The sequence below is a fragment of the Serinus canaria genome, chromosome 1A (genome assembly GCF_022539315.1).
Source record: "Serinus canaria isolate serCan28SL12 chromosome 1A, serCan2020, whole genome shotgun sequence".
NCBI lineage: Eukaryota > Metazoa > Chordata > Aves > Passeriformes > Fringillidae > Serinus > Serinus canaria.
Genome location: NC_066314.1, coordinates 36,363,825 through 36,435,643, shown reverse-complemented (window position 1 = coordinate 36,435,643; position 71,819 = coordinate 36,363,825). Strand labels below are relative to the sequence as shown.

The window sequence follows — 71,819 nt, the reverse complement described above, 5'->3', positions numbered from 1 at the left end:
TAGAAGAGTTAGAGTTGGAAGGGACCTCTAAAGGAAGCCTAGTCTAACCCCCCTGCAATGAGAATGCCCCCACATCCCCGTCTTGCACGGGAGTGCATAAACTGTGACACCAGGATTTGCCTATGGTCCCGTTTCTTCTTTCTTCAGCAGCGACCTATTTATGAAGCCACAGAACACACAAAAACTGCCTCCAGAAGAACAAATCCACACTGGAATGCACTGGGGAAAGTAGAACATATCTGTATGGATACATTTCTTCCTGATCCCAGCTGGCAATTATGTTATGGAGGTAAAAACACATCAAGCTTTGATAATTATATGACTATGAAGAAACTTGGGAAAATAACCCTATAAAATACTTTATAGACATGGAAAGTGTATTTTTTGGCTGAAATATTCATCAATAAAACTTATAGATTGGCATTAATTACAAGAAAGTGCCTAATCTTTGTGAAAGTTTTTATCTAAGTATTAAGCTTTATGTTTCATCGTCTAACTACTTGTGTGGCTTTTCTGCCCTCAGTGGATTTGAATCTCTGTCAACAGCAGGGAAGGAAAGCAGGAAGATGAAAGAACATCTGGTGTGGAGTTCTCCTGTTAAAAAGATGAAAAAAGACATAAAATGCACTATAAAATTTTGCAGAACAGTTTTCACAGAGTTTACTGGTTTCCCCTTAGTGGCATGGTGTGGACCCAAAATGGGGTCAAAAGCCATCCAATTCAGTGAGATATTTTCCCCCTGGACTGAAAAAGCTTTGCATTCAATTTCAAGTCCAGTAATGAACTTGCATACATGTCCTCCTAGTATGTGTGCTGACCTATCTAATGTGAAGTGGGGTTGAGCTGACAGGAGTGGATGAATACATGTCGTCTCCTGCCTAGTCCATGTGCTTTCCTCAGAGAGGCTGGCTGTGGCACAGGGGCTCCTGACACCTCCTGCAAGCACATCTCATTACCTTGTCATCCTGCAGGCCAGCCACCAGCCATCAGCTAACCAGAGGGACCCTCTCTCCCCGAGATCACACCTGCCAACTCTGCTCCCAGAGTCAGGAGACAAATAAAACATGCAGCAACAGCAAATAACTTCTACAATCTACAGAGGTGGCAAATATGTCAAAAGCATTTTGATATTGAACTCTCACTTAAAATCAATGATCCAAATGGGATTCAACATGTTCTTTATTAAGGGCTAAGGGCATACTTAATATTTTGGAATTCATTCACGCATGAGTTGGATGGACTTTTGAGTAATTGCTTTATGCAGCACTTTCCTGCATCGTGCATTATTAAAATCCTGCAACTGGAGGAACAAAGATGAATGGGGCTTGCTCACCCATCCTTGCCCAGCACTACACCAGTATGGGTGACATCCTGACCTCCACACTTCTACCCACACAAAGTTCCCAGTCCCCTGTCCTGGCCTCTCTTGGATGAAATCCCAGAGTTTTTCTCCTTATCCTTTTGCACTTAATTAGTGATATGAAAGGAGAGAGGTAATCCTCCCCTTCATTCAGATTTCACTCCCAGAGGGGGGTTTGAGCTAAGGTCAGAAGGAGGCCAGGAGCACTCAAAGTACAGGTGGTGTTTTTCCCTGATGTCTGCTTTGAAGAAAGCCTTCAGCCCCAGAGATAAGCATGGAGACCTGCCTGTCGAAAAGAGGAACTTGTCAGAAGGCATTTCTCCTTGCAAACATGGCCCAGTCCTGGGGTGACTTGCCCTAACTCCTACTTTTCCTGCTGCTTGCACAGGACACTGCTGCATCAGCATTCTGCAAAGAGGTCATGTGACACACAGCCTTCATCTACAGGTTTTTGTTTGTGCAATCAGCAAGGTGCCAGGGGTGGGAAATCAGTCGTGGGAGCTGTGTATTCCATGTAATTGGGCTGCTTTACTACTCAGCAAAGCCACAGTGCTGCTCCCAGCTGCTTGGTTGGCAGGGGACCACATGTGGTGAGTGAATTGTTTTGGAAGTTCTTTGGGAAACACTTCTGCATTGCAGGTCCCAGGTGTCGATATGAAAAACTAGGAAATAGTCAGGAAAAGCCTTGAGCTTTAAAAGCACCACACACATCATGCAGAATATGAAGAGTGTACCACTGATGAAAAGTCATGCCCGACATGGAACAGATCAACCAAAACACTGCAGGAATAAGCCCTGTTCCAGTTAATTATGACACAGGTCCTTCATTTTTCTGATGTTAGTGGGTACAACTCCTTGGAAAATATGACATCACACTACTATGCTCCAGGATTGCATGCTTCTTCCAAGATGGAATATTCAAGCATGGACTATGGCAGACATGGCCACTAAAAGATGCCACAGTTCCAGTAAAAAAATCATGTGTTAAACAGTTGTAAGGGAAACTGTGCAGCTGGTGAGCCCTTCCCACACACGTGTTTTAAAGGAGATAAAACTAGTGTTGATGTATATTGACTTTATGGAGCTTTTTGAGTTTCTGGTGGACAAGCAATCTCCTAAGCCCATTTCACAGCCCCTCTCAAGGCTGTGGATGTTTTGCAAGGCAGCAGTGCAGTCCTCAAGGTGCTGGAGCAGTGAGGGTGGATGGGGGAACAAGGAGCTCTGTTCCTTTGTGACACCAGGCAAAGGTGCAGTGGTGAAGGTGCCTCTCCCTCTTTGGTGCTTCAGTGATCAAGCCACTGCTGAGTCAGACCTGCCACTCCAGGTGCACCCTGCATGTGCTTGCCTCTTCTCAAATGACCCTCAAAAAGAATCAAAATGCATTAACAGTCTCAAGGCTGTGAGCAGCCCTTGCTCAGACGAGAGGTGAAAGGTCCTGCAGTTGGACCCTGTATCCTGTTGCTAGAACATGTGTGGTTTGGTCAGATGCTGCCCAGAAAGGCCTCTTCTACCTCCTGGGCTCTTGTGCACACAGTAAGTCTTAGAAATGTGTCAGTAATTTTGTTCATGTAAGACCTCTACAAAATATATCTGGTTCTTTCCTTAGACTTCTCAATTCCTTAAGGAAACAAATGGAATTAAATATAAGTAAATAAAAAATTCAGATTTGACCTTTTAAACAGCTTTTCCTTTGAATGAACACTGATGTCTTTAAAATAATTCCTATATAGCAAAGAGGGTTTTCCCCAATAGCCATAACTGGGTCTGGGAGGATCCTCTTTGGCCTTACAGTGTTAAACATTCTGACAATTGTTTTGCAAGGTTGTGTCCCATCATACAGAATTATATTTCTGGTATTGTAGCCCAATACCAGAATACCAATATATTGGTATTGTAGCCCAACAGATCTGTCTCTACCCATGGGCAGTGGTTAAGGACATTGGTTTTTTTGGGGTTTATTTTTTTTTCTCAACAATCACTGGTGACTGAACCACTCTGGTAGCGTTCCCTTAAGATGACAAAGGGAGGCACCTTTGCAGTCTTGTGATGGAGAAATGGTACAGTTCCTCTGACTGAATGCTGACATCTCTTTTGGGGTGAGATTAATCATGCCCTAGAAACAGCTGCAGCCCCTCTGATGACTTGCACCCTGACATCCTATACCCTTCTGTGTAGTCACCTTAACACAAAGTGAGTTTTACTCACTTCCACTGCTCATGGATTTTCTTTCTGCCCCCATGACAATAATTCTGGCACTCGGCCTCCCTCTGTGGTACCTGAAGTTATAGAAGATACCTTTTAATTTCAGGTTGGTCCTCCCTGTTTTGGGAATTCTCATGGCTTGGAGAGCGTGTGTGCATATCATTCAGGGCTGTCATCTTTCAGCTCTGTTTCTAGGTCTTGCCATAGTGCTGAGGGCTCTGCACCACCTGCAGTGCTGGCACACAGCTGCTTCAGACACCACGAGCCTGTGCCAGGAACTTGTTTGGCAAATTCTACTCAGAAGCCCAGGGGCTTATTCTGAGCTGTCCCTGTGCCTGTGTGAACATTTTGTCCCAACCCTCCTCACCACCAGTTAGACCTTCAGTACAGTTTCATGTTTTCTGGGGTGCTTCAGCACTGACATGCCTTTTATGAAGCCCTTCCAGCTGGGGTGAAAGGAGTAGTCTGCAATTTGTAGTGGGGAATGGTGTCCTTTTGGAGTGTTCTCCATTCTCTGCTGTTTCTGTGCACTAGCAGAGAGGTGAAGCTGGTGTCCCACAATTTCTGGAAGTATTTCTGCCCTTCCAGGTAGTCCCTGCCTGGAGGTGCCTGTCACAAAGATGCACATGTTGCATCTTGTGCAGCAGGCCACCACCATGTATTTACTGTCACTTCATTGAAAAAAAAATGACAAAATAGTATCTGGAAGGGCACTAGAGGCAGAATCTGTTCATGATGGCTAGAGGTAGTTATTTTGCCATCCACCAGATTCTCCTACACTATAGAGATGCTGAGCTAAAAATAAGTACATGGCCCATTAATGCTGAAGTACCTTGAAGCAATTGCCTGGGGAAAAAAGAGAGGAGAAATTGGTAGAGTCTGAAAAAATAATTAAAAGTGAACAGAGGCTGAAAGAAAAACATGGATGAGGTGGGAATTACAGTAAAAGTCTTTTCCCAGAGGAACTCTGCTCTTTGCATGCAGAAACTCACTTGCACCTCCCATGCAGGGGCTTGCAGCAGGACTGTTTCCTTTGCAGCCACAGGTTTTCTGGAGAAAGTGTTCTTCTTTTCCTTTTGGATTTGAAAGTGGATACATGCCTGAATTTTTACTGCCAGGCTGGCTTTCTGTGCTCTTAGCCTGACCACACACCTGTGACATAAGGAAACCGGTGACGTTCATTGATGGAGAGGGAGCAGCAGGAGGGAGGGCCCTGAGTCAAAGGCACAGAGGAAACCTGCGGGTGTCTGGGAACCTAAAGCACAAGTCTGATTTGGGCTTATTGACAAAACCTGCAGAAACCAAACATATTTTGAAAAACAAGCCTGTTTTCTATTCTGCATAAAATGTGGGTGGAATTTTTTCTGGATCAGCTGTGTTTCTTATGGAGTCAAGCAGGTCTGTGAATCACATGGCTGCAGTGGCTCTTTGCATCTGGACTTGGACTCAGCTGTTGGGCAATTCCTCTCATGACAGCTTTGGCCCCTGCCCTGCCCTCATCCCAGTAAGATGCTGGAGGTGCCTCCACCTTCCCCATGCACACACACATTTCCCCCATGGAGCTGTTCTCAGCTCCCAGTGCTCAGACATTTGGCTTTGCCCACTATCCCTTTGGAAGAAGCTGGGGACAACTGATGCAGTTGATAGCTGTGCAAACACACAGAGATGCATTGCCTGGGCACTGCATCCCTCCAGTGCACAAGGAGGAGGCAGGAGATGGAATCCTTAATCCCTTGGGCTCTCTGGGCCATCTACAAACCAACATGGCTATCAACACCTAATGATCTTTGCAAAGGGCTCCCAAGTGTATTGTATTTGCAGGGTGCCCCATGGCAGGAAGGAATGAATCTGACTCCATGTTCTCAGAAGGCTCATTTATTATTTTATGATACTATATTATAGTAAAGAATACTGTACTAAACTATACTAAGGAATACAGCAAGGATACTTACAGAAGGCTAAGGAGATAATAATGAAACTTGTGACTCTTTCCTGAGCCTCGACACAGCTTGACCCTGATTGGCCAAGAAGTCAAAATAATTCAGAGAAAACCAATGAAACAACCACCTGTTGGTAAACAAGCTCCAAACACATTCCAAAGGAGCAAAACACAGGAGAAGCAAATGAGGTTATTATTGTTTTCCTTTTTCTCTGAGGCTTCTCATCTTCCCAGGAGAAAAATCCTGGGCGAAGGAATTTTTCAGAAAATAGGAATGTGACACAAGTGCCTGCCTGGAAGACCCTACAGAAGTGTGTTGTTCTGCATCCAGCACCCACAGAGCCCTGAAACAGGGAGGGGAGCAATGCTGTACTTGGATCTGTAATAATTCATTCAACACGGACAAAAATGGTAAGGAGAAACAGGCGGTTCAAATTTTAAAAATAGCTTTTTGTAAAAGTGTAACAATTTCCTTTTTTTAATTAAAATGAAAGTTTAATTACATTTGAGTAACTCAAGGCAATTTTTAAGAAGCTAAGGAGTTTTTGTTCACTGTTTTTGGAGTGTTCAAGATTCAGCATCTCACTCTTCTAAATTTATCTGGTTTTCAGTGAAAAAATAATTTATGGCTACATCATTTGATTAAATGGTGCTCTGGAGAGCTTACCTGCAACCAGTCCTGAAAGAGGTCTCTTGTAAGGTTAAATCTCCCACAAATTCCACAGTGATTATCATTCATCCAACAACTGAAGTGCCTGCAACAGAATAGAGCAAATAGAAAAGCCTACATTTCATGCAGTTAGAAGAATTTTAAAAATGTAGCTAATTTTTCTAATTAGCTTCTCTCTCCAGAGAACAGGGAAAGAAACACCACAAGACCTCTGCTGCTCCCCCAGAATTACACAATCTTTGCTTTTGTACCAGCCATAGCATCTGGGGAATGTTTTTAAACCCTGTTAAATAGATAGTGACCTTTTCTTTCTTGCAGCTTGATGGGTATTCCCCAAAAAAGAAACTCAATTTGATTTCTTGACATTTCTTCCACTGTATGCCCAGGTTACCCCAAAGGCCATATCTACATGGTAGGGAAAGAAGGGAGGAAACAAGCCACCTTCTCAGGGCTCTGAGGCTTTGCATAAACCCAGCTTGGAATGACAATGGCCTCTCTCCTGCACTCTGCAACACCTAACAGTGCCTCCCATCTTTGATTTCTGAAATTAAATTCCTAAACATTTTGGCTTTGTTTTGGCCTATTTTTGCTTTCATTTTCTGACTTTTATTTCACTATGAGTCTTTATTCGCACTAACTTGAAACTGGAAGAAAATCAAACCATATGCCCAGACTGGAATGCAGGAATCCTTGCCTCTTTCTATTTCTATTCATGTTGCTGGAAGTGATTATTTGCTAAGGATGAAAAGACTAGAGTTTTTGCATAAATGTAAATACTCATTTCTCAGACTATAACACCCCCTTCATTTAATACAGGTTCAAAAGACATTTTACCCAGAGGAAATTACCCAATAATAGTAGTGTCCAGGTTTCTTGTTCTTTCTTGAAAGCAGCTGATTCTAGGCTGCTTTTAGAGAGAGGATACAGCTCAGGAGGGAATGCCACTTTTCTGCTTCTTGCTAATAATTGGTGCTTTATACTGTGTCTTCTGTATTTTTCCTTCTTATTTCAAAGCAGGTGTATGCAGGTAGACATGGAATCCCAACAGGACTTCTACTCTTTCCCATCCATTCTCCACCCCAAATCCCAAACTCTCAAAAAGTTGCCTTTAGCAACATTTACTCAGCCACAACAAGGAACAGCTGGATGGAAATAAAAGTGAGGCAGATGCCAGGGAAACTCAGCCAAAATCCAGCTCTCCTAACCACATGGCTGAGCTCTCAGGACAGGCAGGAAGCAGATGTACTGCCTGCCAGTGGAAATGGGGCTGCAGGTGCACTCATGAGCCCGAGCATGGCACTGAGAACAACACCACCACCACCACCACCCTGTAGGAATATCTCTACCAGAGACAGGTGCAGCTGCACCAGAGCAGCACCACCATCAGCAGCTGTACCATCACTCAGCAGTATCATCAGGCAGGCAGCATGGTAAACTGCATGAGGGCTCTCTTGTTTTTCACACCCCACAACATGAATTAGTCACATTTTTCTGGGTCTTCTGCAGGTAATCTTAAAAATATTTTTGCAGCCAATACTTGTTAAATTATGCATGGTGTTTACTTTCACTCCTCTGCAGTTCTGCCATCTTTCATGAATATGAAAAGGAGAGCTCTAGAGAGCTGTTTTTCTTCTGATGGCAAAATTTTCCAGGGTGCTCAGTCTGGTTATACAGTTCTGTACTTGTGCTGTTGCTGATGTTTACTTGAGCAGGATTTCTTCAGTGAGTGGGAATCACCTGCAGGAATACAGGATAGGTCTGCACTGCCTGGAGATCATTATGGATGCCTGAATTGCCTTGAAGCACCTCAAACAACATAACAGAGCCCAACCAAATTAATGTTGAAGCCTCAAAAAAATGGCAAGGCTTAGATGTAATGAGTAATGGCTGTCTGCTAGGGGACAGAACTGGTGATCGGGAAGGAAGGGACACAATTACAGTCAGAAATGTGAAACTTGTAATATACATTCTTTTCTTCTATTTTCCAAGAAAAACTGCCTGTGGCTTTCTCTTGGAAGCACTGGTACATCTTCAGGCCCTCAATGCAAAGGCTTCATGTTCTCAAATGTAATTGCTCTGGGAAATGTGGCAAAGTGAATTTCCCAGCTCTGGAAGTGTTCAAGGTCAGGTTGGATGGGGCTTTGAGTAACCTGGTCTAGTGAAGGGGGATTGAAACTAGATGGTTTTTAAAGGCCTTTCCAACTCAAACCATATGATGATTCCAGGATTCTATGAGTCTATGAACAAACAGGTAATATCAGCCCAGGAATGTACACAGGCATCGTACTGCTTTGCAAAACAGGCCTTCAGTCACTTACGGGGCATGACTGAAACAGCAACTGAATTTTCTGCTGCTGGTGTAAAACCATGATAACAGATGTTAAATGAGATGCTTTTTCTCAGTTGTTGCCATACTGAAATTAAGAATGTGTCAGTCAAAATGAGGTCCAGAATCTGCAGCTGGGATTCTCACAAACACTCAGAGCCAGCTTACTTAAATTAGATCAGGGCTAGAAATCCCTAATTGTCATAAATTTCCAATTTTCTAAAAGCAAGTGCACAAACTCCACAGTAATTAAATTCCTTGGGTTTTTTTTCAAGGAACTCCCTGAAAGAAGCTTCCAGCAAAAGTTCTTATTCTTAAGCAAAAAAGTATTTAAATTCATACTTGCAGTTCAAAATTCAAACGCAGAGTTCACTCCTGAAACTATTTAGAGATTCTGAACAAAAATAAAACTAAGTAAATAACACCCTCCTGAAAAGTAAATAATACAGTAATATACAGAGAGGAATCTGTCTGTTTAGCAGAAGTTTCCCACAGTCAGCTGGGCTGCCTGGGCTGGGCTGAGCCTGCTGATGGCAGGCAGGGTGGAGCCCTCAGAGCAGAGGGAGATGACTAGTGACAGAGTGAAACAGGCACTTCCAGGACATGATATGCCTTATCCCAGAGCAACTGTCTAAAATAGATCAGACACACTGAAGCTCCTAAAATACCTGCTCCTTTTCAACTTCGGAGCAAGCCTGGGTGGCAGGCTCTGACAAAAGAGTCTGGATGATATAGGGGCTGTCCTCAAAGGCAGGTGGGGCAGATTCCAGCCAGGAGCAAGATGGTTCTTCATGTCCCATCCACTGCAGTGGCATGGAGCTGTACCAGAAACAGGACAAACTCCACACCAAAGGCAGGGGAGAGTTTGCTGTGCTGCTCTGCTTTATGTTTGGTCTCTGTGTATTGATAATCTCTAACATTTATGATATTAATAATTCATAGTATCAAACTATTATAGTGCCTTAAGTTAGCCACTGTCTCATATTTCCCTGCCTCTGGAAATACATCCCCAGGGACCATTTGAGGTCAGCACGTAGTCTGCCTGAGTTTGGCTGCTGTACCCAAGTGTTTCTCCTCCTCTGCAGTTTCCAGCTGATGTGCTCTGAGTTTACCATTTTATTAGTCCCCTGATACCTGGTCCTCCACCTTGCTCTGCTAGACACAATTTGATTCCTGCTACTTCAGCCCTCTGGTCATCAGATTAGCACCCCACTATCTGTCCCTGGATGGATAAAACCTCATAAGTTTGTGTCAACACCAAATTTAATTGGCACCCTCACATACTGAGGTGATAACTGAAGGGCTGACCCCAGTACACGTGTTTTAAAGAAGCTGTTGGATTCTTTTTCCCAAACTGTAGCTTAAAAGTATTTTAGTCCTTAGGCAGTCCCTGGCAAATTATGCCTTGTCATACTAAAAGAATAATTTTATGAATTGTTCTTTTAAAAAACAAATTCTATATCAATTACTTCAGTGTTATGCAGCATTATACCAGTAAAATTCTGTATTTGTTGGATGTATTAATGCATCAAATAGGTATTTTCCTATAGAAATCTTTCAGTATTGCAGTATGACATGAAAGTATTGTAGTACTGATTACTGACATCTTGCCAACCATCTCAGTATATTGAGATCATAATTATTTACCATTCAGCCTCCATAGCAACACTGAATGTAAATATATTTCCTAATATTCTTATAAATGGAGATTAAGGCTTTGCACATTCCAGCTGCGAACATGCCAGGAGAAGAAGCAGGGACTCCATCTGCTATTGTGTTTGTTCAGTTGTCTGAAAAAAATCAAACACCAATTTAAAGGAATATTGCATTTTTTAAAAAGGGATTTTATTCTTTGAAAAAATGCAAGGTTTTGGTACTTCTGGCACTCCCCTACTCCTTTCAGAGCTCCTGCTGGGCAGAATAACAGCATCGATTTCTCTGGTTTTACTGCAATTGCTGCTTTGTCCAAGCATATTAGTTGTCAGGATCAGTGTGGTACTGTCAGATTTCTGTCCGGGGTGTCCCCTGCAATGCCACACCTACCCTGCAGAGCCAGGCACTGCCAGTGCTCACCGTCAGCGGCTCACAGCAGCAAAGGCAGCCCCACAGAAATGCTGAATTAGCATGGGAGGTGGGAAGTGCTGAGTGCGCTGAGAACAAACACTCATCCATCATCCTATAGGTCCAGCAAGGAGCGCCAGGCTCTCCTAGTTTATGTATTCCACCCTCAGTGTTTAACAAACAGCAGAATCACATTCAGATATTTTATAAACCTTCCCAGCCCACCAGCATTATGTGAATTTTGGCTCCTTTCTGGAGGTGGCAGGAGGCTGTACTTTTAATGAGTTTCCCTGTGACTTCTGTCAGGAGCCGGGAACTTCTTGCAGCAGGGAAACAGAAGAATCGAAAAGAGAAATTAGCTGCTAGCAAGAAAAAAATAATGGTACTGGGGCCTGTTTCTCTTCTCCTTCCCAGCAGCTCTGTGCAGGTTAACCCTTGCAGGCTCAGATGAGACACTCCTGATGCAAAGGGGTATAAAGGAGCTCTCAAGTAGGTTCTTGTTTCTCTCTCCTCTAATCTGAGTCTTTGCATAACAAAGCAAGTGCTTGGTTAGGCAATGTGAGCAGTACCTGGGTACTTCCTAAAGCAATTAAGAACCCAATTTAAGAACCATCAAACAGGCTCTGCCAATCCCCAGGAGGCAAAGATATTTAAGCATGTAAAGGCAAGATAGTTGCTTCCTCATCACATTCCAGAGATAGAATTAATAGTTCCAGATATTTGCCTTGACTGACAAAATCAGGAATTAAGCCTAACGTATCCGGTCCCAACATCGGGAAATCTGACTTGCAGGCACCAGGAGGGTGCAGGAGAAGCATGATTTATCACACATTAGGCCATTCTCTTTTCTTATTCTCTTCTGTGAATATCATGAGGCAGATTAAGAAGAAAGAACACTACTGCCCACAGATTTGCCCTGTTCTTCAGCAAGCTGCACGGAGATGCTCCCTGCTTCCCCCTAAGCACTGCTATTAGTGGTGTGTCTGATTCAGAAGCTGCAAGTAAGGTACAATCTGCAGCCAATGTACTTACACTTCTCCAGAGAGAACACCTGGAAAGACTGGTGCAAATTCAGGTATCAGTGGCTCTCATAATACTTTCTAGGCAAGAAGGATGGTCAAAAGATCTAACAGGTCTTTTCCATTTGTAGTATCTATAATTATGCCTGAAAATGGGGCTGCATTGAAATCCTAAAACAGGACTTTGGGACATTACCAGGCATGTCCAAGCACTGGAGCAAGGCACAGATGTGGCACCTTGTCACCACATGTAGTCTCATGCCTGGGAGCCTCCCAGGGAGGTGGCTGTGCCAGCCAGCTGCCTGCAGCCTGCTCAGCACTGTGCCAGGCACAGCTGAGAAGGTCCCAGTTCTGGAACAGGGTCAACGGGAGCTCAGCACTTGCTGGACCACGCTGTGCTCCATGTCACAGATGTGCCTCTTCTCCTGCCTTGCTCCACTGGCAATGTGATGCTTCTGGCTTCCCAGGATTAATACCCTGACAGGTCTTTGTGAAAATCTACAGCAGTGGGAGCATTAGAATGAATCACAAGAAAAGGTAATTTCCAGGCCTTGTTATGAGAAAGAAAAAGCTGTCAGGAAAAGGGGCAGGAGCATGCTGCTGGGAGCAATAGGACAGCATGACACCATGATCTTCTTAGCACATCACCTTTCCAAATATAGGACTAAGGCTGGGGTGGGGAAGACTGAGCTCTCCAGGCTTGGCCACCCACAGTTGTTTCTTGACTTGCAGTCCCTTGCAAGCAGAAGCATGTGCTGTCCTTGGGTTTCACCTCCCAGCCCACAGCCTCATGTGCCAGTCTGCCTGCCCATGAGATCTGTGATCAGCTGCAGATGGCCAGGCTCCTCAGTGCCACTCAGCAACAGGGCTTCTTCCCTGTGCCATGGCCACTCACGAGCTTGATGTGCTACACGTCAGGTCTGATGTGATAAGATAAGCCCAAGTGTTCACTGCATGGCTCAGCACAGTGATTCCTTCCTGTGGGAAAGAGGACACTGCCATGGCAGGGAACCAGGAGACTGGGCTGGAGCTAGGCAATAAGCACATCTGGGGGGACCACAGAAAGAGAAGCAGAGCAGCTGCATCCCTGTAGCAAGGTTTGGTTAATTTCACTTGTTTAAATACTTCTCAGCATTGATCAGGAAATCACACATAGTTCATATATGGGGAACAAAAGCATCTCATCAACCTATGATTTTATGCAAACCAATCAATAAATTGTGTTTGAATGGTAGCATTTCTAAATCCCTAAACTGGATACTGCAGGTAGCATCCCTGCAGTCTGATGTCAGCAGAGCCTTGTACTCAGCCCAAACTCCATCTGTCATCCTGTCTGTAATTTAGCCTAGCTCAAAAGATGAAACATCTTTTCAAAATTCATAAGGGTTAGGGAAATGGAAATAGCTACATTTTTATTCAGCCTCTTCTAATATTTTTTCTTTGGCTTTCCACCCCCCGCCCCATTCTGAGAGCATAATAACCACTAGAAAAAGCTCTTTCAACAAGCATCTCTTGATTCTCTGATGCTTGGCTAGGACAGACCTTTGCTATTCCTTTCATTTCACCCTCTTGTGACCAGATGAAGAATATGATTTTGCTGTGGTTTTCTGAAAATTTAGGATTTCACTTGAGCACTTCCAGCCTTGCCCTCGAGACACTTGTATGGGAATTATTTATACGGAACTATTCTTTGAGCAAAAAATAAAAAAGTCACTCTTCTTATTTAAGAAAGAAAATGACCTTTTATCTACAGTGGAGCAGGGATCCTTCCTTTGATCTTACTCCTGGGAATGTTGCAAAATAATAATAATAGGATAATCCTATCCATATGCTCACATTTTTCTTAGCAGCCTTGGTGGGGCTCTGTATATTCAGCAGTGCTTTGCAGCCATTAATGAGCACTGATTTTGCTATACTGGGGGACAGAATTATGCCTCCCCTCCTCCCACCTGTCAGTACCTGTCATTTTCTAGCTAAGCTCTTTGAACAGTAGTGTGCTTGGTTCTCTTTCCCCAAAAGCCATCTCTCCCCCACCTGATGCCTGGTCTCACACTAATGCCATGGCCCTGTCTCCATGCTTGAACAGCTGTCTCCTGCAAGCTCCATCTTTCCATTTACTTTTCTCTGGTGCAGCCTTGGAATGTCTTGATGCCAAGTTTTTGCCAAGGTTGTCCAACCAGCTGGGAGTAAGAGTAGGCACAGACCTTGACTCTGCTCTCCTCAAGGTCCTGATACTTTATTATTAGACTTTGCTCACTGTTTGGCTACCATGTTTGAAACCCAATGTTTAAAACTGAAATGTTAGCTCCACCTCAGCCTTCCTATTACACAAACCAGGTGGAAATCTGCTGATCAGAACTCCCATGTACTTATTCCAGGCTAGGATTTCAGCTGGCTGTCTCTTTGAAACAACATCTTTCAGTACTGGATCCTTGCCACACACTTCCGGGGAGGTCAGTCCTTGGGAAAGGTTACTGGCAGCTTCCAACCCACCTATTTTATTGTTTCTTGTCTTTCTGAAATCCTGTACTGACAATGCCCTGGAGTGCAAAGATAACCTTTGGTCCTGAACCAGTACACTGCAGTGAAACCTTGAGCCAAAGTGTATCACTGGATTTTCATGAAGATGCCACACACAGAATCCCACCTCAGAGTAATGCAAGTTTAAATATTAAAGAATGCAACATTTCTTTGAAGATGTGTGTCACAGTCTGCCACTGTAAAAACACAGGAACACACTGCCAGCAGTGGGACAAGACAGATGCCCACTGTGCCTGGCAGTGCTTGTGCAGACTGTGCAGCACAGAGCCCACCTCCGCTCCCCTGCGCTCTCACTCCAGCCGTGCCGAGGGAGGTGTGCTGTGTGCCAGGGCAAGCAGTGGGATTTTGCCACACTCCACTTAGCTCTGTAGCTGAGACGGTTTAGAAAGATCTGGGTCAGGTTCAAAGGAAAAACACTTTAGCAGTCAAAGCACTCTTTTTTTTCAGGATGCATTTGTGAAAACAAGGCACAATATACAGCCAGGAGAATCTCTCACCCTGTTCTCAGCAGAGCTCACAGACCCTGGAAAAAGCAGAGCTCCTTGTCCTGCAGTTTATGCAGCTAGGACGCTGTGGCTCTGACCCACAGAGTGCTACAAAAGAACCCAGAGAGAGCAGAAGAAAGGAATACAGAGACCAAGTGCTTTCTTTTGTACTATACAGTACCTTACTGGGTCGCTCTGTGAGTGTCACTGTAGCTTTCTGAGATTTTTTCCTGTTGGTAAAAATGAAGCTGGTGTTACAAATTTCCTCACCAGATCCTTCCACTGCTCAGCCATGTATCTCCATTAACACAGTTTTGTCATCTGTAATGTTACATTTGCATACCTGGATCCTATGGCCCCTATTTACTTCTGGCTTGACCTCCTTGGTCCTATTCCCTTTGTATCCAGGATAATCACAAGCATCTGCTACCCACAGTCAGCAGCTTTTGCAGATTATGCAGCTTCTGAGAGAGTGTTGGCCTATTTTATTTTGTCAATATGAAGACAGAGGCTGTGTTTACCACGAGTTGCTGCAGTGCCCTCTGAGAGGTATTCAGGCAAATGTGTGTCTCATGTTTTTGTACTCTGCTGGGTACAGAAATAGAGAGTGAAGAAAATTCTATGAAGAAAGGACAAAAACTTAGTTTGCCTGCTCTTGAAGGTCTGTACCTTAACATTATCTTGATACAAATAAATTAATAATCAACTTGGGGTGCTTTGTAGGATGACACTGCATTAGAACTGGGTACTTCAAAATAGCCCAGAAAAAAGGGGGTCTGGACAAAGCTGCACGTTGCTGGTGGTCTGGAGGGTAACAAACAAGTGAGGACATATGGATTTGAATCCAAATTTTGCAGGCGAAGTCCAGCTCCTGGAAAAAAAAAACAACAAGAGACCTGAAAGAGTGATGTGACATGTGGCTGAGTCAAAAACAAAACACCTATTTATTCAGGACAAATTATCTTATTTTTCTTTTTTTTTTTTTTTTTTTTTTTTTTTCCTGGGGGAAATAAAAGGTAATTCAGGGGCTAACACTGGAGTTATCTGCAGATTCACTGCTGTGCATGGGCTCAGTAACTTCCCCTGGTACCAAGCTGAGGGCTGTGGTCATGAAGAGAGCAATCAGCAGTGTGGAAAGGTAAGAGTTCACCTGCCAGAAAGTGATAATAGTAGGGAAAAGGAGATTTTCAGAATTTAGGTCCATGGGTAACTGGTTCCACATATATTTCATAAAATTCTTTTAGATCCTATATTGTACTCATTTCTGAGTAGCCCAGATCATCTCTTTGCCTTTTGTATCTGCTTGCTTGCCAGGTTATGGGACTTGCTAAAAAGACCTTGACTCTAAAGCTTCCTGAGCCCACTGTGCTGCTGCCCAAAATGGCAATATTCTCACCTGTTCCTGAAATGTCAAGATGCCTTTTTTTTCTCCTATGGGATAGAAATAATTTCTGAAAACCAGACATTTAAATACTCTGCTAAACTGAATGCCAAATCTTCTATCCCTATTTTTGATTTTCATTTTCCATATTGTATTATTGTATGTAGCATTCAAATATAGTAAAGACAGCCCCAAGATAGTAAAAGGGGATAACAGTAGTTAAACACAGTATTGTGACAGTATTCTCACCCTTATTTAATGCCAAGTTACATTTCATTTTCATGGAAACTCATTAGTAGTGATCTTTTAGATCATCTTCTACAGGGCTGTCCCAAACAATTTATGTTCTAGTGTCCTGACCAGACAGCTTTTGAGTTCCCTCCAGCTTTTAAAAGCTGGATTAAACAGCTAGGTAAAACAAACAAGGAGGTAATTTCTATCACCTCATTTTAGCTAACAGCAAAGCTGTCCCACCAAAAACCAGATACACCCTGCCCAAGCCCTGCAATCTAATTCTTCAGTGAAATAGTTTAGAAGACTGGACAAAATTTCACTAAAAAAAGCCTTCACAGAATACCTGAAAATAATTTGATGAGCTGCTGAACCACAGTGTTTGTCATTTTATCTGTCTTGAATTTGTTTGCACTCACTGCCATAGATTTATATCAGAAATTTAACAAGTGTTAATGGGACAAGTGTCTGAGGCAGATTACGTGGGTGACACTGGTGACATCCTGTCAGCTGGGTCATTGTGTTTCACATCATAAACTGCAGATGTGCAACTGAGCAAGACACAACTTTTAATGCAGCAAGGTTTACAGCAAATTACAACATAGATTCCATATAGAGTACACTACCTTAAAAAGAAACAATAGAAATGGACTATTTCTAAGGAATGAAGTGGCTTTTTCTTGTTGTTGTTTCTAGTTGCCTCTTGCTGTTACAGTGTGCTAGATTGACCTTGGCTGGCTGCCTGTGCCCTTCAAGGCTGCTGTACCCCTCCTCTCCCCAGCTAGACAGAATGCAATCAAAGACTCCTGGCTAGAGATAAGGACAGGGAGAGACCACTCACCTGTTACTGTCACAGGCAAAACAGACTTGTCTTGGGGAAGCTGATTGAATTTATGCCAATCAGATCAGAGTAGGACAATGAGAATTAAAACTAAATAAAAAATCATCTTTCCCCCCTTCTTTCCAGGCTTAACTTCACTCCTGATTCCTTCTCCCCTTCAGCAGTGCAGGGAGATGAGGAATTGGGGTTTTAGTCAGTTCACACCACGACCCTGCCATGTTAAACCAATACAAACAGTGCCAAATAATCCAGTGAGATATGCACATGCTGATGTCCCTGTGCCCCTCAGCGTGCTCCTCTCCTCAAACTGCAGAGTGACCATTTCATTTTTTTCATTCTCACCTACCAGTGCCCCAGACTCAATTCTTGTACACATGCAGAACAAGAAACACCATTGGTTTTAACAATTTTGTCCTTCTGAAAACCCAACTGCTGGGGAGAAAGCAAAATTCCACCATTTTCAGAGTTGCTCATCTGGTGTCCCTCCTGCAGGCCCCAGGGAAGAGCAGAGGGGTGCAGTGAACTCCTGCTGACCAAGGGTGCAGGATGCAATTTCACCACTGCAACAGGGAACTTGGCATGGATTCATTTGCTCTGCTGAGAAGTATCCTCTATATATAATGCCAAGACATGGCAAAAATGAATGGCTCTGAATGTCCTCTGACTTTGGAAGGCCCTTGTCACATCTCAGGTAGCCTCATTCAGTCTCTGGGTGGAGTTTCAGGATGGTTTACTAGTTTCTGTCCCTCATCCCCAGTATGTCCCTTTGGGACTACTAGTCAGAGATTTTGCAAGAGGACCTTTAATTTGAGATGCACTACAGCAATGTCAGATTACATAGCAACTCCCTGATGGAAGACAGCCCTCTTCCTCACACCTGCAGGAATACCTTCAAGCCCAATAACTTGCTGATGTTGTCAGCTGTTGTGGTTTAGCCCAGCCAGCAGCCAAGCCCCACACAGGTGATCATTCACTCCCTCACCAGTGGGACTGGAGACAGAATCAGAAGGGTAAAAACTGTAGAACTTGTGGGTTGAGATGAAGAAAGTTTAATAGAGAAAGCAAAATCCTCACACAGAAGCAAAGCACAACAAGGAATTAATTCACTGCTTCCCATGGGCAGGCAGGTGTTCAGCCATCTCCAGGAGAGTTCCATCAGGTATAAGAGTGACTTGGGAAGACAAAAGCCACAACTCCAAATGTCCCTCCCTTCCTCCTTCCTCCCATTTCATGTAACTGAGCATGATGTCAGGTGGTCTGGAGTAGCCCTTTGGTCAGCTGGGGTTACCTGTCCTGGGGGTGTCTCCTCCCAACCTCCCAGTGATCCTCAGTCTCCTCACCAGCATGGCAGCATGAAAACAGAGAGAAATGGCCTTGGCTTCCATCACTGACAGTCTGGCACCTTTCTGAGCTCCAAATTCTCCTGAAAATGTAAATGGAGACGGTGAGGATGAGAGCAAAATGCAAAAGCGGTGTCATTTTTTTGCATCAAAATTATAAAACTAAATCAATTTCAGTAAGAACTTCCCTTTTTTTGAAGATTAATTTCAACTGTGAGTGACAACCATGTTGCTGCTAATGGAATGTTTTTTTTTTTAATCGGGAAAGAAAATAAACTGGCAAAGAAATTCTAGGATAACATAAACCCATTTAATTAAACGCTAGCATTCAATATTGTTTGTTGTGTTTTTTTTCCTTGTGCTTGGGATGCTTCCAGCCAAAGATCTGGCAATTTATAAATAAATAGATCAAGGTATTGTGAACATCTTTTTACTTTCCAAGACTAGATACAGAAACAACAACATAAAAGGGAACAAGCACAGAATGATCTCTACTGCAAGGACTGCCTACTCAAAATTATGGGATTTTAATGCATCATCTGACCTTCCAGAAAGTGTGAGCTTGTACTTTCAATCTCCTTCAGAGAAGAAACTGGGATTGTCTGCATTTGTTCCCTAATGCTTGACAACCTGGAAGTGAAGATTTAAAATAATTCACATGGAAATTGCATCTAGGCACGGCATTGCATATTTTCACACAGCCCATTTCTTCTCTCTTTAACATGTCTCATCCAAAAATAATGGTGCTAAATGGCACTAAGGAGGAAAAACCTTACCCAGACAAATTGTTTGACTGCTAAAAATCCACTCTACCTGCACACCATCTCTGCTCATTTAGCGTGAACTGAAACTCACACAAATAAAGGGGAAACACACTTTTCCTTCCTTTCTTCTTCCTATAAGAAACATGCGGGTGAAAAGACCTAAAGGCAAAATTCTTTATTGCTTAGGATTATTTGTTGCTTCTCCAGAGAAGCAAAATTATTACTGAATGGACTCACTTTGCTAAGTTTTCTCTTATAAGGAGGGATCATTTGTACAGGACACTTGCAATGTGAATTCCAGCACTGAAGTGCTTACCCATGTGGATATAAAGCTGTAGAAAAAGGAACATAAACAAAACCTGGAAGTTTTTATAATAAGTTTTCACATTAGGCTTGTACATTAAGTACAATAATGTCTTTATATTAAGTTTGCACATTAGGTTTGTACATTAAGTACAATAATGTTGTACATTAAAGCACAATATTATTGTACTTAATGTTCAGGAAACACAGTAGTGCCCTATCAGGCAATGCAGCTTTGTTAAATTGCATTGATTTGGAATAAAAGAGATTTGAAAATACATAAGTGAATAGCAAAAGCAGTGTCCTGTGAGAGTTGAAATGGAGATGTTCAGTCTGATGATATTCTGATTTTAAGGACTAAGTACACGTCTTATTTCAGCTGCTCCATATTTTTCCTTGCACAGTCCTACTGCAATTTTTTTTTTTTTTTTTGTTTTAGATCTTCTAAGCTGCTATAAGCTGAACAGCATTCTTAGAGGGATTCTGACTCCTTTTTCCTTCCCATGAAAAAGGATGCTCCTCTGAAAAGAAGTAGGTACCCTGTTTCCTTCCTACCACCCTTGTTCCTGTCATTGTCTATTTAATTCCAATTTGATCTATTTAAGGGATTTAGGAGCTGCTTAAATAAAATTAAATTAAAATGACATTCTAAAAAAATATCTAAATTCAAAATGAGGACAACTCATCTTCTCCTCCTCCAAAAAACACAAAATGCAAGTTTTTGCCTTGAGCTCAGTCCTTTCACTGTCTCCTGATGTGCCTGGGAGGCATTCCACTCCAGACCAGCCTGCAAACATCTCTGTGGCTTTGGGCTGGGAGATCTTTCAGGCCATGAACATCCTTTCCCTAAGGACCATGCTGCTCTGGAGAGCAAAGGGGGAGTTTTGGCATGTGAGCATCTTAAACATTTCTAGCATCCAAGAAAATTAACACTTTCAGTTAATTTTCAGTGTTAACTTTCAGTGAGCAGGTAACTCTCTTTTGAAGAATTCTCACATTCATTTGATCAGCCCTAGTTCTGTTTCATTCAAGACAACACCTGCCTCCAGGTCACTGCACAAATAGTGACTTTCCACTAATTTTTGAATAGAAAGTGGGAGAAATTTTACCCAACAACGAAACTGATTAACACTTATGCAGACTTCTGTCCCTCTTTAAGAGCCTTTTGCAATTTTTATGGGATTTTTGTCCTAACTCCTCACATTTATGTTAGTACTAATATTGCTAAAGAAAAGGAAACAATAGCAATTATACTAATAGTAATAATAATAAAAGTAATAATAATTAATACAAAATTATGATGTCTTACGTCTTTCAGTGTATAAAACCAGATTTCAGTCTTCTCTTTTTATCTTCACTCATTTTCTATTCTGATTTTCCTTCTGTCTTCTTCCTCTTTCATGAATCTACTATTCCATTTGTTCCCCTTTCTAGCATTTTTTTGCCTCACTCAGCTCTGGCCCTGTAACTGGCACACTGGCCATTTACTTGCTGTTCCTGATCTTTGTTTCTCACACTAAAAAGAGTAGCTCTTTGGTTCCTCTGGAGCCTTCTAATGACCACTACTCATCTCACATGCAAAGAGAAATAAAAACTTTGATAATAACAAAGCCTGAGTTAATATCTTCTTGAATCTGTTGGCTTCATCAGACTTTCCCAACTGGACAAATGTGTTCACTTCAATATAACCATTAATCACATACTTTGAATTCTTTGTTGCTCAGAACCACTACCCAGCTGAATATGCAGAAAGAGCACTGAACCATGCAGGAGCATGGAAAAAGAAAAGGAAAGGCAAAAATCCTATAATTATACTAAAACACTATAAAGCACTTCAATGCACACAGAACTATGTATTGTTCCTAGGTTTACTGGAGCTTGGTTGGACTTTGGGAAGAAGATATTGAGCCAAATGACACAGCGGTATTTTAAAATACATTAAAAATAATTTGAATAATTTTAAGGTATATTAAAAAAGAAGAATCTATTACTTTCAGAATATAATGTATTTAATTCAATATTTGTTTGAACTGATGGTGTCTGAAGGTTAATCTCTGATGTTTCCTTCTTACACAGCTGCGACTCTTACAAAATGTCTGAAGCACTCATGAGAAAAATGACAAAGGTTTATGTCACTTCCCTATTGTTTTGTTAAGGTTTAGGATTTTTTTTTTTATCTGCTACATTGTGTGAGGCCTGTGTAGGCAAAATTCTTCTTGAAGGTGGGTCAGCCTAGAATGCAGTCTGTGTTAGGTGTTCTTCAGCCTCCTCTCATTCACTTTATGAATAGCCAGGAACAAACAGAGCCTATTTACTGAATGTCCTCAGGAAAAACCCTCTTTATAAACATCAGCTGTAGAAAGGCTGTGTCAGACCAGAAACCACCTTCCCAACAGAAATCAAAGAAATATGTTTATTTCCAACAAAAACAAATATTTTTTGAAAATTCACACTTTCCAGTGAACAGCTGTTTCACTGGAAAATTCCCGACCAGCAGCAGCATATGGAAAGACAAGGTCATTGTGACTCAGTGTTGTCATCTCATCTTCCTTGGAGGATTAATATGGATCAGTAATAAGGGCAGCAGCCAGAGCAATTAATAATTGAAAAGGCGTTAATGAGCGCATTGATGATGTCAGCAGAGTCAGAAATGTCTTACTCACTTCTTACTCATAGTATTTTTGCCTCTTTTTGATCCTTTTACACCACGTGCTGAGCAGAGAATGGAGTTTGTCTCCTTATAAGGCCTGACCTTCCTTTATCAATGGAATTCTCTTTGATGATACTATGACTGCAAGTAGATTCCTGGCCATTAAAATCCTGCAATATCTGCTTATCTTTTGAAGTTCCATGTAGTCCATTAATTTAGGGACCCGAGATTATCTTTGTTCTGTGTATTACTTGATCTGTCAAATATGCAGGTCATCCAAGAGGGGTGGTGACTGCACATTCCCTGTACATCTGTCTGTCATCACCCTTCAGGATGAGCAATCCTACCTGGTTAGGCCCTTTACAATGCTTGCACGGCCTCTAGTAAGATCCACCAGAAACAGAGGGAAATCTTAATCTCTAAATTCATCTGCCATCTTTGATGTAAAATCAGCTTGAGCTGTAATCCAGGAAATCCTTGCTAGATGCTCAGGCTGATGCTCTTAATGGTTTTGCTCTGCTGAAAGCTCTGGGCTGGATGGTGTCTTAATGAAATGACTGTGCTCACAGGGGAGCTCCTGCCTCTCAGACTGACTCTGTGGGGAACAGAAAAGACCTGCCCTCGGGGTCGCCTCTTGTTGGTTAACTGCAGGGCAAGGAGTGATAGGGCAAAGGAGAAGCAAGAACAAATAGCCTCATTTTCACAGTTGCCTCATCTCTTCCCTTTGCAATATCATTTCAAAATTACATTCTTCCTACATAAAATGTCTTTGGGGCTTTATCAGGGCCCCAGGACTTTAAATTAGAATTTTCATTGTTTTTTTTGTTTTTGCAACTCTACATTTCATTTATGGCACCTGCAAAATGCCACCTGTGCTTGACAGGGATTATTCTGAATGCAACACACAGATCAAATGGAACCTCTAGAGCCCTGAAAAGTGTTCTCTAAATGACCATAAGTTAAGAAAGGGATACGCAGCCTGCAAATCTAAGATTTTCCCCAAAAATTACACAGTGGCCATTAGCAGCCATGTGCCTACTGGAGGAACTTCTGAATTGCTCTGGGCTCCTATGGAAGGGATGAGGGAACAGAAAGAGAAGGAGCATCAAGCTGTAGTTTGTGGGGCTGCAAGAAGAAATTTCTGTTTCCAGAAGGAAGAAACTAATTTGTCAAGATAAGAAACAGTACAGAATAATGTCTCTCTGTTCTCAGGAGCACTGGAACAGAGTAGTAAGTGCTCTGTCATACCCATGAGGGCAAATGCATCAAAGCAGCATGTGGGAGGGAGCTGGGAAGGACTGTGTGTGGCTGATGGCATGCCATCCAGCTCCAAGTGACCCACTTAATGGCTGCAGATTCCCAGCAAACATGACTAATGCAGATGAGGCAGATGGAATGCACATGCTCACACTAAGGAAGAAAAGAACTTCAATTATATTGTTCCAGTGCGATAATCCCATTAAACAAAAGTTGCACACCAAGAGGATGAAAAATCAAAGCAAGGAGCAATTGTAGGTATGGCTGAAAGGTGCTGAGCTGTTCAGGTTGGGATCTATGCAGGAGTGCTTCCAAGGACCAAGCAAACATGTGTAGCTCTCTCCTTTGCTATGCATGCCCTGCCTGCTGCTTAATCCTGGGGGATTTTTAATCCTTTTCCAATGGCTATGCAGGACTTTCAATACTTGCTTCTTTCCACATATTTCCTGTGGTGTACAGACTCTTATTCAAACACTTCAACCAGTCTTGACAATATCCAAGTCCAAAGCAACAAGTGAGCATTTCACAGGCTATAAATCAACTTCATTATTTTTGTTGCTGAGTAATGCATGAAGAAGATTAGGCCTGCAATCACCTATCACTGCATCTGTTTCATTTTTTTTCCCAAAACACTCTGACAGCAAAAAAAAAAAAAAAAAAAAAAAAAAAACAAACCCACAACAAAAACAACAAACAAAAACCCCAAAATCCATGGTGGTAAGTATACTCGTGAGAGTAAGGAGCATATTTTTACCCACAGACAGTGCAAATAGTTAATTAGCTGAAGCAAATGAATTAAAATTCAAGAGACCACACATTCTTATTTCCTTTGAAGCTGTTCTTTCATTTTAGCTATGTCAAAAGTGCCTTTTATTAAGGTGCCAAAGTTCAAAGAGAAAATAGTTGTTGTTTTAAAGGTTTGAAAACCTTGAACATCTTTCCTTACAGAACCCTCAAGTCCATGCAGCTGTACTTTGCTGTACCTGCTTTCCCAGCCACCACCTAGGAGATGTTTTCAGTTCTTGGTAGGAGTACAGAAACAAATAGGTGTAATGCTAGTGAGACCTCAGATAACAATTATCAGTCACAGTTATTGATTAGAGGAACTGAAGGATAAAACTGGAGCCAGGAGCCAGGGGTAGAAACCCCACTGAGCTGCACTACAGCTGCACCAAGGGGAACCACACAGGAGGGACTCGAGCTGCCTGCAGGCCACACACTCCAGAGTGAAGAGTAACACAGGAGGCTGAGTTCAGGGGGCAGCACGGCAATACTGCCCATTTTGGCACAGGACAAGGAGTCAGTAGGACTGGGATTAGATGGATTGCTTGGCAGCAGGAAGGATGGCAGCAGGAACAGAAGAATGGCTGGAATACTCAGCATCTAATGAGGTCCTGTGAGACTGAAAAGCATTTGGGTGGCTGCTGCTGCCGCCTGCCTCGTGGGATTTGGGAGGAAGAGCTCTAGATGGAGATATTTCTGGAGTAAGCAATCAATTTAATGAAGCAGGATTCCTCCAGTTCATTGACTGTCAAGAGCATATATTTGCAAAGCAGTATTTCATCAATTCATATTTTTCCATTTAAAAAAACTAGAGCTTTGAGCATGCTAGACATTCATAAATATTTGGAGCACTGCTTGCCTATGAATTTGTATCCCCTTTACAGATTACTTAATTATTGTATTCCTATTCCTCTAATACAAGTAATTCCACTTTAATGTTATAAAATGCCATGTAAGATGTAAGGTATTTTAAATACCATGACATTTTAATGAATATATTCATGTCTGAATATCTAAAAGGAAACAATATTTATAAAAAATGCTTTACTGATGGCCTGCACAATAAAACGTACTAGTTTACAGTAGTAAATATTTATATTAGTGTTTTATGGTACATAATATATTGATATGTGAAATGCCACTACTTGGGTAGCTATGGATAATTTAAAACCAATATGTTACCCTAAATGTAAAACTGGTTTGGTAGAGAAATCACAAGAGCTCCAAGGTAAAATTTATTTTGTGAACAGACAAATCTTCCCTATAAATTTCTGAATTCTGAAGACTTGTCACCGTTGTCATAAAATTTAATTGTATACTGTTGAATTTACATAGGACACCTGACTTTTACAGAAAAAATGTGATTATGCTTGTCCATTCCTAAATAAAAGGTGGGAATCTTTTTTAAGATTTTTTTTTAAGTCTATATTTCCAGTGATGGCTAATCCTTATAAATTATTTATGTTGTAATCATATTATTTTTCATTGTGCATTAGCAGTGAATTAATGACTGGATGATCAGTTATTAAGAAGAAATCGAAGAATCTGGCCTTTGACATGTGGAGCAACTTTTTTTCAGAATCCCTTAAGGGATTTTGCAGAAAGGCTCCTTTCACCATGTCTTCTGAGTTCCTTGTTATTTTATCAACCATTTATTATTCCTTTTGAGCTGAAAAAAAAAAAAAAAAAAGAAAAATCTATTCCACAGTGATGTTTCTTCAAGAAGTTGTTTACATAAGAGATGCACTTTTGGATTAACAAGTCTGCTTTCTGTCTTTTCTCTCCACATAACTTCACCATTTTATCAGTTTGCCTCTTTACCTGTATGGTGTCTTGTTTGGATGAATTCCCCAGGCTAAAATGCTGCTTCATAACCAGGTATTTCTACCTCAATGCAGATTTGTTCTCCCAAGGGACAAATACACATAGAAGTCTAAGCTATCATCTTGCTTCCAGAAAGAGCTTCCAGAAATCTTGACCATCTTTAGTGTCCTGGCATCAGCAACAATACTAAGATATGTTGCTTCCTGGAGCATCAAATTAATAAGAAAAGGTATCTTGAGGACAGACACCACATCTGCCCCAAAACAACAAAGCTGTGCTAAGGGAAAGGAGAATCACATCATATAATATTTGCACATCTACCCACACCTGGAATTTTGCAACCATCATAAAGTAGAATAATTCTGGAGCACCTGAGGAAAAGGGACTTAGGGAGCCAGGTGAAATTGGGCAGATATGCTTCCAGATCCAAACATAAGCCAAACAACCTACTGACTGTATGTATACTCTCTGCATTTCAGACCCAGACACCACTGAGCAAAACAGAAAGGAAAAACAATACTAATCTTGCAAAATAAATATCCTGGACAATTTGTGTTCCAGGTGTTCTAAGGCACTCCACTTTGGCAGTACAAACTGCCCAGACTGCTTCTAATGTTCAGCTTTCTGTTCTTCACTTTAGGTGTGGAAAATAGTGCTAGAGAATTTATATGGATTCATTAAATGCACACATTTATATTTGAGATCATCCTTCAGACCTTGTATTGTCACCAGACAAAAAGAGCATTTCTAGAGCCTAAGTCTTCCCACCTTCCAAAAATTAACACAGGCCCAGGTGAATTATACTAAACAAAGGCTTATCCTTCTCCATTATTAATGCAACAGAGGAAAGGGGAGATATTGAAGTTGAGAACACCTGAAGTCAGGTGGAATTAATCCCACCTAATTTTTAAAGGCTTTGGTTACTTCACTCACCCAACTTCCGCTCCTTTGCTCTTCTCCCATACTTTGCAACTTCCCTTTATTTTTCTGCCTAGTTTCTGCCCTGTATCCTTTTTCAGCTGATGTAGCAATACCACAGAGTTCTTAAGAATCTCAAGTCTGCTTATTGCAGAGGGAGATAGAGAAAGATGAAAAGCAAAAGCATCAAAACAAAGCAACAAAACAGTATGACAAGCAAAAAAGTCAAAGCAGTATTAGCAGTGCCATCAGCTTTTAAATACTAGTATATTTTATAAGAAAACAGCCTAAATTAGGCTACAGATATGATTTGAAATGTGTAGAGATTATAAGGCCAAATGATGCAGAAGCAGTCAGGTCTCCTACAGAACACTAAAATGTTATATTTATAACTGGGACTCAGTGTGGCTTTCTAGAAAGTGACCTAATAAATAACAGAATACAGCCAACTTCCACTTCCCCAAGTAGGAATGTTTTCTTTCCCTAGGCAAATCTGTCATGCAAGCCATAGCAAACATTTTTGATTTGCCTTCTTCATGGACATTTTGGAATCAATCAGATGACATGTGAGCACTGTGTATGTCAGGCATGCTGTGCTACTGTTCTGGTGGTTTTAAACTAAAGGTATTACACTGCATTTTTCATAATGAAAACTTTAGCTGAGAGTGTTTTTCCAGCTTTTCTATCTAACATCCTTGAACATCAAATGTCAACAAGGCTTTTATGTAAATATCATAGACTAACAGAACAGTCATCTAGTCTAAACTCCTGCTCAAAGCAGGAACAGCTAGAGCAGGTTGCTGAGGGCTGTACTCAATTGGGGTTTGAGTATCTCCAAGGATTCAAACTGGTGTCCTGTGCCATTCACTTTCAGAGTGAATAAGTTTTCTCATATGTTTAAATGAGATTTACTATATTTCAATTTGCGTGTGTTGCCTGTTGTCTTTACACTGGGCATCACTGAGAAGAGTCTGGCTCTGTCTCCTTTATTACCCCCAGGCAGGTGTGCATAAATATGGATAAAATTGCCCTTAGCCTTCCCAAGACTAAACAGTCTCAGCTCTCTCAGCCTTTTCTCATAGGAGAGATGCCCCAGTCTCCTAAGCAGGACAGCTTTTTTCCAGAGCTGGTATGCATATCCCTGCCTTATTGAAGAGCCCAGGACAGGACTCAGCACTACAGACACATCTCACCAAGGCAGACCAGAGGGGAAGGAACACCTCCCTAGGCCTGATGAAACACAGGAGCTGTTTGGTCTGAACTTTCACCCTGTCTTCAGGGACCTGGAACTCCTGAAGGCAAACCCTATCTGTGCAAATTGAGGCAAAGGCAGCATTGTGCATCTTGGCCATTTTTGTGTCATTTATTTGTCCAGTTGAACACAGGGCCCTTCCTGCTGGGACACTTGTAGAAGACTGTCTGGTGGCCTTTCATGTCCCTTAACAGGGAGACTAAAGCTAGTCCTGGTAGGCTTTGCCTTTTCTAATTCTATTCTTGCATGCTCAGACAGCATCTCTATATTCCTCACAGGTTACCTATCCCTACTCCCATCTCTTGTGATGCTTCCTTTACATGATAGTGGTTTTTGAGGAGCTCATTGTCCATGAAGACCTCCTGCCTCCTTTGTTTGGCTTTCTGCAAATCAGGATGGACTGCTCTTAAGCTTCGAGGAGGGAATAGTTGAAAAAGTAGTAAACTCACCTAGACTTCTCTGCAGGCCCATCTTCTATGGGATGCATCTAATTAGGTCCCTGAGCCAAAGCTACAGAGGAAGCAGTACAGGAGCAAAGAGAGAAAATGAGCCATATTTAAAAGTTTTAAATATGCACCATTTCTTACAAATTTACTTAATAAAGCTTGTTCCTATCCCTAAGTTGACATGCTTCAGGTGGCTTTTTCCATGCAGCTCATCAGCCTTTGAATGTCATCTACCTGAAGTGCTGTGTTTTGAATTGCAATTTTGAGGCATCCTTAATTGTTTGCTGACTGGAGTAAGTACAATTCTTTCCACATGTATTCTCTACTGCTATGTGGTGCCAAGACACCTGCTTTGCTCATGTTGCTGAAGGAAACAAAGATTTAGAAAAATGCATTGAGCAAAGCAAGTAGTGTCTGTGTCTGTGCTCACTGAAGGTTCATCATCTTCTGAGAAATCAGGCTACAAGAGGGGAAGGAAGTAGATCTCCTGTGCCAGGTCATTCTCTGACTAGAGCTGCTGAGAATTTTTATTTTAAAGGTCAAGGTCATAGATTATATTTGTAATTGTCAATTCATTGAAAATAAATTGCTTGTCAAAAACGATAAGCAAATTCTAAGCAAATGTTTCAACTTGATGTTTGGGGCAAAAGTACTAAAATTGTCAAAGTTTTATTTTGATATTTTTAAATAATAAATGTAAGACTTAGCTTTATTATGATTTTTAATTGCAAACATTGGAATTAATGCTAATAAAGAGATAGTAAAATAGTAAGAATAAAACTAAACAATTGAAGATTATCTGAATGGAATGTTTGTAATTGCTCTATCTCTGATTTTTTTTTTAGAGGGGGGAAAAAGCTGGGAGGGAATTCTGCCCACAAGAATGGGATTTTATTTTTTCCCCCTTATTTGGAATGCTATTTTTTTTCATATGGCTCCAAACCATTTCCTCCCTCCCTGTGAGGCTGAATATATATCCAGGGGTGCTACTGTAGGCACTTGAATAACAACAGAGAGCTCTGGCCTGGCAAGTTTACTCTCTTACTGTGAAAAAAACAAACCAAATCAAACCCAACTCCAAACCATTAAACCTGGGAAGGTCAAAGAACCAGAGTAGTTTAAGGTAGTGAGCTCCCTCCTTTTATGTATGAGGTATTGGACACCCTTTATGCAATATATTACTTACATCCTTACAAGATCAAAGCAAACCCTTTGACTATAACTATCCATTTTCACAGCATTTATCTTATCAAGTGAAGTGACCACTAATACTAGAAACAAGAACCCCTCTGGACATAGTTTTACTGCTAGTGTTAGAGACATTAGCCTTAGATACTTAGTTTTAGATACGTTAGCACCAATCACAGACACGACAAGAGATACAGCTTATTTCCCTCTTATTATTTAACTAATTTACATATATTATAAAAATATTTTTTCTAATGTAATGATTTAATAATTCCTTAGTTTTCACATACAGCTTCTTTAAAAAGTCTATTCTACGGTGACATTTCAGTTAGCACTGTTGATTTTTTCCCAACAAAATTATTTTACAATAAGTACAATATTTAAAAAAATCCAAACCTGCAATAAGTGCTAGCCCCCAGAAACAACCCTAAAAACATCAAGTGTGCTGTACTTGAGATTTTAACTTCTGTACTACCTCTAAAGTAATTGTACATACATTTCTTCATTGTTTTCAATACACCTGAACAATTTAGGTTTTTTGCTCCAGTTTATCACTACACACCATATCCCTCTTTTCTCTATATCTCCTCTAGGTCTGGGCTGTTTTTTGGTTTTTTCCTTTCTCTTAGTTTTCATTTATACCTTCTGTATCTATGAGCAATCCCTCTAATGTAAGGAAAAGTCATAATTTAGGCCCTGGACAGTAGAAAATATTGAAAAATGAAAGATGTTAAAGGTTTATTGTATCAAAAAGTGTATAGTCTTATTTCAGCAGTTCATTTTTTTTCAAACCATGTAATTTTTCTTTGTCCTTTATTACAGTATGTCAAAGGTTATACACGCTGTATTTCTTTAGTTTGCTGCTACCCCTGTGTTCCCTGAGGGAAAATTTGCACTCATTTCACAAAAGCAGAAGTACAAACCAGAAACTTGTGAGAGCTGTTCACTCAGCTCTGAAGGGGGATTTGCATGATTTGCCATGTGTTAGCTCAGCAGAACTTTCTATGCTGCCTGTGGCACTGTTTCTAAACTGTGACTTGCTTTCTGGGATGATGTGTTTTCCTTTATAAAACAAGTAGCTCCTCAAAAAGTAAACAATACATGGAAAACCTAACCAGCTCTGTGGTGTCTCATTCATTGTCTAGCCATGTAATTTGGAATAATCATCCAGTGAGAGCTGAAAGAATTGCTTTAGCCACAAGAAAGCAATCTCATCTTTTTAAAGGAATACTCTGGATTCTCTGTTTTCACTGCCTACTGATAAACCTAGTAGCTCCACACAGGGTTTCAGTGCTGTTTGAAATTGTACCGAGGAAAAGGCATCTCTTTGTGACACTTGGAGTTTTTGCTCTGTAAATAGTTCAGTGAGTGCTCTCATTTCCAGTGACTGATGATAACTTCCATGGTGATTGTAGTTCAGCCAGCTACCAGAGACACAAGTACACAAGGAGCATTCAGATCATCCATTGCTGTAACTCAGTGCTCACATCTGCCAACAGATTTCAGGAGAGGGTAACCTTGGGCAATTGGTGCTTTGGAAAACACTCAGGGTGAGCTGTTTTGAAATCTGCCATGATCAGAAGAGAATGTGTAGTTGTAGTTTTTCATACATTGCAGGTTTGCAGTGCTGAGCAGGACATGAATCCTGTAAAACTGAGCTTTTGCTAGGTGCCAAGCCTGTGCCTACAAGTCTGAAGGGGTGTCTAGGTGTTCAGGTAATCACATCCAGGTTCGTACTAAGGACCTTCTGCATTTTTCAAGTAGTACAAAAGAGAATGAAAGCAGCTTTAATGTTCAATGTCACCTGCCACAGTGGAGTTCTTGATCTGAAGTAAGCTTCATGACCAACACATTTTTCTAAGCTAAGGCAGTGCTGCTTTAGCTTGGCTGTAGCCTGAATGCAGCACAAGCACGCTGAATGCTGTGCTTAGCAAGACTGAGCCTGGATCCCAGTGCCAAACCCATCTGTTGCAACAGGCTGTTACAGAAATACTGGTTTAGCCTCCTGCAACAGAATCAGTGCTTGCCCTTCTTTAGGGCCCTCCATGTACAAACCCAGAGCTGTGCTCTGTCCCTGAGTGCCCTGGAGACAGCCTCTGCTGGAGCCCCCCTCCACAGGCAACACTGAGTTAGTGATGTGAGCTCTGGGGGGCAGGATGCAGGAGGGAGCATTCCTGATAAGTGCTAGGCACTGAGGCAGAGGTCAGATTCCCTGCTATTGTGCAGCTCCATGGGTAAGACACTCAACTAGCACGTGAGGGACCTGGTTCAAACTCTTCTGCTGATTTGGAGCAGCAATTTAACCTCAAGTCACTGTCCCCAGAAGACACATCCCAGCCTCTATGCCATAGGGCAGTTCTCCTGTTGTCTCTGTCAAGGTTCTTTGTCCCAGCAGGGAGAAGATGGTGTGTCTCTGTGCACTCAGTGACAACACCTGAATGTTTCTTAAACACATGTTCTGAGTATTTTAAAAAGGTTCAAGATGTATTATTAAAAAAAAAAAAAAAACAACAAAACCCAAACCACATTTACAAGGAAAATATATCTATGTCAATATCTAAGGTATTCTCCAGTGATTTTATTCCCATTATTCAAAAATGGCATTAGTTTGATGTTCTGTGCAATTCCAAGGCAGTACTTCAACTATCCAGACAGACTGAAACAACAAGTTACAGAGCATGCTCATGGGAAACACACAAAAAGCAAAGAAAAATATATCAGCCATTAAAACTCAAGTTTGACTAAAGTTTCTTTATGTAATTTTCATGACTGTACAAATGTTAGGATAAGTTGAATCATTTGACAGCGCAAAACAACTGAAACTATAAAGCTTGAATGTGCATACAATTCAGGTAAGAAGTAAGTTTGTCTTTTTCTCTTTCCACACATCTGTGATGGCAGGTGCCACGTGGAAGCAAGAGCTGTGTCCTTAAATTCTGTCACTTGTCCTTTTCTAGCTGTTCACAGAAACTGCTTCTTACTGAAAAATGTTTCCATACCTGTTGTTATTCAAAAACTGCTAAAAAGCTCTTGGTTAAGGACTTTGGTTTTATTTTGTCTTATGAGAAGGGGCTGACTTACTTGACTAATTCCAACCCCCAAAAGACATTTCTGAATTCTGGTTGAAAAGCATTTCCCTCCAACCTAGAGGTACGTTTCCAGCTTAGACATGCTTAAACTTGTGCCCAGTCTTTAACCGTGGCTGTTGACTACCTTAGGCTCTCTACTCCACACTGCTGGCTTCTGCATGTCTCATTTCTCCTGTGTCTCTTCACAGGGGTCACTGGGTGTCACCTCAGGGTTCGGCATGTCACGAGGTGGTAGATCTCAGAAAGACAAGCAAGGCGAGCCACTGCCGTGTGACTCACCTATTTACAGTTGATTGCCACTTTAGCTGATTGAATAAAGGGAACGCCTGCAATGGCACATAATTGTTGTTGCAGTAATAGCAATCGACTCCTCATTTTTACCACATGCCTTCTGTATGTCTCTGCCCTCTTCATATGCCCAAGCACCAAACACCTCACATAAATAAGACATTGTTTTAAAATAACAATGAGGACAATTTAAAAAGGGTTCCAAGTGGGGTGCTGGTATTTTAATTTTAGAATCATGTGGCATCTCCATCTCTGTTTCTCCTGAATTCCAGTCTCTTGGACTACGCTGTGCAATCCTTGTCCTGGATTCTTCTTTTTTCTCCTAACAGTTTTGTGGTTTCAAACTATTTAAAATTTAATGATATAAAGAAGCCTACCTTCAAAAATTTAGTGTGCTGGGGAATAGGAGGGCATCCTTAAGTTCTCTCCATAAACTTCTGTCTTGCAGATGGGATTTATTTGCCATAAAGACATCTGCCTTTGGGGGCTGAGATTTTACTGCCAAACACTGGAACAAAGCTGGTGTGGCACCATTTGGAATAGAATCCTTTACAGTTTCCTTGTTCTTAATATAGAATGTGTTGCAGATATTTGGCAGTTCCACCACTTTTTCTTCTTTTGCTTTTGTCAGTTTCATTATTTAAATAGATATATTCAGGCTGCAGATTGCTTAGACAAGGAGATGGAAGAATTTGGTAAATTCCATAGAATGCACATTAAGTCTTTGGCCGTATATCCTCAGCAAACCACTCTTATGCCATCACACCATGTGTCTGGCCATTCCACCTAATTGTATTTGGAATCATTGGCTCCTTCCAGCCAAGGGGAGCTAGAAGTCTCAAAGACATTTACATTTCTGTGCGTTTAGGGTAGGTCAAAGATGTCTTCTCCGAGTGTGCTCCGTGCTATTACTCAAGACCATGAGCATCGGAGTGAAATTCTAGAAAGGAACCCGTTTTAGGAATGGCTTTGTTTGGAGCTCGAAGTCAAGCATGACAGGCATTTGCAGGAAACCAAGTCTCTGGCAGGCGAGTACGGCAAGGCAAAATGGGAGGGTTGGAACTGGTGCTGCCTTTGGCCATTCACCCCAGCCAAGGCAGAAATGGTCGAAACTGATGAACCACCGTGGTGCTCAGCTCGGTTTTTCAAGGTAAGCTAGTACTGACTGTGGTTTTGTGGTACCGCGGCCTGTGTGAATAGAGTTTACCTGCCCGACTAACTTCTGTTTATGCTCAGGTGCCTTCAGAACCCCCCGAGTTCAGGCTTAAGGCAGCACCGAAGCAGTCGGGGTAGCATCACACGCTGACTGGCGGGCGGGTCGGCCCTGGCCCCGCTCCTGCCGGCTGGCCCGGCGGGGCGCCCCGCGGTGTGGGGCACGTTCCCCCGGGCCGCGGGCGGGCGGTACGTGAGCGGGCGCGCGTCCGGGGGTGCCAGCGCGGGCGGCTCCGCGCGCGCCGCCGCTCGGGCCCAACCGCCCTCGGCCAACGGCCGGCGCGCGCTCCCGGGACGGCGGGCGGCGCGAGGGCGCGCGCACGCGTTGCCATGAGACGCAGGCGGCGGGGGAGGGGGGTTACGTGGTGACGTTAATTCTATATGAGCGCGAGCGGCGGGAGCGCGGGTCCTTTCACCGCCGGCCGCGCGGCGCCTCCGCCTCGCTGCTCCTGAGTCACCGCCGCCCGCCGGCCGCGCAGGTACCGCCGGAGCGCGGCCGCCGCCGCCGCCCCGGACTGGGGGTGTGGGGGGCACGGGGGGCGGCCGGGGAGCGCTGGGCCCCCGCACTCTCGCGGGGAGGCCGTGGATGCCGGCCCGGCCTAGCGGAGCCCCTGGGTTGGCGGGACGCGGGGGGCCAGCGGTGCCCGTGCCACACCGGGTATCGGCCCGCGGGGCGGCCGCGCCGCTGCTCGCCCCCCGGGCCCGCAGCGAGCGGCTCTGCTCGCCGCCTCCCGCGCGTCCCTCCGCTACGCCCCGCGGAGCTCCCGGGCCGCGCTAGGCCGGGGCCCGTGGCGTGGCCGGCGCTGGGGGGAGGCGGGTCGGCCCCGCAACACGTGGGCGCCCGAGCGGGGCCGCGCCCGGCGCGGCCGGGGACCGGGAGGGCGGCGGGGCCGGAAAGCGGCGCGGGGAGGAGCGGGTGAGCGTCCGGCCGGGCGCGGGGAGGGCGCGGGAGGGGCTCGGTGCCGGTCCGGCGCGGGGCCCCGCGCGGTGTGTGCGCACATGGCGGAGCGAGGAGCGGCGGATGGCAGCGCGCCGTGGCCTTGTGCCGCCTCCCGCGCCTTGTTCCCGCTCCGTGCGGAGCCGCGGCGCGGGTGTGTTGTGCTCTGCTGCTGGCAGGGGGACCCAGAGATTCAGCCAGCGCACGGGCAGCTCCCGCGTCCTGCCTCAGGGTAGAGTGGTGTCCTGGAGTTCAACATGTCGCTTCTCCGAGAGCCTGTTAGCTGCTATCAACCTAAACAGTGTCCCCAAGGAAGGCCGAGGAACTACCTGGAGGATTTAGTAATTACAAGTAGAACTATAATCTTGTGTTCAGCATATCATTAAGTGTATAAAACATACTCTCTTCCATATTGAATGTTTAGGGGCCTTAAACTGCCAGTACTTGTGAGACTTTCAATATTGACTAAAAAACCGACCTCATCTGCTTGCTGAAAAAAAACAAAAACCTTTTTTCAAGCAGCTGGTATAATAATAATACAGCAGTACCTTCCACGTTTTATCTCCAAGCTCTCTGCAGTTAGGCATGTATTTTGAAGTCTTGTTGAGATACACTTAGAGTGTATCTCACTCTAGTGAGAACATTTCGTGTTCTAACTCATTTGTGGAGGGTAAGAGAAGTGGGCACGGTGTCTGCAAGGTATGACAAATACTCTCTTCTGCTCAGCGCCTCTTGGGATTTTAACATCTGCTGGTAGATGCTACATTCATCAGGCAGGAGATAGTGCCTGATAATTTTAATTACAGTCATGAAATGAAACTTGAGGGAAGAGTTAAGGCCTAAGGCTGTGAACTGCTGAAGGTAGTTTTTGACAAACTACCTACTAATGTTAGTAGCTAACTACTAATGTTAGTAGCTTTTTAGCAGCCTTCCTGCTGAGCCCATTTTACGATGGTACTCTCTAAAGAATGAGAGAAGCCCTGTACTTTGAAGCAAGCTGAGTGGTTTCCAGTCTCTTGTAAATCCAGAAGTTAAACTAATCCTTCGAGGAAGATAGCATTTAAAATACGCATACATGGAAATTTAAGTGACTTGGATGCTTCTGTACCAGACAAAAGTTGAGGCCTCTCAGGCTTTGAGTACCTGAAACATTGATAGAAGTGCTTAGAACAGGCCACCGACACCTGAGCTTGTGTGTGTGCGTCCCACTTAGTCCTGTGAGAGTGATACATGTTAGCAGTGTACTGCCCTCCACTTTTTCTGTGCTTTGTGACAAGTCTTGGATATCGTGTGCTCTTGGTTTCTGAGAATGGAATGTTGGTCCTGTGCACAGGTGGTAGATTGGTGTCTTTCAGAGCTCCTGGTCTTTCTCTGACTTTCACAGACTAGGAAGTGAGTGTTGGAAGCACGCAGAAATACTGTGCTGCATCTGCGCTGCCAGCCCAGCGTTGCAAGAAGTGCCAGATCTGCTGCAGCACTGTTTACAGCCTGTTTACATATAAACAGTAATGCTTCCACCATCCTGGTGCATGTACCCCCTGCTTCACTCAGAAACCATTCCTGGGAGCCGGTGGGGGACTTGTTATGGTGACCTGCTTACTAAACACCCTGGAAAGGGGTGGTGTGGTTTTTTTTCTTAGCTTTGAGCATGTGTGCACAAGCGAAACTGAAACCAAGGTGGTGTGGGCATGGTGTTATGAACCTCTGTTATCAGACTTTTCACAGCCCTGAGTGAGACCTGGATCTTCCAGTCTGAGGCCATGTCCTCTAATACAGAACTCCACATCTGTGAGGAAACTTTGGCTTACCTTGTACATTTGATAAAAAACTTGTTTATTCACTAGGCTCCTAAAATGATAACATGAAGAGTTTGACTTATCATGGCAGAAATTGCATTCCTTCAGGGAGTAAAATAGCCTGAGGATATTAATTTCAATAGTGACAAATTTTAGGGGGGGAATAAGACAAGAATCTTCTACTTTGAATTTTGGTTCAATTCTTTCTTGAAAGCCAGTTTATTCCAGTAGAACAACAGGTATAATGAACGTCTCTGGTGTCTTCACTTTTTGCTAATGTAGTTGTAATGCAGTTCATATTCAGGTTCTTGTGAAGCACCTGCAAACATGGCATATCTCTAACTAAGGATCTGATTCTAAAGGAAAGTGCAGGAATTGGACAGGTTACAGAAAATCGAGAGGCAGGTGTTCTTCCTATTCCTGTTTGTTTTTCTGCATACATATATACATTCAGTGCAACTAAAGCTCTGTGATTTTCCATGAGCTGAGAGTGCTTTGGTATTTGTGAGGTGCAAACGGCCATTTACACAGAAGACAGAACTTTGCAGTCAGAAATGAGACTTTTTAATGGTTTTATTTTAGTACATCTGAGGAGTCTTCTCAACTGCTCTGGGCAACTGCATTCCTTTGAGCTTCTCCTTAGGGAGGTGGCTAGTAAATAATAGAGTGGAACTTCATAGTACGTGTTTAATCCAAGGAGGGGTTGTGATGATGGGTTTAATGCTTATAGGTCAGTTTTCATTTGTAAATTACTTGGCGTTCAAAAGTGATTATAATTAAAGCTAATTCAATCTAGCTGATCCTCACTCAGCTCAGAGGTTAGTGCATTTCCTCATCACCCAACCTTGTTAATCTGGAGAGTAGGTCTGGTGTCATAATGTATTTGTCTAGAAAACCAGACATGCCTGGAAGGCATCACAGAAGTAGCTTGGGGATTCATTTGATGACTTTCTGAAAAATTAAGCTATTTAGAAGCAACGTGTGAGGGCTTTGAGGGCTTCCTACACTGAATGATATTATTATTTTCTGAATCAGCAAAATTAATGCAGAAGTAAAAATCCTAATTTTTGATATACTGTTGTATTAAGTCATAACTTTTGACCTTAAGTTTTCAGCAGGACTTCACATATTGCAGATTAAAGCTTCAGTTGCAGTCAGTAAAAAAGTTTGCTAATTTACCTTTGATACTCTAGAATTACTTTAAAATATAAATAATTTAAGATATGAACTTCCTGAAAGTTTAATCTTTTAAATGAATTTGCATCAACTGCTTAAATGAAGACATTATCTGCATCCGAGCTACTTGTCAAAGGTTAAACTGCTGGTCATTCTTAGATAGAAAGCCGTTTAAATTTTTAGTACTGGAAAATATAGATGCATTTGGGGGCTGTGTGCTTGAATGCACATCTGCACAGACATGACTTGCATGATGTCATGCAAGTGATGTCTCAGTTTAAATCTTAACATGCCATAGTGAATAGACAGTTTGCACATCAACTGTTTCACTTTGTCATTGAGGACTATAGAAGAAAGTGCTACCAGTTGCTCCTTGGTGGATTTTTATGTTCTAAAGGTGAAAGCCAATTTTAGATACAAAAAATAGGTTTTGGATGTACCTGTAGCTTTGAAGCATTCAACTGATGATTTTACATTTATTCTTTAAAAAACTTATCACTACCACTGCCAAATAACAAACAAGCAATGAAGAAACCTTCACCCAAAACATGAGAGATATTAGAATTAGAGAGGTATTAGAATTAGGTGTTGGAGATTCTTGTTATGAGGTTTGACAAAGTGGGTGCCAGAAATCTGGAATGAACAAACCTCTAGACTTCTCAGACCCAGGATAGAAACATAAACGCTTGTTATCTTTTCTGACCATCTGCACTATGATTGGTTCAATCCACTACTTTTAGGTATTGTTCCATATGCAGTGTTGCAAAGGATGGAGAAGCAGTTCTTTCAGGTTTCTTGTGGGATGACTTGCCCATGAGGGAAAGCTTTGGTTTACTTCAGGCCCTCTTTAAAAACCTGATAGACATTGAAAAGTCAAGTTGAGGAACACAGGGAGGGTACATGAAAAAAAATTTGAACACAGGGAGGGTACATGAAAAAAAAAATTGAAACCAAGTTTGAATCAGTTATTTTTGAACTTCTTGTTTATGTATGTATTTTTGTGTTATTTCTTGTTGCTCAAATGCTATTAATACAAAATGTGAACTGCTTCTGTTGCTCAGGTATTCATATTGCTAGGACCTTAACTGAGCTAGTTCTCGTTTCAGTGATGAGCAGTTGATACAGTATTTTCATTAGGGATACATTACCAAAGTGCTGGATGATCATGTTTTGTAATTGTGTGTTTTAGTCACCATGCATTCATTTCAGATCTTACCACTTCTTTATGTTGAGTAGAAGTCTTCAGTGGACTGCATGCCATTATATATGTCTTTACATAGCAGGTTTTTGACCTTTTGAATTCTAAAGTAGTTGGAACTGCATTTTTTTTAATTTGTTACTTTAGATTTAAGTACTATTTATTTTGTCTCACTTGAGTCACCCTTTTAAGCAGTTGTTAAATCGTGATACTACAGTTTTGGAAAGAACTCATCTTTAAATGTTGAAATGTGAGCTGGTATAGTGCTTTATGCTGTTTCTTATGTGTGCAAGGTGGCTTTATCAGAAACATGCTTGCTGTGTTTGAACTGGTGAGATCTTCATGACAGCCTCTTGAGTCTTTTACCACCATCTTCAGTGTTTTGGAGGGATCACATACTTCGATATTGCTGCCAAAGGCAAGATTGAGCGAAATTCACAAGATAGTATTTCTGAAGAAATCTTTGTAAATAGTGGTCAAGTTCCATGGTTCAAGTTCTCTGTAGCCCTACTACATGTTTACAATTGCTTTTTAAACTGCACCTGTATTCATTTGAAAGTGACTGGCTGAAACCATAACCATGGGCATTCTTCTGTTGGGTCTTTACTGCCAGTTGTAATATCTCATCCCAATGGTGTCCAAAATGTGTTAAAGTTGGGATTGTGTTCTTTTATTAGTGCACACTAACTTGTTAATTGAAAGCTGTAAGTTGGTAGTCTAGTAGTGGCCTGGCTTCCATGGAAAAAATACTGAACAGAAGCTAACAAATACTGAACAGAAGCTAACAAAGAAGTTGCTAAATACATTTTAGGAATTTCAGTGGCTTCTTGGTTAGTGAATGAATTTAAAATTACATTCATTAGATGTTCTAGCAAAAAGCACCCTTCTGAAGCATGTACATTTTTTTCAGTATTTTGTAACTTTCCTTTCACAGAAGGATGCTTAGATGTTTTTGAAGTCAAATTGGATACAAACTTAAATGCTGCAGCGTGTGAGTTTTGCAGATAGCAATGTAATTGCCAGTATGGTTGTGTTTGATTATGTGGTGATCTAGGCAGCTAGTTACTGCTCTTTGCCATTGTTTGATGTTGCAGCACGCATGAGTTTGATTTTTATTAAGCTGTTACAGTGCACCCTGCTACCTGAAGAACTTTGTTAAAACACAATTTGTTTTATTACTTTGCTATTCTTTAACAAACTGAATACCTGCACCAACATGAACTGTATTGGGAAATACTGTCTTAGGAAATGTCAAATATTTCTTTATATATAAAATACTTTGATTTCAACCCTCTGGGATGGCTGCTGCTCTTCCCATTATCCATGATGGAAAGTAAAACCATAAAAAGCTATAGTAAGTAGTTGGTTTAAAAAAAATAAAGATCCTTGTTAATTTTTCCAGGTTTGGATTTAAACTTATTATTTCTCTAATAATAAAAGATTGTTCTTAATAGAAATTGTTAGGTTTTCTGCTGCAGAATCTTGGCATTCAGAACAAAGGCAACATTGTGTGCTAATTACCCTATTTTTAGAACATGGTCACGGAGCTCAGGTCAGTAGCATAGACAAGCATGCAGATGTAGTTTAGTCCTGATTTTAATTTGTAATTTGGTAGTCCATCTCCTTCTTGGTATGGAGGCTGTTTTCTGCTGAAAGAGTAAACAGGCACTGTCTAGAATGCAGTAAAAATACTACAGAGAGAGGAGTTCAGTATTTGTTGACTGAATCCTCATTTCCTGATAGAAATTCAGGGGAAAGCTTACAATGGGATTCTACATGAATGAAAACAAATCCTGAGGTTACTAATAGCTGAGTAATACTATTACTTATATATATGATCCCTCTGCTTTGTTTTGCAGAATTTGATTTTTTTCCCATCAACTGGCATTCTCATTCAAGTATAGAGCACTTCTAAATTGAAATATGGAAAATGTGTTTTCGTGCTGTAAGATGTATATCTGTATGGTGCAGAGGCCTGCAAGCACTAATAAAATAGTTGCATTGGCAAATAATGTTGATGCCTTTACCTCAGGAGTTACTAGGGAGTGCAAAGTAATACCACTTGAAGGGGAAAGAGCAGTTTCAATTGTGTTGTGTTACTTGGTTCAGCATTCTAATGTTTTTATCATGTTTATGTTCTCTGCAGTCAGAATCTGGATTTTGCCACATTACTATATGTGAGCTGTATCAGTACAGTGTCACAATAACTTCAAACTTGCCTAACCCTTTTCATGAGTTATTATAAAAGGTACTTGCCTGTGACAGCCTCTGTCTCTTGACCCTGCTGATACTGAAGGTCTAACACTGTACAAAGAAATCCTTTGAACATTTTTTAACTTTACTGTCATTCAGACATTGATGAAAGGAAGGGTATAGGGTTATGCATAGCTAAGGAAGAACTACAATAAACTTTTCCAGGAAGGTTTACTTTCTCTGTCTTGAAGATCATTCAGAAGAGAAACTGGCTGTTCCCTTTATGAACGGAATGTATCTCTCACATGATGATATGAGTGCTTCCCATCTCAGATATTTAAGCTCATGTCCATAGCTAGAAGTTGTTCTGAGTGTATTTCGTGAAATGCCACTTCTTGTCTGAATTTCTTACCCTCTTCTGCTTTGTCAGGACTTCAGCTTCTGCTAAAGATTCCTATATATCACCATGCCAGTTAGCATTTCTGCTGTTAACTGTGCATGTCTTTTGTACATAGTGGATAAGTTGGTGCTAGCTCATTAAGTTGTGTTGAAATGAAGGGATTTGAGTTACTGCAGGGGTCCAGTGTCACCACCTTGTTACTGTATTGAGGCATCTGGATTACTTGCTTCCACTGACCATTAGCTCCTTAGTCTCTTTATGCAGAACTTAATAGCTTTTATATTAGTATTGTGTTCTTTATTATATCATCCTCCTGTATTTGGGCAGACAGTTTTAATTATCTATTCTAGATTTGAAAATTTAAATAAATTTTGTCAATTTTTGTTCCTACATTAACAGTTAGATATCTTTTGTTAACAGAATAACTGTGGCACTAATAAAGGAATTGTCTCTGGAGAGTTCAGTGGCTAATAAAGTCTTTCATTAAGGTGTGGTATGTTTATGTTCTAGCACTGCTCTACTCTGCTCATTTGATTGAGATTGATTTTCTTTTTTGGACCTTCAGCTTTCCTAAGAAGGCATATTTTTTCCTTAAGATGAATGATATAATCTGGTTAACATGTTTATCTGCTGAGAAACATGGAATTGTTTAGGTTGAAAAAGGTCTCTCCTCTAAGACTGAGTCCAGCTGTTAACCCAGCATTGCTGTGTTCACTGCTTAACTGTGTCCCCAAGTGCCACGTCAATACATCTTTTAAATGTTTCCAGGAATGGTGATTGCAGAACTTCCCTAGGCTGCTTGTTTCAATGCCTGACAACCTTTTCAGTGAAGAAAGTTTTCCTAATATCTCATCTAAACATGCCCTGGCATAACTTGAGGCCGTTTCCTCTCATCCTGTTGCTTGCTAACCTGGGAGAAGAGACCACTCCCCACCCAGCTACAGCCTGCTTTTGTGTTGTAGTAGGGATTGATAGGTCTCCCCTCAGGACACTGACAGATACAGTATCCCCTTGTTTCATGACCAGTTTTCATGCTAGTGGTAATGGATGCATGAATTTGATCTCACTAGTATAAAGGAAATACTCGGTCTTCTGCTTTATTCCCTCTTAAAATGACATTTTTAACTTGATGCATTATTCAATTGCTTCTTTTTGAAGAAGAGCTAAATTTTTTCCTAGTTACTATTGAGCTGTATGATCTTCCCTCTCATAACGATTTCCCTACCCTGTGATTGCTACCATAGCTTCTACTAACAGTTTTGGAATGAGTGATGCATTTTTTGGGTTGTAGTCTGAAGACATTTGAAGTGTGAAACTATACCATGTACTGTGCACTCTTTAAACAGTCACTCAGTTCTCACAGAATTGTTTAGGTTGGAAAAGACCTTTAAGATCACTGCCAAGCATCTGAGCACTTTAAAGTTACAAACCTCTATTAGAGATTTTGAGCAAAATACCCCAGACAATTGTTTTGGATATGCAGTCAAAGAGTGTTTTCTAATTGATCTCTACAATATTTTAATTTTTGTTTCCTGTATTTATTGATGATGTAAGGAGAAATCTTACAAGTTGTCCTGGAATTCCAAGCAAGAACATCAGTTAGAAGTAACTTCTAGTGAATGTATTGCTCTTGAGTTTCCCAGTCTTTAGTGAGAGTTGAACTTTGCTGGTATGATGTCATTTGTCTGGCACCTTTGGTTTCTGCACACATTGCAAATAGTTTACCAGACTTAATCATGATGATTTTTTTAAATACAACTAGCTGTCCTCCTGTGTGAGCAATTTGTCTAGGGAAGGGGAAGAGGTGTTTCCTGAAAGGGGAGGGTATGGGTACTCTGTGGTGTGGTGTGCTCAGAGCTGCTGAATAGCTGAGATGTGTTGTCAGCCTGCCAGCCTTGGGGCTTGTGCAAAAATGCCGTTGTTTTGCTGGAGGAACTGTGTCTCAGGAATGTCTTGCTGCCTCAGCTGACTTGTAGTTCACCTCACTGTGACCTGTCTTCCTGAGGGCGAGCGGATGTCCGGGTAATCTAATAGTGCTGTGCTTACTTGGGACATGTAAAGCTGATCTGAACAAGAAAAGGCTTCTCGCCAAAGTCTGTGTCCTAGCTGTAACATGGCTGGTGCCTCTGCAAATTCAGGTTAGTTTCTGTGTGGATAAAGGAAAGATGAGGAAGCACTGAACACTTGGAGTTTGTATTTCTATCTTCATTTATGCAAAATCACTCAGTGAAGAAACAAAAACCCTTGAAAACTGAAGGCTCACGAATGACTTACTTAAAGATGAACACATGAACATTCTGCTTGTATCAAACTCCATTTCTTGAAAATGGAGTTAAACAAGATCATGTCCTTCAAGCCTAATGAAAATAGGAAATTTTCACACAGTTTCGATAGCTTAAAATTTTAGGGGGATTTTGCTAATTTTTAGTAATTCTGGAGGATACACTCAAAACAGTGGGTAAGCTAGTGCCAGATTAAGTCCTCCAACCTTTCGATTTTGACAAAGAACATGCTTTCTTGTGATGGCAGGCAGGCTTAAGGTACCTGTATGAAAGCGGTTTTAAATTTAAACCTATAAGAAACTTGCAGTGTAGCTTGCTTTTCCGTACTTTTGCTTTCTTTTTGCAGCATGAACTTCCTACATATTCTCTTTCAAGCCCTGAAAAGATAACTGTTGCTTTTCTTCTGCATAGTTTTACAATGAGCAGCAAAACATTGTAAGTAAAGCCTGTAGGTGCCTCTTTATTTGACGATAATGCAGTCTACTGCATTCAAACAGTCGCGGTAGCTGTTCAAGAGGGAAACAAAGTATTTTACTAGTGTGGTTTTTTGCATGCTGGCTTTATACAGGGATGTAGACTACCCTTTATCTGTGGTTATAAGCCTCTTCATGCAGTCAGAAGGCCGATATTCTAAGCAGTGTCTTAGTCCAAAACAGTTACCTAGACCCTCAGGCTTGAAGTAATACACCAGGTGTATCCAGGTTTGTTATAATCCTGCATTGACAACTGGTGAACTGATCTCTCCCTGACACGACTTCAGGGAGTGATGCTAGTGGTTATGTTGCTCACATGCCAAGGTGTAGCTGCTGTTTATGAAAGTAAATGCACCTATGAATGAACTGGGAAGGACGGCTGTGTCTTATGGAAAGTGGAGTGATATGAGTTCTATATTTCAATATTTAGTGCTGGGGAGATACTGCAAAATAAATACTGCAGTGATCTATTAGAATGTTATGGATTGTGTTAAGTAGTGTATTTAAAACTCTGAAGACTAGACCAGGACCTTGAACTGGGCATTGTGCAGAGATAGTGGAGGTTGTTTGCTCTTAAGGAATGCATTTTCTCAGTGCTTTTATGCAGTGGTTTTGTTTCTGTTTGGGTTTTTTTTTTTAGCCAGTAGAGCTGTGTTTGCAGAGAAACTTATGGTTGTTTAAGTAAATGACAGTAAACAAAATGTGATGCAACTACATCTCTTCCATGCTAGTGGGTTGCACAGATTAGCCTAAATGTCTGCCAGCATAGTTTTCTTGGCAGTGCCTTGTAGTCTCCTTACTTAGGAGCAGTTGTCTAGAGCTGGCAGATAATTGTCATGACAGACACTAGTATCTCCTCAGTTTGCAGAAGAACTCTTCCAACTGTGTACATTCTGATACTGAGTTGTATAAAAAATGGAGGGAAGATAAAAGGATGGGATATGAAAAGGACTGCTGCAAGGAGAATAGGAAAAATTGGATAAGAGAGAGAGAAACACACTAAAGGGAGGCTCTGAAGCTGACAGATACTTGATACAGTCTATTTTAATTTCAAAAAAATCTTTGAGGAATGTTATTCAAAGTCTTTGAGTAAACTGGGCCATAATTTGAAGCCATACAGTGCTTGCAGGGATTGTTTGAGAGCCAGGAAGCAGAGGGTGATAAGTGCCCATTGCAATGAGGAGAGAGAGGCAGATGCTGGAGTCCCACAGGGTACTGTAGCACGATGAATGCCTTTAGCATGGTCAGAAATGATCTTGGAAAGAGGATGAACACTGAAAGGATGGATGAAAGTTTGTGATGGCAAGTACTTGTTCAGAGGTGAAAACGAGGGTCCAGTGAGGAATTCAGTAACAGGAGACTGCTGGTGAAACTTTCTCTGCTACACAGTTGCATAGTGTAGAAAAATCTTTAAACTGATCTCTGAACTGAATATTGCAACTGAGAAACTTGAGCTATATCATTCATTTACCTGCATGGTTTTGGGGAAAATGAGGACTAGTTTCTGAAATAAAAATTTGTTATGACATTGTCAAATACCTGCACTTCTGATCCAGTGTGTTTTTTCTGAATGTAATTGAAAGCTCCAAGTGTTTCTGGGAGAATTCTTACCATGTCATTGCTTTTTTCCAAGGTATTGGCTAGTGGCCCTTGTTGGAGGTGGGATAGATGCTTCTTAAAGTTGTTAGGCATCATTTGTTCGTAGCCAATCTTGTCTTCATTTGGGAAAAAATGTTTAAATGAACTGTGGAAGTTGGTCTCTTTCAGAAAACCTCTAAGGTGTTTCAGCTGCTGTTTCATCTAGTCCACTGACTTGGAGAGACCACAGGGTTTGTACTGCCACTGGTCACATGTTTGTTGAAACAACTACCTTCTGTTTTATGGAAATTAAAGTGTTTTTTGATAGGGAGAACAGAGAAAGGAATTGCTGGTCTCTGCAAGGAGCATCACTATGTTTCATTTGCAGAAAAATGTATGAGAGGCAGGTGAGCTGTGCATCCTGTGCTCTTTTGCATAGCAATATTATTAGTCTTCTTGAAATGGTCCTGCTTTAAAAACAAGTTAAGAGGAAGTGTGTAAGGAAAAAGTAGTATATTTTTCATGGATACAATGTTGTGTACATCAAAAATTATGCTAATTGTTACATTGCTCAAGTAAAACAGGGACCTGTATGTGAGACTTGTAATTGTAGTATGCTGTTTCTGTAGGTCTTCAGTGTATGCTATCTTTGAGAATGATATTCAAAGGGAGAGTCTTTTGAATTGTTACAGGGAATTGTTACATGGGTAAAACTGAAATCACAAGACAAGCAAATGTGATCTGAATAAAATGAGTCAAGAATATTGCTGTAATTCCTCTTACTGAATTGTTTGATGTTCTTTGGTTTATAGCAGTGCTGCTATCCTCCTTTATTAGCAAATACTGTATTATTTTTCTGAACTAGATGGACTTGGTTTCCTAGTTTTTCTGCGTATTAGGGAATTGAATCTTTTTTTATTACGTTCTAGATCTTTATTTGGTGCTATGAAATTGTGGTCCTAAATGAGGACATCGGATACCTTCTTTCCATGTAATTCTTGGGAAGTACTTATGACATCAGAAAAACTATATTTAGATTATATTTACATAAAATGTGGGTGTTTATTTCTGAAGATTCTAAGATGTTTCTTCATATTGACTGTTATTATTCTGATCTTACTGGGATTGTGCTTTTGTGTTACACTTCGGACACATCAAACACAGTTTTCTCTTTTTCTGGAGCACATCCATCCAACACTTGGCTAAAATTCCCATTTGAATATGTTGTAAGGAGTTGAAATTCCTGAAGGAAACTTGAATTTGTTTAGCTTACAGGAGAGCAGGTAAAATGGAGAGTCTAAAGCATTGGTTTCCTTGCTTTCTGGGCCAGCAAATTATTCCTGGTAGTTGGAGCTTTCTGAATTATTGGCAGTTGGTAATAACAGGGCAGTGTTTCCTTGTGCATAGTATTGTGTTAGACTTCAAGTTGCCTAAAACATCCTTTTGGAGAAGAGACTCCCAAGTACTGTTTTGCTGGTAGAAAATGTTACTCATTATATAATATATTTGAGAACATAGGTTTTTCATGGTATGCAAGATTGCAGTAGTCTCAATATTAAATGCTTCTAGTTACTGTGTATGAAATATGTTTATGATTTCACTAAGATATTTAGGAAAATTGTGATCATTGTGAATATGGAAATTAGTCATGTTAAATAGCCTGGCACCTGGCATAATTTTTTTGTAAAATGTTGCAATATTGTGGCTATTCTGAGGAATGACTTGGATTGATTTTTTAAAGTTGGGATTAAAAGTAAAGCCACAAAAAGGCATCTTCATTCTGAAATTGTTTTAGCTATAAGTATGTTCTATCTGCAATCACATGCTGGAAATTAGTAAACAGTTACCAGCACCCTTTTAGCTTCAGTTTTTCTCAGGTTATATTCCAGTTTTTTACTTCTAATTTTCAGTCAGTGATATTAGTACAGTTCTAAGATCCAAAACTAGAAGGGTGTTTTGCTGGTACTTGGTACTTCATTTTATGTGAGTAGATCTATAGGTTCTAAACCAGAACAAAGTTTTTCAAAATTTCTGTATGTTTTAAAGACTGACACTCAAAATGTGCAAGGGAGATGTGCCATGCTTCAGACTGTAATATATATTTATCATGTTTCATAAAGCTGATGTGATTTTAGTATTATGGCACGTGGCCATAGAGTTTATAACTGAAATCTAGTGCTGCTGTTCTTATGTGGTTTTTTTTTTCTTTTTTTTCCCTAGTGTTTGAAATCTAGCAGAATGGCAGACGTAGACAAGTAAGTAAAATCTGTCTGTGATTTTACTGAGGCTGTGAGTGTGTCCTGTGCTGTACTTGACACAGTCCTGTGGCTGGACTCTCCAGATACTGGATAGGCAGGGTCTAGACACTTGAGCACTGTAGCAAGACCTGAGGTTTATAGCACGTGGGAGAAAAGCTCATGTTGCTCATGATAAATGGGTTTGTGATCTTAATTGTAAGTAAATAAAAAAGTGGAAGAAGGCATGAGGCAACTTCCTATGTTAGTTGGAATTCTAAAGGGGAAAACCAGATAATATTGCCTATTCCTATTGTTTCATTCCATGTAGGGTTTTTTCTATACTTGGAATGCTCTTATTTTGTGGCATTTGAAGTACAGTGTAGGTGATCCTACCCACAGTTCTCAAGGCCCGAATATCTTAAGGAAGATAAGTGGAGCAGAAGGAGGCTTTGACTGATTGATAAGAGCAGGAGGTGGAGTTTTTTGTAGAAAGAAACTTAGTAATTCTGGAAAGTTGCTAATTCTTTAAACTGTTCTGGGATTCTCAAACGTGAAACTTCTGTGAAGACAAATTCAGCTTTGTTTTCCTATTAAGACTTGCTTGTCATAGGTCAAAAGATGTAACAGTTTGTTTCTACCCACATAATCTCTAGTTTGAGCTCTTTAAGCTCCTTATAGTATATTATAAAATTAACTTCTTGATGTTGTTATTGAATATTTCTAATAGCAAAGAACAGTCTGAACTTGATCAGCAGGATATGGAAGATGTTGAAGAAGTAGAAGAAGAAGAAACTGGTGAAGATGCCAACAGCAAGGGTAATGTTGAAACCAAGAGTTTCTAAACTTCTAAGCATATGTGCTTTCTAGTTAGTGTGTTAAAAGTTGTTACTGAAAAAAAAAATAGGAAGTGGTAAGACAAACTTCAGATGGACAATTGTGTTTAAGTTCTGAAGCAAGGACTTTTTTTTTCAAATTGAGTGACTTTTATTAGTTTGCAGTTACTCATTGTAGTCATGGGTAATGCCAGGTTCAGGCAGTGCTGGCCACCTGTATAATTGAAAAAGACAGGATTATTGTGGATATGTAACAGGATTATTTAAAAACTGAAAACAGTTAAAAACTTCACATGTGTGAAGCTTTGAGTATAAAAAATCAATGTTTGTATATATGTGTATGTGTATCTTTTACTTTTGATCAGTTGCTAATAATTTGCTGCTGAGTTGACAGGAACAGAACAAATCATGCTTAGTGTTACCACTCTTGAAATTAATAAATCCTTTTTTATTCCCCCCTCAACAAAAACAACATAAGCACATATCAAAATACTTGTTTTGTCAGTCCTGAGCAGTCTTACTCATGCTTTGTATTTGAAGTGTGAGGGCACAGATGGAACTAGAGCAATTAGCCAAAAGGGAAACAACTAATAATCTCTGCAATAAAAATACTTGGACTGCTGATAGTACCATGTTTCAAGTTTGCTTGAGCAGAATAATAACATTAAAATAGAATATTTTGCTCAAGATATTATGCTTCGCTAATCTATAGAAATAAGTGTTTTAAAAACTGTATTGCAAAATTTAGGGGAACACACTCATTAGCTGAAGTAATTAAATGGCATACAGTAATTAAATGGTAAGTATTCAGGTGCTTAGTGCCATAGGAGCCTAGAGATGAATAATGAGTATTTTCAGTGATTTCCCAGCTATTTAGGTGAGAATCAGAGGGGAAATTATATTCTAGAAATCCTGGACAGAAATCAGATTTTATAAATGTAAAATATATTTTGGTATTAGAGAGACTTTACACAGTTTTAAACAGTTCTTCTGTATCTGTAATTCTTGCTTGTCTGATTTTCTTTTTTTTTAATGCACAATTCTTTCTTTCAAGATTGGTCCAAGAGATGCACTTTGTGCTTATTTAATCTTCTTTTTTAATTCAGCTCGGCAGTTGACTGTGCAGATGATGCAAAATCCTCAGATTCTTGCAGCCCTTCAGGAGAGACTTGATGGTCTGGTAGGAACATCTGCGGGATATGTAGAAAGGTACAGAATTCATTTAGTATAAACAGAGTGTTAAAATGGTTCTTTTGTTTTCTGAACAGTGTTATCTATGGACATTAGTGGTCATAAACCACTGTGCTGCTCAGATAGAGAAAAACTAATATAGTCTCTGTAGTGCATCTCAGAATTGAAGAGTTTTTATTTGAAGTTTCATTAAGAATGCTAATATTTACAGTGGCTGATGTTTTCCTCTGCTGTTACAGTATGGCACACTTCTTAGGATACTTTCCTGCTCCTTGGAAGCTCTTTTGTAGCTTTGCCTTGGTCATGAAACATCAGTTATTTAAACTCCAACATACTTGGAGGCCTGGTGTCTCTAGCATAGTAATTTTATGCTTAGACTGTAAGCATTAGCTGATACAGAAATGTTATTAGCAGTAGTTCATGTGGTTTTCTCAGTATCAAAACTTGCTATAAATTCTTGCCAAAGTTTTCTGTAGTTGATCTGCATTTATGAGGCATGCAGTATTTGTTTTCCTTTTGCACATCTGTAGTACAGTGGCTCATTTAGCAAACCAGTTCTGGCTCACTTTGGGTCAGACAGTGTGTTTAAAGACAGTGCTATTAGCTGCTACTCTCAGTGAAACAAAGCAGCAAAATTTGAAGATTAAATTTCTAAACAAAGAATAACTCAACTGTCTTAAACTTTTTCATAAAACCAAGCAAACTAATGGTGAGACCTTTCTTAGTTATACTCAGTACTATGATTTTATTGTGTTACTCATTAATAAAGTAGAACTTGTTTTTAGAAAGAAGATTTATTGCGCAAGTTTCTCTCATGATTAACCCAGGTGTTTGTAATACTCTAGTTCTATACTGTGGTTGAGCCTTAGTTTAAGAGCTTGTGCTAAGGATTTCAATGTCATTGGTGAAAGTGGTTGCAGCTTTGATTTAAACTTTCTAAAGCTTAAAACAGTGTAAAATGTGTTGTGGTACAAGTTGATTAACTTGCAAGGGGTCTGGTTAAGGAGAGATCAATATGTGCTTAAAATGCAGTGTTAGTAACAGTTCTGTCACTGAATTTTTCAGCTTGCCTAAAGTTGTTAAAAGACGTGTGAATGCTCTCAAGAACCTTCAAGTTCAGTGCGCACAGATAGAAGCAAAATTCTATGAGGAAGTTCATGAGCTGGAAAGAAAGTATGCTGCTCTCTATCAGCCCTTGTTTGACAAGGTATTTTAGTGCTACTCTTATTTGTACTTTAAAGCTTCATCTAAAATACAGCAAAGGAATCTAAAAACCAGAACACTCATTCATTGTTCCAAATTACTTTGGTCTCATATGTGCCCGTTCAATCCTTCAATTCAAGTGGTACCATTTTGCAATCCAAGTGAATATCAGCTAAGATTAAGAGAGTGAAAAGTTAAGTCTGTTCCATAGTTACCAAAATGACTTCAGGAGATCAAACCTCGTTTTAATTGAGCAAATGTCAGATGATACTGTAACTTTTCTGGGACTTTGGTGTTTATTTTAGTGTGTTGAAAACCTCCTAACTTCTGAATCAATCTTCTAGAGCCAGAAGAAAAGGTAGATAGTTAATGTATTACTAACTGTGTAATTTAGGATTAGGAATTTATTGGTTAGGGCATTGCTGATTGCAATAACTAGGAACTTAGAAAATATTCTTGGTTTAATCTTCCAGCGAAGTGAAATCATCAATGCCATTTATGAGCCTACAGAAGAAGAATGTGAATGGAAAGCAGATGCCGACGAAGAAATTTCAGTGAGTATCTTAATCAGTTCTCAATATCTCAAGCTTTAGCATGAAACAAGATTCATTAAGCTGAAGTTTGTTTTTTAAAAAAACAGGCTTGTAATGATTACTTGCTATTAATAATGATGCTAATTCTTAATGGTTGCTTAAACATCCACATGACACTGGTATAAACAAAGAATTGATGACCCTTCTGATGAACCTCTTAAAATTAGGGAAACCCAATATTTTTATTTTCTCAAGGATGAAATGAAAGAGAAAGCTAAGCTTGAAGAGGAAAAAAAAGATGAAGAAAAAGAAGACCCTAAAGGAATCCCTGAGTTTTGGCTGACAGTATTCAAGAATGTGGACTTGCTCAGTGATATGGTTCAGGTAGGTACTGGTCTAGCTTTGTTTAAAGTTGCATTGGTAATTAATCCAAGTGTCTTCAAGGAAGCAGTGGAAACACTTTGATACTGTATATGTCTGTTGGTGGGCAATAATGGGACCATTACCTGGATGTCATCTCTGGTAACTTTTCAAGTGAGAGTACAGAGCACTGAAATACCTCCCTGCTGTTTTATTTCTTGAACCTATTCTATGTTACTAATAAATTTTCGGTGCTTATGGAGGTGTGTGTGAAAAGTGTATTAGACATGACTAAAAATTGTTAGTGGTGTTTGCGTGGGTTTTGGTTGTGTACTGTACTGGGGACTCTGTAACAGCCATTGTTGCCATCTGCTGGTCATGTTCATGGAAGTATTTCAGTGTTGTAACAAGGTTTTTTTTCTAAGTTAAACTTGTTCTAAACACTGCTTTTTATCTCTGTGAGGCCTTAAATCTGTGTGAAATTGAATGTTATGAAAATTAAATACACTGTGTTTTCTCTACAGGAACATGATGAACCTATCCTGAAATACTTAAAAGATATAAAAGTGAAATTTTCAGAAGTTGGACAACCTATGGTTAGTTTGACTTACTAAACAAGATTACTTTTATGTTATCTTAAGAATTATTTTTATTTTAGTAACATGGCCTGTGGTAGCCAATTGTCTTGTGGAAATCATGAGAAAATATACAGCTGCTGCTTCTGAGAAAGCAGTACAAGGTCTAGTCTAATCTTGCATCACCCTGCGAATGAGTGTATACTGAATTTAACATTCAGCTTCTGATGAGATTTGCCTTAAGAGCTGATAACTTAGGTTTCACCATTGCGATTTGATGCCTTTGGGTACTTTTTGTGTAACTGCTGTAATTTCCTATATTTCCCTGGTAGAAATCAGACCCAGTTTTCTAAGTTATCATATTTTTAAATTTAGAAATTCTCCTTATACATTAGTAGCAGAAAATCTGTGTGCTGGGAGGTCTGTCATTACTGCAAGCAGTATAATTAGAAAGTGCAAGATCAAGTAAATGAAAAGATTTGAAGATTTATTCTACAACTTGGGTGGCAATTTCTAGAATAAGTTATGAATGTATTGGAGAAAGGTGTATTCTTTTGCATGTGTACTGCTTGGATTTAGGTGTTTAAGAAGTTAAAGGTGTTTGTAAATAACTAAAGTTACTGTTCTGCAATTCTTTTTAAGAGTTTCACATTAGAATTTCATTTTGAACCAAACGACTACTTCACAAATGAAGTGTTGACAAAGACGTATAGAATGAGATCAGAGCCAGATGATTCTGATCCCTTTTCCTTTGACGGACCAGAAATCATGGGTTGTACAGGGTAAGTGCTAATAGATAGCTTTAAGGTAATAAGGCAGGTTTTCCTTAGCATTATCCAACTGTAGAGTTTTACAGCATCTTGGGGAGGTGCTGGAAAAGATACTTCCCCTAGTAACTTTGGAACTGCTAGGTTTGATTTCAGTTTTTTCATTGTTACCAATAACTTCAATACAATATAGAAAAATATATTATTTGTATTGCATAATTTATAAGCATATATATTAATAAATATAGTCAGTATTTGTATTTCTGACACACAGCATTTTGGGGAGTTTATTTCAGATTTATTTTTTATATTGTAGTTGTCCATTTTGTTTTATAAGCATTGAATGTTTGCCTTTGAATTTCTATTTGAGAAATGGAGAACAGTCCTCATAATTCCAGATTACTCTTTTTAAAAAGCTTTGACACTTCTTTCTTAGTGAAAATCTTCTGTTTTAAATTAGTTAAGGAAGTTTTTCCTCTACATCTCCCTTTTTCGTGAACAGAGGGATGAGAGAAAACTATGTTGTACATAATTATTCTTATGAGTACACTTGGGCCTGTTCAATAACTTTTGTGTTCAAGTCTCTAGTGTTCTGACTAATCTTCTGAGTGATAACAACTAAGTTACAGCCTATCACTGCATAGTCAGTGTTGGTTTTACTCTTAAATTAATCTCCAGTTCTCATTCTGACTTATTTGCCCCTTTATTTCCCTTTTTTTTCTGTATGTCACTTAACATATTTTGCAAAGTCCTGTAAGATTTAATTTTAAGTGCTTGGGCAGCTTTGATTAAACTGTTTTGTCTTCCCCAATTTGGACTGATTGGAAAATCATGAATCTTGACAGAGTTTGGTGTGAGATGCCACTGCTTCTTTAAAAATTATTAACTCCTAGTCCTTGTATTTTCTTGTAGCTAGGATAGCCCCTTCTTGTCCCAAAGCAACTCACTCAATTTCTTTGAGTCTGTAAAAGAATCTAATCAGAAACTACAGCAAATGCAGTTAGTTTGACTGAGGTGTGTTTTTCATTTACTTGTCTCCAGAATGCTTTGACTGTTAGGGAAGCCTGTAGGCATGATTTAGCTCTGTAAGAAGGATAGAGTTAAAAAAACCCTAAACAAACAAACCCAAATAAATTAGTATAACACAAGAAGACAAAACACTCACAAACAACTCAAAATCAGCCAAAACCTACATGCTTGCTTGATGCATTGTTTTAAGGATTTACTGGTTACAATGATAGGTGTGGTGAACTTTGGCATATTACTAATATGCCCAAATACGATGTTGCTTTATAATGAGTGGGCAGCTCTAAAAATGGTGCAGTACTAGTTGTTGATAGAAAATTAGGCACTATTTGGTAGCTAATGAAAATTAGCATTTCAGAGATTGAGTGCAGAAGGGAAAACTTCAGGATGGAAATAATCCTAAAATTAACCTGTTACTCTTGTTCTCAAAAGATAAACTAATGAAAAGACAGGACTGAATAAATACTAGCTTAATATTTTTTCTTCCCTGGGTCTCTTGCAGTTTTGATAGTCTCAGTAGATACTTATAACAAAGGGAATGGTATTAAGCTGCAGGTGGTTGTGGGTTTTTTCCCTGTCATTTCTTTTAATTTATTCTTTAGTTGCCAAATAGACTGGAAAAAAGGAAAGAATGTTACTTTGAAAACCATTAAGAAGAAGCAAAAACACAAGGGCCGTGGAACAGTCAGGACGGTGACAAAAACTGTTTCCAATGACTCTTTCTTCAACTTCTTCAGTCCTCCTGAAGGTAAGCTGAATGCTAATTTACATGTATTAACTTTAGATGTAGAATGCATCTCACTTACTTGTTTCTTCTGTTTTTTTTTTTCCTACAGTTCCTGAAAGTGGAGACCTGGTAAGTTGGCTTATTTAAAAAATGATGATGGAGTGTTTATGGAATTTTGGAATTTGTTAAACAGCCTCAGCTTTAACTGCTTCTGTCTTTAACTGAGAAAACTCAATAGATACTAGTCTTCATAAGTATTCTTTTTCAGGAGTGTTTGAGTTGTATGAAAAGAGTTTAGTCAACTTTAATAGTTTATGCTTCCTGAAAGCTACCTTGTAGATTGTTAACAGTTGTAGAAATGTAGTGAGCTACAGTATTAGTCTTTGATCTAATGGGTGGTGTAAGTCTCTCCCTTCAGGTGTTCTTTGGATGATTTTATCTAGTGGCTGAATGTATCCAGTTTGTGTTTTATTCTGTTAAAAATTTCTGAAGCTGTTAACTCCTGAAAGTAATAAAACAGGAACAGAAAACTGCAAGAGCCTGCTTTTTTGTGTGCCGTTATGGCAATAACCCATGTTTTTGTAAGGAGAAAAACTACCAAAAATACTTACCAGCAGGGAATATGTTATGCAGTGTAAGTGAGAAACACAAAATTAAAGCTTCCAGGAGCATGCTGTTAGAACTCTAGTTGGCATGGACACCAAAAGCTGTATGTTCATAACATTTGGAAAAACAAAACCTAAAAAGAAAGTAATTGCTCAGATGGGAGACAGCAGAACACTTGGTATGAAAATGAGGAATGAAAGTCTAGGATTGGATCAGAGAGCATTTTTAGGTGTTCAAGTGCTTCAGTAGTGGCTTTGTCTAATGGTAATCAAGGGAATGCACTGTAGGAATCAGAAGTAGGTTGTAAAGTCTTTATTTTGATAGGCTCACCTGGCTATTGTTCAGTTATTTAAGAGTATTGTGCTTATGAACTGAAAGTCTATGGGAGATATTAAAGAATCTTAATACTTTGAACCAAAGAAACTCTATAATTGTATATAATATGGCTTACTGAAGCAGCAGCTGTATAATGTAGGTGGGCTGTTCAAAGTGTCAAACTTGGCCCCTCAGGTTCAGTTCTGTAAAACAGCTCAGTGGAACAAAAAAAGTCAGTAATGGGATTTCTGTAAATCTGACCACATCAGAACCATGTACCCTGTGTGTATGTGTCAAAAGTAGTTACCATGTTATAGTTTAGGAAATAACATTGTTTTATGCAGGATGATGATTCCGAGGCAATCCTTGCTGCAGACTTTGAAATAGGTCATTTCCTGCGTGAACGTATAGTCCCCCGGTCAGTACTGTACTTCACTGGAGAAGCTATTGAAGATGATGATGATGATGTAAGTATAATGTTCATTCAGAGCACTAAAAACCTGGAAATAATGCTGTTTAAAGACTTTGGGTAATTTTTGCATTGGTATCTTTAGATTGGGCTGTCAGTTGCAGCAGAGCTTCCTAGATCATTTAGGAAGAGCAGCATAAAAATAATTCTTCTTTTAAGTAGTGATTTCAGAGTTTTGTGGCAAAAGGAGTGGTCGAAGCTGATCATCTAGAGGATGTCATTAGTAGCATTTTGTATTTAAGGCATTCCTAGAGAAGTGTACCCAATACTTTATGGAACTGTAATGAGCTGCCAGAGAACAAATGAGACTTTATTTAACTGCTGAGCCTGTTCTTTGTGCTTACAGTGACATTGGGCTATGAAGTTTTATGAATTCAAGCCTCATCCTTTCAAAAGTAGTCTCTTATTAAAAAAAAAAAAAGCTAGATAAGCACATTCAGAACATGCCAAAATAATCAAAGCAAGTTCTGCAAAAGCATAAGTGTTTTAAAAGAGCTAAGCTTGAAATTGTCAAAACACGAAGCCTCAGAACTTTATATAGGTATAAAACATTTTTTCTGTCGCTGCCTCAGCTAAACAAGGACAGTTTGACTGTTAAGATGGCTTAGATGCATACTGTCTTAAAAACAAATTTTTAGAATCTCAACTGTTGGCCCTTGTTGCAAAGGCTTTAGCTGGGGCTATGGAGGAGGGAGGTACTGACAGGACGGGTTACTTTGGGCTCCGCTGTCCCCTTCTGTCCCCAAGTGGTAGCGCAGTGTAATCAGCTCCTCCCGGGTTGCACTGAACGGGGACAGTCTGCTCTGCCAGAGCTCACCAGGAGAAGTTGAACATAGCTCATGCTGATGCAAAAAGTGTTTTTAAATCTGACAGACACAGGAACTTCTTTGTTCAAATTAAAAGAGACTATGTTTAGATTAGATATTAGGAAGAAATTCTTTACTGTGAGGGTTGTGAGACACTGGAACTGCCCAGAAAAACTGTGGATGTCTCATCCCTGCAGATATTCAAGGCCAGGTTGGATGAGACTCTGAGCAGCCTGGTCTAGTCATCTAGCTCTAACCACCCATGGCAGGGTGGTTAGAGCTAGATGACCCTCAAGGCCCTGTCCAACCCAAACCATTGCATGATTCTCTTAAGATCACAATATGGAGTGATCGCTGACATCTACTTGAGCTATAGATGGCTGCATTTATGATTATTTATTTTCTTTTCTAGTATGATGAAGAAGGTGAAGAGGCAGATGATGAGGTAAGATGACATATGCCCCTGATTCAAATAGTTTACCTGTTGTAGTTCATTTTCTAGAATAAGAGTTCCTTTAGTTTTTGAGTGCTGTGGATCGTAAGAATTACTTCTGAAATAAGATAGAACATACTCTTTGGTGGATCTTAGATGAATAATTTAAAAAATCAAAAAAAACCCAAAAAAGCAAACAACCAGCAAGACAAAAAAAAACAAACAAAAAAAAACCCCAAACCAAGCTAAGACAACTCTTAAGGTATCTTAAAAATTAAGCTGCCACTGATGTCAAAAGATAGGCATTATGGAGGATAAACTTATACAGCATGTATAACATAAAGTAGTAACGAATGTATTTCTGAGTACAACTTAATCTTAATTTTCATGAAAATGGCTCCGGAACCTGAATGTGGATAAGCTAGAGAAATATTAAGTGTTTTCTTTCAGGAGGGAGAAGAAGAAGCAGATGAAGAAAATGATCCTGATTATGAACCAAAAGTAAGGAATTAAAATGAATGTTTAAAGTTTGTGTATGCATAGAGACATTTAAAATTTTATGTATGTTGAATCTTTATTTTAGTTTAAGTATTAAACCAATAGTTCCTATGGGTGAGCATGTTTTGTTTTGATGTTGTTTTGGGCTAATTCTGACAGAGTAGAATTGGTAGAGAAACTTCATGAAAGTTCTTTCTCCAGGAGTCATTTTGTAAAAGTAACTTTTGGCTTTGAGCACTGAGGTTAGTCAGGCTTGGTTTTCTATAAACTTTGTCTTGCACCAATTTGCTGCCTAATGATGAAAATTGCAAAATGGTTGTAAGGACATGGAGAGAACTGTGTCATCCAGCTTCAGTTTTTGGGAACTTGCTATAAGCTGGCTCTGGCACAGCTTTTCCCAGCAGAATACAAAACACGCTCTTTCATGTTAGGTGAATGCAAGTCTTTCGTTGTTTGAGGTAGCAGAAGTCAAGGTTCAGCAATGCATCTACAGCCAAGTCCTAAAATGTGAACAGCCAAGAGCAACTGGGAGCTTTCTTATTCCATGGGAAGGGAAAAATCATTATACAGGCTGGAAAAACAATTGTGAGCCACTCAATTAATAGCTTTTTAATAGCTGAGGGAAAGGTACATCTGGCCACATGAAAGCATCTGATGTGGTAGGTGAAAGTGCAGTCATGAAGTCTGTGAAGTGCTCCAAAATGCCTGCTGTTAAAAGGGCTTGTCATTTCAAATGAGTGTTTTTCAGTAGGAATGGTTTGAGCTTCTATCAAAGTACTGTTGAGAAAATGACATTAATCTTAGCATTGTAAATAGAAAGGCTGGGTACAACTTGTGATCAAAATGTACAGGCATCTTGGTGATGTTTGATTGTTATATGTATTCATATTGGTTCCTAGTCAAGAAAGTTTTGAAAGCCAAGTGAAACAGCTGCAAGTTGTACTTACTTCCACCATTTCAGATTGCTTTTCTCAGTGAAACAGAACTGAGAAAGGGCTGGACTATGCTCAGTTTCAGAGAGCTGCTCAAAGGCTAGAGATAGTAGTGGTGCTGTGGTGGTGCCAGCTGATCTCAGGTTGTAAGCCAACTGAATTTATTGAAGCACTGCCGTCCTAGAATAGCTGTCCGTACCAAGGAAGGTGGTGGAGTAAAACCTGCAACTGAACTCTGCCCCCTCCAAAAACTTCCTTGAATTCCCATATTACTGTGACGTATTACTGGCTGTCTGTTTCATGAACAGAAGTTTTCCATGTTAGAATTTTTTTAACAAGTGGAATGTATGGCAGAAGATGCTTCCAGAGCGTTAGAGACTGTGATTTGGCATTTCATTGCATTGCTCTACAATGTCTTCTGGCATAAGGCCATGCTCTTCTTACTGCCCATAGGAAGTTTCTTTTGTCTCAAACTGTGAAGAGAGTCTGCATGCTTCTTCTGAGCTGGGTTGTTTGTTACTGCACCTCACTCTTCTCCTTTTCCCAGTTACAGTGTCTTTTAGAGTACTTCACCACACTTAGTTCTGAACAGGTTTTTGTTCTGGATTGTATCCTGATGTGCCAACAAAGCCAAAATAAATGTAGTGTGGATATTGCTGCATCCAAAGACAGTAGTGTTGCAAATGCTAGACAATTAATGCAAGGGAAAATATGGAAGAACTTTGGAATATTGCAGCTTGAGGAAGCATGCTTAGCAATATTGGTAGTTCTTATATACTGTTTCTGTAAACTATATTTCCTTTTTTCTCAACAGAAGGATCAAAACCCAGCAGAATGCAAGCAGCAGTGAAGCAGTGTGTCTGTGGCCTTGAGGATTACCTGCACTGTAATAGCCTAAACACAACTATTAGTTACTTACAGCCTTATGTTTTGTATCTTGGTAGAATTAAGTAACCAATTTGTTAAAAAAAGAAATTGAACACTTAAGAACCAGTTTAAAATGTAGGTTCAATCTACCTAGCATTTTAACAGTATAATTTTCTGCCAATATGTAGAATGCAGTAAATGCCCTAAAGCATGAATGTTAATTCATTGCTACATAGTTTGGTTCTTGTGAAGTCTTTGTCATGTAGCTATTAGACTGCAGCTGTGAAGATGATCAGAACTGTTAACTGAGACCAATATTTGTTTAGAGAAAACTCTATCCTGAAGAACCAACCAAAGTATTTTTTCAGCCCAGTAGTCTGAACGGGTTTAAGTCTGCTTGCACTAGCTGTGCCTTCATTACTTTGTTATAGAAATGGCAGTGACTTGTACTAACTCGGAGATGATGATGCATTTTGAATTTGACTACTTGAGAAGACTAGTATAACTCGTTTAATTTCCTGACGAGACCACATTAAACATTCATAACTGTCAGCTTGTTTATGCTATGGGTTTTGTATTTTATGTGACATAGTGATCTACAGAAGAAACCTAGTCATCATATTAAGGTTATTGTTTACCACAGGGGTGTGAATAAAACCTAGTATTTTCAGAAGCTAGTCTTGTTTTATTACTTGTGTATCTGCATGTGTAAACTGGTAATGCATATCTTACATGCTGCAGTTCATGTTTTACTAGAAATAAAAGCTGATAATTACTGAAAAGTAAATTATATAGCATTTGAGAAACAAACACAATAGTTTGGAAAGTTTGATCCATACTTTGCACTTGCAGTGTGATACTTGTGAATCTGAGCTCAGTGTTTCAGTGATTGGTCCACACTGCCATTTTAGAGAAGACAAGTTCTTAGAAGTGGGGCTAGATCTGATAAAGGACTTCGTGTATTGCTGCGCCTGACCCTAAGGCATTGCCTATTAGTATGAAATCTGGAGCGAAGTGCCTTGGATTTTCAGTCTGTGTAGATGGAGCTAGGTGGTCCTGAGCAAAGCATGCCCTGCAGCCAAAGGGAGTGCTGGCAACACATGGCTGTATTCTAGTTTGTCCTCACTGAATCAAGCATCTAGGAGGAAATAAACCCAAAGAAATTTTGCTTTCTTCACTTAACGTTCTGTTCACTGTGCTTGTGTTTGCACATTCCGGTTCATACTTTGTCCATATTGGATATTTTGTCAGTTGAAACACATGGGCTAGAAGATCTTTCTCGTCTCGTTCTTACCTCACCTCCAGCCTAGCAGCGGAGGTGCTTGGTGAGATGTAAATTTAAACATACTGAGCTGAAAGAGGCTATGAACTGAACTGTTTTCTCAGTTTTCCCAGTCAGTAGCACTCTACTATACTCCATGCTGTCTTGTCCTTCCCACAACTATATATATATTCTAATCTTCTAAGCAAGTAGATAGCTTTTTCAGGGATGGAAGAGTCCTTGTAGTGTTGGAAATGGATTTATTTCTGCAGTAGCTACTAGTTTTTTGTCCCACTTACACACTTAGCCATAAAGGTTTTAAAAGAGCAGGGCAAGGAGGAGGCAATGACTACATGAGGATAGGGCTGATGGAAGAGTTTCTGTAGCATGTCTCTTGCCTGGAGGGTAAGTAATACAGAATGAAGCTTATCCCAAGTGCCCTTCTAAATCCTCAGCCCCCCTCAAGAAGATGTGGGTCTAGTGTCCTCTGACTAAACTGTTTTGGTTTTGTTATTGATTTATCTTTTTAATTCCTTGAAGGCCTAAATACCACACTGCTTCATTTCAGAATCCATGTCAGGCTTCATCTGTCTCCTCTCTGGGTATCTGTGGATTTGGGAGAAGGAGCTCATTATCTATAGCTGTATGTAAAGCAGGACCATTGAAGCTGTGATCTTTGGTGTTTTTTAGGTAACAAAATCATAGCATAGAAAAAGCAGTTTTGAAAGGTTAACAAATACTCTCAGTAGTTATGTGTTAAAGTAGGTGTGGTTGTGTTTTTTGTGGTATCAGAATATGCTTATGCTTATCCTTTATCACTGACCCTGCCAGGTGTTTGGGTTTCACATGGTCTCTTCTCTAAACATCTCCCAAGATTACGTTTAAACTTGAGGACATGTGGAGACCAAACTGTGATAGTATGTTCTGAGCTTCAGAAGTCATTAAGATGGGGGTTTGGAGTTCACACATCTGGATATGGAAGTCTCTGAAGTCCTTACTTAGATCTAGCCCATTTTTGCTAACAGCATCTGGTACTTGTATTTTTAAAAGAAAATTAACTGTTAAAAGTTGTAAGTTTCAAAATTCACTACTTAACAAATTTGGCTTGCTCTTGGATTACTTTCTCATTTAACACCTTCATAACATACAATGGGATACAGTATTTGAAAAGAGGAGTTGTTGGATGCACACCTGCAGCCTGCAAGATCCAGGGTCATGAATACATCCTGTTGACAGATTTTGGTAAGCTTCTCTCCAGATTGACATGCTAGTTGTAAATCAGCAGTTCTTGTGCTCTCCAGACTGCAGCAAAAAGAAGAATATAAATGAGGTGCCAGTTCTTATGGCATTGGTTAAAATAAAACTGTTCTGGTGCTTACTGTAGTTTTGTTATTAATGACACTCTTGTTTAGCAGTTCTGAAAGGCAGTATGTAGCAGGAACATTAAACTTTCAACATTGATTAGAGTGTTGTGACTCATTCTTTTCATTTTTCATTTAAACCAGGTGTAGAGAATCTCCTCCTTTAACATTTGAAGAGGGTAAGTTACCTTGTTGACAGGCTCTGGCTGGGAAAATGTGTCACTGAAATAGCAACTGCTGTCTTTGACAGAAGTTGCAGAAATAGACCATAATTTAACACCTGTGTAAATGGTGTCTTCTGTCCACTTTTGTTTGCTGTATTGAAGGGAGAATTATTTTGGGGGTAAAAGTGGGAGGAAAGAGGAGAATTAAATGAGATTTTAGATGATAGGGAAGGGTTTTCGGGGCTTATGCTTGATGGAGAGGGAGGCTTCTTTGCAATTCTTTCATAATTGCTTTTAGCAATCTAGATTAGATCAGAACTGAAGAGTTTGCCTGTCTGATAGAACTTTTTCATGAAAAAAAAATAAAACAGCATCCTCAAATAAAGGAGCTCAGATTTAAGCTTAGTATTCCAAAGTTTTACTTTTTGAGGAAGAGTGATGTCAGGTGCAGTTAGAAGTGTTACCTTGGATTATTTGAACACTGGGCATAGCAACACTGCTTACCAGTGTCTGCTAGCTTCATAAGATTAGATTCTCTTCTGGGTTATTAAAATTGATGTTCCTGAAACTAACAGCTGATACTGTAATTCTGACATGTTTTGCTTTTTAAGTGGAAAGAGCCAGCAGAATGTAGAAAAGTGGAGAGAAATAATGTGTTCATCTCCAAGCTGGTACTCATAACTTTCCCTGTTTTTCAGGGCCCATTGTTGTCAGCCTGATTTGGAAACTGATCGGAAACTTACATGCAGATGAATGATTACCCTTTCTGCTAAAGGTTTCCTATTTCCAAAGGTGACTATGCAGCAGTTGTTCATCAAATGCCTTCTGTTGGGCAGAGAATTGTGCTGTGACACTCAGCAGCTTGAGGAAGCAAAATACTACACCCCCTCAGTGCAAAAGGGATAGCCTAATAATGACAGCATGAACAGCCTTGATGGTCTGCTGTGTTGGGTCTAGAGCCACATGGATGTTGGAGTAGGTAGACTCAGCTCTACAGCAGTTTCTCCTTTTTTTCTGTACAGATGTGGTCTTCTCTAATCCAAGACATTTACAGATCAGAGAAGTTGTTGCAACCACATCTCCATTTTCATTTCTTAATTGCTGCTCAGTAACCTGTTTAAGGTTCCCCACAAGATTTCAAGAGGATGTTGAAATAATTGACTTTTAATTGCTAATGCTTGCCTAAATTGAGCATAAATTATCTACTGAAAATAATACAGTCTTACTTCTATACCCTAGCAAGAGGAGGTAGAAGTTTGTCCATGTGGCATTTGTCTCATTGCTCTTAAAATCCTCTTGTCAGACTTTGCTCAGGCCTGGTAGTGTTCCGCGTGTGGCCCGCATCTCAGCTTTTGTAGGAAAATCAGAGTGAGTAAAGCAGACAAGACAGGGTACACCAAGTACAGATAAGCTCTTTATTCCATATTTTTCTGTGCCTGTGTATACCAGGGGCAGGCACACACTGAGAGGCTATGGCAGAAGGGCTCTTGTGTTCCCAGGTGTGTGACTAAAGTCTGTGAATTGTCAACACAAGTTGGCTCTGCAGCTGCAGGAGGGGCTTGAGTCCTGAACTTTCTCCTATGAGCTTTGCTTCTGTGTGCTCAAGTGTTGGCAAGTAATTGCTCAGATTTAATTTGCCTTGTAGTGGAGAAACCGTTCTGAACTCTTAGCATGTTTTACTGCAGTGGCCAAATCTGAGAAGCTTAAAAGCTCCCTCACAGCCTAATTTTTCTCTACAATGTGTGAGCTTAAATTGGAATATTTTTGGCAAACTACTGTCTTGGAAGTGCAAAGGACTTTGAAAAAGCCAGGCTGGAGAAGCTGCTATGCCAATAGCTGGTGAATTGTATGCAGTTTATTTATTTGGTACTGCCTGGGGTTTTAGGGAATGCTAAGGCCTGGGGTAGTGTGGTTGTTAGTTATGATAAATGTTTCATTTATTCTTCATTTACTGAGGGGTATATACTGAGAGGTATCTGTGAAATGGAGTTGCTGACAGGAAAAGTCTGCACCCAAGGTCACGTTTTCAGACTGTAGTATTTCAGGTTTGACAGTAGGAGGCATCTTCACATCAGCTATTTCTGGAATGGCTGCAGAACCTGCCTAGTATTTACTGAAACTTCAATAATGGTAGCAGATGTGAAGCATTTTATATAAATGCAGTGTTTTAAGTATGTATTTCAAGAAAAGTAAAGTAAAATCTCAGTGTGATATTGTAGTGTGCCTAATTGTTGAATGTGATTTCTCAAAATAGTAATGTAAGAAACATTTGCGGAAGTTCAGTTTTGACTTGCATCTAGGAAAACAAAGTTTGTTATCCTTTACTGGCAAATTCTGCACAATATTTTGTTCTTTTATCATGGAACTGTCAGTATTTCATCTTGCACTAGTCTTTGACTGATCTGGTTTTTTGGTCAAACATAGTGTGTTTTAAATGGCTGTTAATATGTGTTGGCTTATAGAGTTCAAATTTAAATGGATGTTTTGCGTGTTTGCTTCTGACCACGTGCTCAGGTGAATTTCACCAGGAATAAAGAGTGCTGTGAGTGTGTAAATTAGAGTACGTATCAGTGTTTGGAGTTGGGTTCAAAATCTGACATTCAATGCTTTGTCATGGGGAGGCAAAGTAGAATGAATTTAGTCTCTTTCTCCTGTATGGTTGATGAAAATATTTGGCCTTCCACACTAGTCTCCATTTTTTCAAATGATTAATTGCAGTTTACTGTCAGTACTGAGAACAAGAGAAAAAGCTCACCTTAAATTATACAGATAAAGGTTGTGTGTTCATGTCCTTAAGTGTTACAGTGCAGTGTTGTGGGTGGGGGGAGAGTTTTTTGAATGCTGTTATAGTGTAACATGTGGCACTCTCCCATCTAATGCGAGTTTCCTCACTACTGGTTAGTGCATTTACTGTGAATCAAATGGCTGTTTGCTTACAGCAGTGGAACAGCAACCAAAACTGAAAAGGTGAATTGTTAGAAATTGGTCCTCTGTAGGTTTAGCCTAGTGTCCTATGCCTTACAGAAACTCAGTATTTTATTAAGTTACTCTATATAAGTGGATGCATTTTAACCAGTTTGCTTTGGTAGGAGAGCTTCAAAATTGTATGCCATATGAGCAGAGACCTCATCAGGAGCAAAGAAATAGGTGCAAAACAGGTGAAAAGGAAGGAATTCTCTTAACATTGCTCAGGCTATTTTTGAGACATCTTGTATTTGCACAATCAGCTGGAGATACAGATATTTGTGCAAGGAATTTAGGTTCAAATGGCAGTGAACTGCTGGTGGAGGCAATTGGTGAATGGTGTTCAGATCTTTTGAAATTTAGCATGTGCCTCTGTTAAAATAGGCAAAACGGTTGTGAGTGACCTATATCTTACAGGGGAAGAGACTATTTTTTATATAAGTGGATTGTTTAGGATATTGATTTCCTTTTCCCTCTAATTTATAGTTAGTCAAGTTGCCTTTGTTACTGTTTTCCAGTTACCTCAAAAAGGGTAAACCAGCTAAATTTTAATTGCTTTTATTGCCTTAAATTGTTTACCCTTCAGCAATTTATCAAAATTACCTTTGAACTTCAAGAGGAAAAGATTATAAGAGGAAATCCTTTTTAAAATGTTATCAGAGATAAACTCCATTGAAGCTGTCATCATTCTTGATTTTTTTCCCCTCTAATCTGTTAGAACACAGCGCATGCTGCAGCATGATCTGCTTCCTAGCTGCCAAGATTGATGTGAGGAGAGGTTTTTTTATGGCCATGATAAATGTATGTTTAAAAACGGTGCTCTCAGACATAGTATGAAACTTCTAGCATTCAGTTTACATTGGCTTTGTCAGCCTAATTCAGCTATGTGGGATTTTGATTTACATCTAATACATCAGAGGATTAAGAATTAAATAGTTTCATATTAACCTTAGGTCACTTTTTCTACTCAAATTTATTCAAAAGCTAACCTCGGGGGATAATCCAAACAATAAGCAAATGTGTGGCAGCAAAGTAGAGTGATAAAAATGCTCCTAGCTGCTTGTCAGTTTGATTTTGTTTGGGTTTTTTTTCCCCTAGTCTGCTTTTGCCATTTCCATGTACTGAGGTCCTGCTGTTTCCTTAGGGAAGTGGTACAGATGTCTTTAGACATTATTCAAACTGCTGCAGAAAGTAAAGATTTATTTTATATATACAGTTGAAGCTGCTTCTCCCCAGGCCTGGGTAGGAATCAAGCTCTTGTACAAGCTCAAGTTCTTTCAGGCTTTCTTTTGTTTAATGGAGCGATGATCGCTTAAATACCAGGGTTCCGCTGGAAACTGGCACTCTTACTGGGCTTGAATCGAAAACATGCAGAAGAGGGCCCTTTACTGCTCTTGCCCAAGGAGGCAGGGTGAGGAACTACATTTCAACTAAATAGTGCGGGAACACCCCGAGAAAGGCAAAGGAGCGCTTTCGGGCATTTGCCGTGTCCTGGTTATCTCTCTCTATTGGCCACGGCGGGGAACCCCTTCCCTCCATAGCCGTGCTGTGCCGTAGCCTTGGGCCCGGGGCGGGCTCGCTGCCGCCGGGGAGCGCAGCCCCCGCCCCGCCCGGCGGGCGGCCCCGCCGCGCCTCCGGCTCCGCTCCTCTCGCCGAGCTGGGCTTCCCCGCGGCCGGCGGGCGGGAGGAGCTGCTGTTTCCGCTGGGTGTCACTCTGGGGTGGGAGAGGCGCATTCAAAAGCGGGAGGGGAGGGAAAAGCCCGCCGACAACCCCGGCCGCCCGCACCGGCAGCGCCCGCCGCTCGCCACGCCGCGGCACGGGCGGCAGCCGCTCCGCTTCCTGCGGGCCGGGGCGCTCCCGGCCCTCCGCCTCGGAGCCGGCGCCCGGCGGAGAGTGCTCGGCTGGTGCCGCCTGCACCCCGAGCCCAGCCCGTGCGGGCGGAGGCCCTCTAACCCTTCCAGAAGGATGCTGGAGAGCGGCTGTAAAGCGGTGAAGGAGGGCATGCTGGAGAAGAGGAGCGACGGGCTGCTGCAGCTCTGGAAGAAGAAGCGCTGTATCCTCACCGAGGAGGGGCTGCTCCTCATCCCCCCCAAACACCCCCCGCCGCCGCAGCAGCAGCAACCGGCGCCGCCGGCCGAGCCGGCGGCCAAGATCAAGGAGCTTCACTTCTCCAACATGAAGACGGTGGACTGCGTGGAGCGGAAGGGCAAGTACGTGTACTTCACGGTGGTGATGGCCGAGGGGAAGGAGATCGACTTTCGGTGTGCACAGGAGCAGGGCTGGAACGCGGCGATCACGCTGCAGATGGTGCAGTACAAGAACCGCCAGGCCATCCTGGCCGTGCGCTCCACCCGGCAGAAGCAGCAGCACCTGGCGGCACCCCACGGGTCGCGGCTCCGCGGCGCCTCCAACTCCGCCTAGCGCAGGTACGGACCCGGCACCGCGCCCGCCGCACCTGCACCCGCGGGGCTGCCGGCCCCGGCCGCCGCCTCTTCGCCTGACGGGCTGCCCTGTGTGCTCTCTGTCTCACTGCAGGTTACGGTCACGGAGCGCTTCCGAGAAGAGGGACAGAGCGCGTTCGTGGCAGACCTGCCCCAGGGGCTAAGAAACTGGGCAAACGCCGGAGGTGCAGGTAGACCGGAGAGAAGCGGCTCAAGATCCCGAACCTCAGCCAGCTCCTGCTGCTGCTTTGCCGCCCTCGGTGCCGAGAAGCATTTCAAATCCATTATTTATGAACCTTGGAAAGGATCCTTTGGTGCGATGGGACTTCTAGGAGACATGATGTACTGTAACTTTATTTTAATGTATTTTATTTTATTTATTAGGGTTGTTTTCTTTTGGTTTTGTTTTCCTTTTTATTTTTTAAGGCTTATTTGCAAGACATTTCTGAATGTAGGCCGTATCAAAAAAGTAAAGGAAAAAAACAACATGCATGCTAGCTCCCTGAAAGAATGGAGAAGTTCTGGGTACTTTGACTGTGTGCAATTTGACAGAAAATTATTCATTTTTTACCCAAAATACACTATATTCCACCAGCATGGAAAATGTAATGTGTGTTTCAAAATTTGGCTGAGACCCATACTGCATACGAAACTTTTTTTCTCTAACGAGAACAACAATTATAGTCTGGGGCTTAATTGATTTTTTTTTTAATATTAAACGTGGTGGAAGATGATAAAAAGTTATTCATGCTTAGCTTTTCAAAAAAGCCATGTTGCTTGTCATTCTGGGATTAAAACCAATCTGTTTAGTGTATGAGCAGAAGAAATCTGACCAACTTCTTTTGTGATGCTGGAATCTGAGTTGGATTCCAGCTGTGTGTGTGGTGTGCTTGCTCCTAGGCTGATGGGCCAGAGCTGCGAAGTGTTCATGAATGTTTCTTAGCATCCAAGTTCAGGGCTCCCTCTGCACGCTCAGTTTTCAAGTGATCAGGACTCTCAACCTGCGTTGCATTTTCATGGCGGTTTTTTAATGTCTTGCATTAAAGCAGTCTGTAGTTTAAAATTTTATATATGTTTTAGTGTGCAAATGGAATATTTTGGTCACAGTTTTTATAAGCTGAAAGTTGCTCTCTAGCTGAGATGAACTAGATTAATTTTGGTGTTTAGCACTGTCAGATGTTGAGAGAGGTGTGCCATCTTGCCTCTGAAAATGTTGATGAAGCCATGAAGTTGGAAAACAAAGGGCTAATTGCACAGCTGGTGTGTCTTTCTCTGCCTCTTAAAAGTCAGTAGGAGTTGGGCTGCCGATGCTGGTGGGAGAGGGTCGGAGCTCCTTGCCCAGGGCAGAGGAGGGAGTCAGGCATGGGCAATGAGCTTTCTAGGACAGGGCCCTCTGACAGTGGCTGGCTTCACCTTGGGTGCTGCTACCGCCCAGGATCTCGGGTTTAAATGAAATGGGGAGGCTGCAACTGAGACAGAGTGATGTGGTCCATTATCTCTGGTCCAAGGTAAATTGCCAAAGCCGTGGAGATATTTATTTTAGCTAGTGTGGTGAGGAAAATGGCTTTTGCCCCCCTTACAATTTACATTAATATAAACAAAATCTTTTAAAGCTACACAGCCAAGGCTTTTTGTGTAAATGAGGTGTAACTTGACAGCAAGAGCCTTACATTCTCAGTGCAAGCTTATTTCTGTAAGCGTTTAAAGCAAAAACTGAAGTGATATTCAAAGGGAGATTTTAGAATTCACTACGGTGTACATCGTTCCCTTCCTCTGCACTCTAGGATTAAGTTCAGTCCTGTACGGAGTAAGTTGAGGTCTGTGTTAGCCCTCATCTTTTGTTCCTTCCCCCAGGTGTCAGGGTCACAGATCTAGACAAGTGAAGCATGGTATGGTGCAGAACCAAAGCCCTGACGATCCTCTGTAGTTACTCCTGAGCGCTTCTTTTCACCTGGCCCTGGCCAAGGCTGCGTGCTGAACTTGGGCTGGTGGATTACAGCTGTCCTAACAAAGTCGCTGTTGGGCCATTCATTGAAATCGAAGGTGCCCTGCATCTTCTAGGTTTAGGTTCACTGGCTTGGCAATCATAATACTCAATTTCCACTTCTCTGTACATCTGCCATTATCATTCTGCTAACGCTTGGATGTTAGAGCTGCAAGGGGATTCTCTAATGAGCTAGTCAAAGACTCACCAAATAGACTGTAATTTGTAATTTGGCTCCTCTCTTTAGAGTGATTAACTACAGTTTACTGAGAAACTAATCCACCTTTTCAGGTGTACAGATGTATTGCTGATCTCACCTACTAAAATACGTTTTAGCCTACTGAAGGATAAATGTAACTGATGAGAATTAATTCCTATTTGATCAGAGACACATGTATTTCTCTGAGAGAGGCAGTTATTCTTATCCTCGGTGGATGCAAGCCTCTATATGCCACAAAGGTCTGTGGATGTAGTCTAAAGCTGAAATTTTGGTGTTCTTCTGCAAGTACTTGTATTTTGAAAGCTAAAGATGATCATTTTAGTGAGAAAATTACCATGAAGGTATGAGGAAACTGTGTTCATTTCAAATTTGCTATTCTTTTTCACTGGTTCAAGGTCAATACCCCACTTTTAGGTTTCTTGTTTTAAGTTGGTCTGAAGGATGATCTGGAAACCTTTTGGACTGATGTAGTTCAACAAACTTTTGTGGCTTGTCATCGCCTGCTGTGTTACCTGTTTAGAAACTTTGGTGTCAGCCAGCCTCCTAGTGTGAGAGGTGGTCACATCACAAAATCTACCTTGATACCTCCAGCCTGAGTGCGTGGGATGGGTGTAAGGATCAAACTTTTTCCTCGTGTCTCCG

At 40.8% G+C, this 71,819-nt stretch overlaps 2 protein-coding genes across 3 annotated transcripts in view; both read left to right on the top strand.

Annotated features, from left to right (window-relative positions):
- The first annotated feature begins 34,706 nt into the window (after positions 1-34,706).
- NAP1L1 (nucleosome assembly protein 1 like 1) lies at positions 34,707-63,503 on the top strand. 2 transcript variants are annotated; one of them, XM_030237752.2, is made up of 15 exons: positions 34,708-34,849; positions 48,624-48,658; positions 49,368-49,456; positions 50,580-50,682; positions 51,730-51,871; positions 52,341-52,421; positions 52,656-52,784; positions 53,285-53,356; positions 53,978-54,117; positions 55,731-55,876; positions 55,965-55,984; positions 57,121-57,243; positions 58,464-58,496; positions 58,935-58,985; positions 60,729-63,503. In XM_030237752.2, exons 2-15 carry the CDS (start codon positions 48,642-48,644, stop codon positions 60,762-60,764), a joined length of 1,182 nt encoding a protein of 393 aa, XP_030093612.1. In that variant the 5' UTR covers positions 34,708-34,849; positions 48,624-48,641; the 3' UTR covers positions 60,765-63,503. The 2 variants fall into 2 exon arrangements, with proteins under 2 accessions (XP_030093613.1, XP_030093612.1); XM_030237753.2 differs by lacking the exon at positions 58,935-58,985 and having other exon boundaries at positions 34,707-34,849.
- A 3,820-nt stretch (positions 63,504-67,323) lies between these two features.
- PHLDA1 (pleckstrin homology like domain family A member 1) overlaps positions 67,324-71,819 on the top strand; it is a 4,960-nt gene continuing 464 nt past the window's right edge. The window contains exons 1-3 of the mRNA XM_050969900.1: positions 67,324-67,332; positions 67,970-68,958; positions 69,068-71,819. The exon at positions 69,068-71,819 is cut by the window's right edge and continues 464 nt beyond it. Of these exons, the coding sequence (XP_050825857.1) occupies positions 67,324-67,332; positions 67,970-68,953 (993 nt within the window). The 3' untranslated portion in view covers positions 68,954-68,958; positions 69,068-71,819. The remainder of the gene's footprint in view (positions 67,333-67,969; positions 68,959-69,067) is intronic.

Bases quoted from the DNA above. Each gene is read 5' to 3' on its own strand.
- NAP1L1 (XM_030237752.2), top strand. The intron at 49,457-50,579 runs GTAATGTTGAAA...TTTTTAATTCAG, and splicing joins TGAAGATGCCAACAGCAAGG to CTCGGCAGTTGACTGTGCAG. The intron at 55,985-57,120 runs GTAAGTTGGCTT...TGTTTTATGCAG, and splicing joins TTCCTGAAAGTGGAGACCTG to GATGATGATTCCGAGGCAAT.